This window comes from Hydractinia symbiolongicarpus, chromosome 5 (assembly GCF_029227915.1).
Source record: "Hydractinia symbiolongicarpus strain clone_291-10 chromosome 5, HSymV2.1, whole genome shotgun sequence".
In the NCBI taxonomy this organism is placed as follows: Eukaryota; Metazoa; Cnidaria; class Hydrozoa; order Anthoathecata; family Hydractiniidae; genus Hydractinia; species Hydractinia symbiolongicarpus.
Window position 1 is genome coordinate 8,990,483 of NC_079879.1, and position 70,448 is coordinate 9,060,930.

Here is a 70,448-nt window from a genome sequence, read left to right on the forward strand (position 1 = left end):
AATCCTCTTAATTAAGCTGTATAGCTTATTGGAGATTTCTTAAATAAGCTGTATCATACAGCTTAATTAGGTGACATACATCAAAATTAGGAGGTGGAAATTTTTTTTCCCTGATTTCTCAAAAAAAGTAATTTTTAGCCAAATCACTGCTGCAGCTCTTTCATTGTCAGTTTGACCACTACATTATAAAAGAAGAAGGGTATTTCCAGCACCCCGGGTTCAAAAGATATGGAATAGAAACAATAGTTCATTGTAGTGATAGTCTATTTAAGCTGTACTTCATCCTAGTAAGGATGTCACGTCAAGTGATACATCCTATTTAAGCAGCCATTTTCAAAACTTCAAATTTAGCGGATCTCTGGGGTGCTACGAAAACACTTATCAGTACGGGATTACCCGATCGAGTGAGTGCGCAGCCACCCGTTCGAGACAGACTTACCTGAATTGGATGAGTATTTTTCTTGCCTAAAATTACTTTTGCCAAAAGTGCAATAAAATTTTTGTTTACATTAAGTCATAAACTTATTTTGCGCCGTTTCACCGATTTAAAAAAAAACACTGTGGCGTTTCAATGCTAGTGATGATTTCTTGAGTTGGATTGACTACATGGTGCATATTTTCAGTCTAGGTTGTTGAGACTTTGAAGCTCATTTTAGTTGTCTTAGACATGGGCTTGGAATTAGTTTAGTAAGAAGCCAGTATAACAAGATATATAGAGAAAAATGTGCATATTTTTTATCATATCTCACACAAAATAAATAAGAGAAATATTGATATCTTTAACATAGCTAGTTAGCTGTCTCTAGAGCTTAAGCTGACTTGATAGGCAAGAAATAAGTCTCTCACAAGCACCTTCGGTGTGTTATGTATTTAGCTAGCTAAACATTTACCGGCAGTGCCGACTCACTCGATCGAGTGGTTAACTCAATCAGGGGACACTCACCCGATCAGGAAAGATCCCGTACTGCTTATGTGTTGGAGATGTTTATATGCACGTAAATATTGGATTTATTCAGTTAGATATATGCTAAAATCCATTTTAATGTGTGTTTTCGACGATCAAAGTTTTGTACAACTTAACTAAGCTGTAAAATTAGACTAATTAGACTGCATCATACATCCAAATTTAAGCTGTAGCTACAGCTTAATTAATTCCCTGACTGTCTTATCGTTGATGTCATCAGCCTTACCATCTCTCCCTTTAATGTCAGTATGACGTTACGTGTGTGGGACTTCAATATGACTCGTACCAACATAAAAATGTTAAAAGAAATCGATACGCGATTTGGGATATTATCTGGATCTTGTTATCACGGAGAGGATGGTGGTGTTGTGGTGGGGACAAAAAGCCTAGCTAGCTAGTTAGCTCTAGGCGTAGCTAATGGCACATCACAGTTCTGGAAAGTACAGATATAAATCTACAGTATAAACAAACAAACAAACAAACAAACAAACAAACAAACGAAGAAATAAACAACATTTTGGAGACACATAGTTCGCTAGCGTCGCTGTTTTTAATGGCATATTATGGCAGCTGAATCCACCATTTACGTTAAAAATATGCAAATCACGTGACGGTTTTAATTATTTGGACGCTGTTGTTAAGAACAACGGCTTAAAATATTTCGTGAGAATTTAAACGATTTCGTGCTAATATTACATACGTTTTTTGTATCCGCAGCTAGTTTTTGTTTTTTCTGTGTTAGCTGAATCCCCTTTATCTTTTCCCTTTTTCCTGCACTGCTAAGCTTGTTTCTCATAATGGACAAGGGACCATATTTTACTTAGGGTACCATTATTTTGATAAACCATAATTAGTTATAGCTCTTAAATACTTATAAGGAATATATATAAACTAATAATTTATTTGCTACACTTAAATTTAAATTTAAGTTTAATTAGTTATTCATTTTTTTGTATATATATAGCTATATTCTTTTATTTAATTTTGTTTAATTTTTGTTTATCTTATTTCATTTATTAATTTTTTGTTTGTTTTTCTTGTGTTTTTTTGTTTGTTTTGTCTTTGTCTTCTAATTTATTTCTACCACGTATATATATATATGTCTATCTTATTTTTTTGTTGTTGACAGGGGGGCTAGCTCTTGATTAGATTTATCTATTTGACTAGCTCTCCTGTTAGGTTAGATTATTGCATTATTTATACTCTAGACAATTTATTTTTTTAAAAAGTTTATTTTTTGTAATCTAACTTAACAAATAAATGTATTTACTACTTTACTACTTACTACTACTCTAGCTACTACCACATAATCACATTAGTCACATGTCTGGTTCTTAAAAACCTTAAAAATCTTGAAATCGAATTGGATGAGAAAAAAACGTTGAAATAGGAATATTTTCAAAATCATTTCTACCTATAGTTAGCTAGCTAGCATTTATTTAATTTGAAGGTAGCTAGTATACTAATCCTTGTTACAGTAACACAGCGTAATTAAAGTTTTCCCTGACTGTTTTTGCTGCATCCCTCACTCTTAACCCTTTCTCTTCTAGTTCTTTCTTTCACTTCTCCAACTATTTAACTACTTTTTCTAATTGATTCAGCTATGAGAACTAAATCACCTGCATATAATAATTCTTATTGACACCCGCTTCTGAACTCAAGAACTAAGTAAACAGCACTAATGCAAAATTCATCACTAATCTTTAATCCTGGCACAACTTTTAGCATTGCCATACATGGACTGAGGCCCTATTGACTATCCACTTACCTAATATTTTTATGGCACACCAAATAACTTTAAGTGGCACCCTATTAAAAGCTTTCTTCAAATCTACAAAAAAAATAGAGAAGAACTAATCCTGAGTAATAACATATATGGAATGTTGTACTATGTTCTCATCATGGTCCTTGTTAAATATTGAAATTATTCTCTCTGAATTTTTATTTATTTTCCACTTCAAGCTGCTGAAATAATTTAATTTTTTTAATATATATATACAGTGAAAAATTTAGGATGGCAGCTGCAAGGTTTTTACTACAAATAGAAAAGAGATTACCTCAAAAGTTGATTCCGATGTGGAATCACCCTGCTGGTAAGGAGCTTGTTATTTTATTGTTGTGTGTACATTTAATAGTCATAGTATCTTATTTCCTGTAATACTCATCATATTAAAAACACCCTAAAACCAGCTGGTGTTTAACAATTGGTGGCTTAACTAGTTGAAAGGGCCACTAAGTCAGAAGAACATTGCTGGTCAAAAACATGTATAGCATCATGTACTATTGATGTATAGTTATAAAAATATTGGTGTTTAAAGGTATTTTGATGACATCAATCTATCTGTTTTAAAATGGAACGGATGGACAACTTTAGGAAATTGGTCCATTTCAAGTGGCCCCTAAGCATGTTGGCCACACATAAAATCTCCTAAATGATGTGAAAAATAGACCAAGATATTGATTCCTTATAAAGTCTCCTAAAATTGTTCATGCTAACAGCCATTTTTCAATAGTAACTTTTTGTTGTTACATTTTGAAACTATAATTCTGCTGCGAATATAAAATTATATTTATTTAGTTTAATATTTATGTTTAGGTTTAAAGACTATTCACTTTTGGGCACCAGCCTTTAAATGGGTAATGTTTTTGTTGTTTGTAATTATAGCAATGTAGGGTTTATAATTATATGAATGACATAATAATTTTATAATTTTTTTAATTAAGGGATTAGTTATTGCTGGTATCTCTGATACATATAGACCGCCAGAAAAATTGAGTTTTTCACAATCCTCAGCCCTTGGTGCTACAGGTAACATTTTTTATTTTGTGTGAAAAAATAATAGTTATAATAAAAAAAAGTTTTTTGACCTTAAGAATTTAAAAATTTAGTGTGATTTTAATTTATTGTCATTTTAGGAATGATTTTTTTTCTTTATAAAGTCACGGTTTTTGTAATTTATTGTCATGGTTGTCCAGTGCTTCACCAGGTAGAGTATTTGACAGTATAAAAGATATAGGGGCGAATGATGTACAATGGGTTTTAATAGGCTTAATCTCACTTACGAATTCAGGTTCTTTGTGCTACAATATCATACTTTACCTAAATTTTTTAAAAAAATTAAATAAACAAAAAATGTAAGGCATAAACATAAAAAGAGCAGTAAAATTTTGTACAACATTTGATCATGAAGTGCAGCTTAATCGCCGCTGTTCCCATGTTAAAAGTACACAAATGTATTTTTTCTTTTAATTTTTTTTTTCGTTATTTAGGAATGTTATGGTCTCGATATTCAACAGTTATTACTCCTAAAAATTGGAATCTGTTTAGTGTTAATGTTTTTTTGGCAGGTGTCGGTATCATGCAATGCTCGCGAATTTTAATGTAAGTTGTTGTTGTTGTTGTTGTTGTTGTTGTTGTTGTGTGTGTGTTTTAGGTAAAGTTATCATGTGTGCACAATGTTTTTTGGACATACTAGTCAATATTTAAAAAACATTTTCTTGCAGAAATATTTTTTAGTGTTTTTCAAAATTTTTAGTAGGGTTGTTTACTTTTCTTTATTTATATTCATTTTAGCGTTTATTACTTGACGTGATAGTTGACATTCACAACCATTTTTTTTCTTTAGGTGGAGAAAAGATCTGGAAAAAGAAGGAAAACCGGTTCCTCCGCTATTCTGATAAATTGATTACAATGCGTTCATATTGCGGAGCAGGGTGACGCAGCTAAAAAAAAGCGATTTCTTAAATATCGAATTTATATACATCTCTCTAGTTATTATGGGGAATTACATTAAGTGTTTTTAAAAATATTTATTCTTTCGTTTTTTTTAGGGTTTTTTTGCTACAAAATAGAAAACTACTTTTGATAACGATTTCGTGAAAATTAAGTTTAAAGAAAATAGCGAACTCCAAAAATCAGTTCTGTTTTAAATAATGCGATAGCTTATCCTTTTAGTGGTGAAAATTTTTTATGCAACTTTTCAATTTCAGTTTCAGCGGCCTTGGAAATAGGGGACAAGTACTGTGTTGGCTATTCGTATGATACCATTGAAAAGCATTAATTTTCGCTAGAAAACATTTTTGGTTTTCCTACCCAATATTGAGAAAATCAAAATTTACAAGGAATTGTGTTGATATTATTACAACCTTCGCGAAAATTAAATAGACGCGAAAATTAAGTAGACGCGAAAATTACTAGTACCAAAGCTTGAAAATCTTTTTTGGTCAATTACTATTTTTTTATAACCACAGACAGTGTATATATATAAGTTGAAATACAAAGAAATTTGACGCTTCACCTTTGTTTTTTTTTAATTCGTGCTGGATCAAGAATGTTGTTGGTATAAAAGTTCAAATATAAGACCGACTAGTTAGCCTTTATGATAGAGCGTTCGTTCCCATTGCAGGAGGTCTTGGGTCTAAACCCCAGCCGAGTCACGCCAGATACTAAAAGTGTAAATCTATCCTTTCTGCAAGGCCGGGGCAAATCGAGGCAACTTTTTGAGCAACATTACCCGTCAACATTTGTTGATAAACATGTTGACTCGATTTGTTATGAGTATCAACATGTTGACGAAAATAAAAAAACCTCTAAAAATGTTGATCAACACTTTTCAGTATTTTCGAATCATTTAATTTTAAATTCGAATGTTCTATCACGAATTCGAATGTTTTTGTTAGAGTGTATACAAGACTTAAGGCCGGTTTCCACTCATTCGCTTTGACCAAGCGAATAGGATCAAATCACAGAGATTACAACACCAAAATTCTACGGTGTGGTATAAGGCTCGATCAACTGTAAAATATGAATGAATGAGTTGTAATCCACCTCATTATTATAGCATAGAGTCCTTCCTCTCCCCTTCTTTGAATCCATTTTCTGGTAGGGCGTCGCTTTTTTCATCGTTAACTATTACCAGTGCCAGCAATAAACATGATGCAAATTCCTTCTCCGCCATTTCGCAATAAGAGCAAAATGAATGGCCACATTTCAGTAGAATGTAGTTGCTCAAAATGTTGACGAGAATGTTGATCGATTTGCACCGGGCTTTAGCGCTCAGTATGAGTATAGGATTTTCATCTTAGGCGGTTGTCTAGTTTAGCGATTCCTGTGCTTGCACGCCTTTTCGTAGCTCAAACGCACTAGGACCCTCATTAACAGCAGTAACAAAAGGAACTTTAGCTATCCTGGGTAAGCAATTTCAATAATAACGGTAACGATAAAATTTGGTAATTATTGTGAAGCATAGTTGAAGAAAGGCTTTTGTTTATAGGAGCAAAAATAAAACGTCTAAAATGTTTCTGTATGCTGTTGTTTTCCTGTGAACAGAGTACATTAAACCTTTTTTAAGGAGCACCTCAGAACTGACAGTTATTTGCTATAAGCGCAGCAGATAACAGTTTAAACCTTTAAAAGTGCCCTTTTTTGTCCCATCTAGTGTCCGCTTTAGTGTTTTATCTATTGTGACAGAGATAAAAAGGAAGATATGTAATAAGCAATTTATTTGCATTGACGATATTTACAATTTGTTTACAATTCATCTTTTTGGAATCGTAGGTTTTTCTCATTGACGATCATTTTGCTTGTAGTTTTACCATTGGCTGTTTGCGTGGTGTTGTATACCTCTGAGCCAACGGAAAATCGACCAGCGTATGTTCCAATTAATTGATACACAGTGATTGTAGATTGAGGAGGGATTGTCACCTTTATTGTAATAGTAGTTTTAACCTCGTAAGTTTGGGAGGATGCCGTCTAGAATTTCAAAAAAATTAAACTTAAAATTTTAAAAACTTTAAAGAATACCACGGCTAACTAAGCGTTCCAACTTTACTTCTATTTCCAAAGAATACCGCGGGTCAATTACAGAATACCGCGGGCTAACTTACCGTCCATGTATCGCTAATTGATGACGATGCACTAGCCGAGAATGCTTTGAAAGCTCCGCCTACTTCTGCAGTAGTGGTCGATGTAACTGTATGTGTAGAAGATGTTGTTTGAGATATTCCAATTTCAACTTTTTTTTCGTAATGCTGATCTACAGTGGAAGTGCTGCTTTGTTGAAATATTTGACTAAAATAAAAATCATTAACGCTTCGGTATAAACGGTCTTGTTAAAGATTTACCCACTCCAACAACCTCGTCCAAAGGACTTGCAAGATGTTTCCCGAAATAACTACCGTGCACGAGGTTTCCAACATTTTACTGACCTATGAACTTTGATGATTTTAGAATATATAAACAACTTACACTTGCTGGTCGCTAGGATCCGGGGCAAAGATGCGCCATTTGTAGTATTGATCCGTAGTACCAATGGTTGCATAGTAATTTCCAGGTGTATTCTTGCCATCCTGCCAATGATGGACCATTACCTTGTCAGAGAATCGGCGCGGTGTAAATCTGCACGATTCTAAGTCCTCTGCTTCACATTCGATAGTCCATTGACTTGATTCCTATGACATTATTAAACGCTTGTATGCCTCTTTTCGCCTGCTTGCATTATACAATATTGCATAGTGGAAAAGAGAAACACCACCTGGGTTTCTACGAAAAATATACCTCTCCATCCGGGTAATTTACTTGAACAAGTTTCACTGTTTGACGACCTTCATCGTAAGGATACCCAGCACAAAGATATCTACTATTGTACACCTCGCATGCAGATTCCATACATACGTAGTTTTCACCGCACAGCCGAATCTAAATAAAAATGCGTTCATTTGTGATGACCCGCGCGTCATATTTAAAAATGCTAAAATCACCCTACCTTGTACGTCAAGGTACAATCGTAGTGTACTTCCTCTTCAGGATGCGAAGGGAGATCTTCATAGTAACCCCATGTAGTGCCATCGTGTTGATTGCTGACATGCACCCAATCAGCACGCGTACGAAGAGATTCTATGTGAATATATCGATTTTTGAGTCTTTCATGAACGTTTATCCATGCAAATACTTGGGATATCGCCACTGAAACTAAAACAAACTGCTCCAAGATATGCATAATGTGAGTGATGACAGAAACAATTTCGGTCTCTATGATGTCCATATCAACTTATATACTTACGTGATCATTATGTTTAATTATCCATGGCATACTCGATGCTGTATACAACCTCGGTCCCAGGGCTTTTTTCTCTTGTCGGCGCTACCCTTATTCTCGCCGTTCGATATGCAAAAAGAGACAACATGTCCTGGGATCGAGGTTGTGATGTATACACTTAGCGCTGTATTAACTAAAATGTTCATTATTTTTAATCTCAAATGTGTGATTTAAAGACGTAACATTGAACGGAATTACTAACTGTGAAAGTCCAGGGAAAAGAAATGAAAAATCTTGAACGAAGCCGCTTTGATAAATATTCAATTTTTTATTTTTTATATATTTTTTTATTTTTTAGGTTACTTTTTCTTTTTCTTCTCTTCTTCTTTCTGCTTTTTTTCCTTCTCAAACTTTTTAATTTCCACCAATTTCTGGTATAAATAAACCGTTTAGGGCGATTCTAAGAAAATGTTGGGTTGAGTATGTTGCGGAAATAATAAATGAAAAGCACGATCAGATTCCTCCGCCTAGTCGACAACACTTGATTAACTGGGTGGAGAAAGCTTACAACGTCATTTTATCCGACACGGAAATGGTGCCTTTTACGCCAGCTGCATGGAGAATGTATGCACACATCTCCAAAATGATGACAACAAAGAAAAAGAAGACCCTTTCATTTTGTAATCTTTTTTTATAGTTAAAGTTGAAATTTCCTATGCGGGAAAGATGATAAAAAAGAAACTTAATAATGTGTCCATTTTATTTCCTCTCTGATAGGAGAAATGTCAACCCGCACACCTGAAAAATAAATATTGAGTTTTCAAAATCAACCTATAAAATCCATTTTGTAGCGTGCGATGGCAGCCCTCGAAATAATTTTTGGACAGTCGTCAGACAAAACGTCCGATAGATTTCCGTATTGGTCGGACACTTTTAGATCTCAGAAATTATTGAATAGTCCTGGTCCTTTTAATCCACGAGCAAGCCTATTCATAGCCAACCTGACCATCCTAGCTAATTCACCGACTCCTGACTTAGTTAAAAGAACTACGTAGACATAAATCTCTTTTGCCTGGCCCCTTCGTCGTTGGTAACCAGGTCTTACACAAGAAATCCAGCCATGCGGTTCTTAACTAATGCGGAGGTAAACGCCGACGGAGCACGGATGAAGCAAGTCTGCAAAACTGCACTTACAGGCGGAATAGACATTTATCATGGATTTAATTGTAGATAATTTCTTCATTTGACAAAATAATTGGAAACCATAGCAGGTCCGAATTTAATGGATTTTTTCTTTATTCCTGTAAAACCGAAACCCACGGGCGGTATAAATTTTTTTCTGTAAAAATTTTGTTAAAGTGTAGCTGAACTTTTTGAATGAATTTTGAAATTTTATTTAAGCCACGTGGATAAATTTTTTTTTATTAATTTGAAAACAAAGCATATTTTTGCCTATTTGCTTGTGAAAAATAAACAATAAATATAAAAATGACAGTATAGTCATGCATACTATTTCGGACATGTAGAAAAGGAAGTTAAGATTGAGAGAGTCGCTATACTAGTAGACGCTCGATCATCGTGTTTGGGGTTCACGATTGAAAACGTCCCCCACTTTTCTACCGCAAAATGAATGCGCAACAAAAATAACCTCGGAGCCCGTATCGCAGGCGTAACACTGTTTGCACGTGCGTTTTACATCGCACGCGTTACTTGATTTACACGTGCGAATCATCGCACACCTACTCAAATATTCCTGAAAAAGACTGAGAGCCTGTCTCGTGACAGCAAAAACATTCTACACTTCAGAGGGCATCCTCTCACATTTAGGAGTAGGAGCAACAAGGTTTCCAATGTTATGTTCGTCTACGTCTTGAAAAGTCGGAACTAGCTCATCATTCGCTGTTCTTTCCGGCTCGAATTGAAATCCTAGAACCTGCGAATTATTTTCATTCATTGCTATCTTCATGAAGAACTTTTTTAAACAAAGGAAAAAAATTATAAATAAACATTTAGTCGTTCGATGCGCAAGTCGGGGGGGGGGGGGTTCGCCTAATAAGAAGCCAGGTAACTACGTCACAAGCAAAAATGTGCTGAATAATGAATTGACCCAGTCCTTTTGCCGCGTTCAAAAGTTCGTGAAGATGGTAGGCTAGTGCAGCATGATCAAAACAAACAAACGATGGTGCTAAGTATTGCTAAGTATTGGTGCTAAGTATTGGATAAATCTTTGTTGTTTAAGAGTGCAATCTTCGTTATTTTTGATACTTAATAAAACAAAAGAAAAGATATTGTTTTTTAATCGGACAGTACCTTTAACCACCCACTTTTCCCCAGTTTTTTTTTATTTACTTCTTCATCTATGATATATGTGCTCTGGTGACCAAAGCGCTGATGCAATGCAGGAGCGCAAAATTATGTTTAAAGAGATTTAAGCTACGTTTTTTAATGCGACAAGCATCTCAGAAATTAACCAAACATCATGACATAGCAAATACCGTACTAATCATAATGCCAGTCAGGTTCATTAAACCTCCCTGAAGAAGCTATACACAAATAATGCATTTACTCAAGAGTAATGTTGTAGCTAAAGTGAACACCTCAATTTAAATAATTTTACAAATTGGGGTGAAGTCAAAAAAAAAACGATAAAAAAGAAAAGCAAAACACACTAAAAATGATGTAAATTTTTTGATAAATTATTAAAAAGCTATTTCTTATTGATAAATACGAGCTACCTCAGACCGATGTTGCGGTAAACTTCGTCCATTGTTACCCTAGCAACAGTGTTTGCTTCAATCGAACCAGTTTTTAATATTTCTTCCAAATATGGCCTCTCATTTTGAAGTTTTTCAAATTCGCTCTGGATTGGTTTTATAGTGTCTATAACTAAGTCGGTAACGTCATTTTTTAAATCTCGAGTAAAATATTGAATGTTTTGGTATTTCCTCACAACATTTTCCACAGTCATTCCACTTAATGCGCAATAAATGTCTACTAAATTGCGTACGCCTGGTCTGTCGGATAGATCTTCACTAATATACGGTTCCGAATCAGTTACGGCTTTTTTCAGTTTTTCCGACACAATATTCGGATTATCGGTTAACTCGATCCTCGACGACACGCTTTGATGAGACTTGCTCATTTTTTCAAGCGGATTTTTCAGACTCATGACACGAGACGATTGCGTGAGTATAGCTTTCGGGTGAGGAAACGTATACGTGTATTTTTTGTTGAAGTTGTCACATAAATCTCTCGCAAGTTCGATATGCTGGAGCTGGTCTTCACCGACTGGAACATGGGTTGACCTGCAGAACAAAAATGGTAAACAAGACACACATTTATATTTGCATGCAGATGTTTTAATAAAGATGCGTTTTAAGCAAGAAACCTTTCTAGTATGTATAAAATTATAAATTTAAATAAAATTAAGGAATGTCGAAATTTTATACCATGTCAAATATTTATGTTTTTATATTTATTCTGGTTGAAACAAACATACACGACGCTAAATGTTATATTTATATACACAGACAAAACATTTTCGCGAGAATTAAATTTTGCGGATTAGTTTGAAAAAAGTTGATGATAAAATTGAGTTAACATTGAGTTTGGGTTAGGGTTAGCTCTCAACTCGTAAAGCTTACTAAATAATAAGCAAATAAATAAAAAAGTCACCAAACTTACTTATACAATAAGATATCAGCAGCCATAAGTACAGGATACGAAAACAAACCAAGGTTGTTGCGATCTCGATCTTTACTTTTTTTGCTCTAAAATAAACTACTGTATTGTAGAAATTTCAGTACCAAAACAACCTGTTTGACAAAATGACTAAAAAACTATATGAAGTAATTTCTTTTGAAGTTTTCTACACACTGCAATCAAAAGCAATAGTTTTTATAAATAATTGAAACTATTTAATTGTGTATAAGCTAAGAGGTTATTAGTCATTTCTTTATGGAAAAAAGAGGTTTGACTAATTTCAGTAAAAGCTGTAATATTAACATTCTCTAACTAAATTATATAGTACCTAAAGCAGACCTTACATTAAGCAATTATTATTCTGAATAATATTAAGCTGCAATATTATCCATCAGAGTTTTGCACATCCTGTAACTATGACTACCATACCTTCCACTGGTGCATGCGCTTCAACTGTCCCATTGGAGTAAGACATGATAAAAACCAGGCCAAATCGGTGTGATAAGGAACCTATAAAAAATGAGAATATTATTATCCAAACACACTTTTTGGCTGTGAAATTGCCACACCACATTGTTATGTTGTTTGCAGTTAGCCTTAAGAAGCACGGGGAAATGAGAAATCATTTTTATTTCAGTTTATAATACTGACTCTATGCATGAGGATAATTAAAATATTTTATTGACTGTGTTGCGATAATCAACTGTGATACTCAGGATTACCACGCTAACACACAAACACAAGGCATACAGTAATGACATTACCTGCGATTGCTGGAAAATTAAACTTTTTTTCGGATCAATTCCACATGCTAACAGCGAAGCTACCATATTGAATATGTTATCTTTCATTGTTTTTGAATCTTGAACAGTTGTACAGGAGTGCAAATCCACCACACAAAACATCACAAGGTTCTTCTGACTGCTACTGGTCATTTTGGTTTGAATGTTAACCCAGTGTTTAATAGCACCAAGATAATTTCCAAGATGTGGAACACCAGTTGGCTGAATGCCAGAAAAAACTCGATATGTAGACATTGGAGAACAAAATTATATTTATGCTTACAAAATCTATTAAAATGTTAAAATTAATAATAATTTTTTTAACTACAATTATCAGGGAGTAAACCATTTGAACTTTAAACAAAAAAACGAAAATAGAACAGCATTTGATTGCCTTCCCTGAAATGGCAGTTTGAAACCTCCACAAAATGTAGAAATCAAAAAATCATATTGGTGTGTGATTGATATAGTAATTATCATATAAAGTCAAGACCAAATCTTAATGTGCAGCTACTTTTCAAAAGATTTATATATTTATAGATTTATATACCTTTTAACTGCTTAGAAGGATCATTCCATAAAACGCAGCCTAACATTATTAAATAAACAAAGGCTTGATGTAATAAATATCTGTCATTCAAACCACCTTTGAGCTGACCCAACGCATTAAAATATAACTGAATTAAATTAAACAAAATACCAATATTTCCCAATAAAATTTATTTAAATAATTTAAATTTTTTCACGTATTTATGTACATCGTCCTTGAGATATGGCTTAATTGCCAGGCATGTTGGGTAATTTTCCGGTTGTTCTATCCATAATTTAAAAGCAATGTTATTTTCTTCAAGTTTTTTGGCAAGATTTTCAATTTGCTCTTGGCCGCTTGCCTAAAAAGAGGTGGTAAATTATAGTTTGGATCTATAAAAATATTGACAATAAATAAATACTTAAATAGCTATCGTTTTTTAATTATTATGTTAATGTAACTCTACTTCCATGTCAGTCTTGAACAAACCAGTGCATAACATTTCACGGTAAAGTTAGGATGTTTCTAAGAACTAGCATACACAATGACCTTAAATAAAATCTAACACATTCAATATTATTTCAGACAAACTGAAGACTGATGCATAGTGATAGAGTGTGAGGCAAGGGAAATATAATATTATTGTAAATTACATAATAAAAAAAATTAAAAAATTGTTTTAAAACTCACAGTGATGTAACAATGTATTGAGTAACATTGACAAAGTATACGTATTTAAAAGAAAATCATATACCTCAAGAACAACTTTATGCATGTTATCGAGATCAGCTAAATACATTTGAGTTTGTTCATCGTTGTATGTCATATGTACAATTGCTGTGCATGCATGACAGGCCTGTGTAATAACTGCACCAAATGGCCATTTTAAAGAATCCAATAAATCTCTTCGAACTACAACATATTGCACAAGTTTTAATTGTGATGACATTATTACTAAAACAATTCCAGTTCAAAACAAAAAGATGTTGTTAAACTTCTATAGTCTGAAAACAACAATAAAAAAACAAACTGAAAAAAATTAAATAAACAAATCAATAAAAAAACATCTGGTAGGTTTTGCTAAACAAATGTGACAAAACACTCATAAAAGAAAATACAGAAAATGAGTAGTGAAGCACTGTGTTTTGTGTCAAATACTGAAACTTGAAAAACTAGAATATTTACAGCAAAAAAGCTACACAATTGTCAGGGAACAAAAACTGTTACCAACAAAAAAACTTTACAGGCTTTCTCAGAAAGATTTAGGCACCCACGCAGCAAGAAGCACAGTCTACATTGTGCAATGCATAACCAATGTTAAATTAAATTTTAAAATGTCAATTTTTAGAGAAATGTGTATTTTATAGAATTAAAAAGGTTTTACTAAAACATGTGATTTTCTGTTTTTACAATGCAAAATTTAAGAATGCAAGATCTTAGTGCAGTAACATGTTCAGTAGGAAAGTAAATGTGGGGGTGAGGGGCGATATTTTGATTTTGAAAAATGTTTTTACATTTTTAAAAACATAGTATACTGTAATTCAGAGTTTCATACTTAGAGCATTTAATATTTTTGAACCTGTTCTTGCCTTTTTTACAACTATGATTATACAATGCATATATTGAATGCAATGAGGCAACCTTTATTTGAAAATTTGTGCAACATCAACTGCTGCGTTTAGGTAATTGACAGTGATACATCAAAAATTTGCTTACATAAAATTCTCGTAATATGCCATAGACTACATAAATATACTCAATAATTTGAGTCACTGTCACTGCAGTATAATAATGGCTTAAATTTAATAGAATAAAAGTAATAGTAAAAATAAATCGCATTCTAAAAAGAAATAAAAACTTATTTTATAAATATAAATAAGTTGAAAAATGTCACTATATGTGATAAAGTATTTTAAAAGTAACAACTTTCTTCGACTAATAAAAGCAATTAAAATGGTAGACTGATAAAATATTGTGAATAATAAAAAATATTCCATAACACATAAAGTTATTCCCACTTGGAAGAATTTTTCGCGAAAATTGTCTAAAAAAACATTTTGTGGCAAAAATTCCAATATATACCTTCACCAATTTTAGGCATTCTATTTGGAAATTCAAAAATTAAATAAACACCAATGCAGTTAAAAAAACCCAGATTTTTATTGAACCAAAAAAAACATTTTTAAATGATTTTAACTGTTTGTACACAAAAATCAACAAAGGTGAAAAGAATAATTACATTACAAAAAAGTACCATTGATAAAGTAAGAAAAAAATCAAAGTTACCCACCCCCACCTCAAGATAGGGAAGGGTGAATTCTGAGATTTACCCTTTAACCTGAGACTTAACCTAGATTAATCTACTACCCCAGAAAAAAATGCAATGTGTAGGAAATGGTTAGGAAAAACTATATATTTAAAAAAAAGTTTTTTTGTTTGAAATCGAAACAACCTTAACTTTAACATTCTGGACTCAATGCTTATTCAAATTTTTTTTGCATAAAAACTTTTACCTGGAAAATTACACTGTAGGTCTATTGTGTAAAAATTAATATCCACAAAATTAGTATGAAAAAGGTATTATGACGGTTACTAATATCTTATCAGAATTCATTATCAGAATTTCTGATCTTTAGGCCACTTGCAGGTTATTCAAGGTTTTCATTTTCAAGAGTCCTGTTTAGGATTTTCCTGTGATATCACAACATTATGCTTGGATAGAATGCTCTCTTGGTAAAAAAAAAAAAAAAAGATACAACTTCTGCAAACAGAAGACAGAATGCAAAAAAGGGTAAAAAACTCATTTTATTTGCAACAATTTCTTAAGCAACATTTTTAAGAAATAATGAATGACTTTATCATGTTTTTTTTTAAGCACAGGAAATACTACGTAAAACCATATGTAAGTGCCCAAACATTGTGTAACAACAGCAGTCAAAACTGAGCCCTTCTTTACTTATTTTTGTAGCAACTTGATATGGGTTGAAAATAACCATATTCCAGGATGATTCAGAACATTCAAACTCCTGGCATGAATAGGATTAAAAATGAAGAATTCAAGTAAATATTGGCAAAAATTTGTAGACTCAAATCTTTAGTTTAAACAAGTTTAATAAATTTATACATATATACACATAAACACTAGTTGTAAAGTAATATAATTCTAACTTTTCGTTGTTTCAAAAGAGTCAACCTGATAGTAAGGTTGTTGAGAATGAAGTTGGTCAATAACACTTTGTTCTTGTGGTACATGGTTAAAAGATATTGGATATGACAAAGATGGAGACACCATACTTGCCTCACTAGACTTTACAAAACCTGTACTTGCTAATAATCTTTTCTCCTTTTGTCTTCTGTTACAAAACCACACTCTGACAACTTCTTTTTCCAAATTTAATTGTGTTGCCATTTCTGTAATATCATGTCCTGATGGTTTTTGATGTTTGATGAAATACATCTCTAATGTTTCTTTTAAGGTTAAATCTATGGAGGTTCTTTTCTTTCTCTTTCTTGCTGGAAATAAGTTTCTACTAGTTGCATTTTCTGTTCCCAAAAAATTATTATCCATTTCCTCTAACCACTTTACAAGCAGTGGCCGAAGCTTGCACATGTTTTTAAAACTCAGCTGCAAAGCTTCAAAGCGACATATGGTGGTCTGACTGAAAATATTCCCATATAAACTACCAAGTCCTAAACCAACATCACTTTGGGTAAACCCAAGTTTAATACGTTTTCGTTTAAATTCTCTTGCAAATGCTTCAAGATCATCAGTAGTGATGGCCGCACTTTCATCAAAAGGTAAATTTTCTATTGCTGCTTCATCTGCTTGGTTTATACCAGAGTTGCATCCTGAAGATGATGACAATGAAAAATCAGTTTTGTATGTGTCGTTGTTATGCGAGCCATTATTTTTAGAGTCTTTATCTTTCTTAAAAACTGGAGGTGTGTCAGTAATGTGAGGCACATAAGTTTGTTGTTTACTTGAGTTTAGAACGTCAACTGTTACAATTTCATTTTGTCCTGAGCACTCCTGCTTTGTTTCACATATTATTGTATTTTGTGTATCATACGAAGTATTATTATTACTAGTTTGAACATTCTGAATGATTGGTGTTATGCTTCCATTAATAAAAGGATTCATACCCAAAGAGTTGAATGAGGGTTGCAGTTCATTAGAAACTACTGCCCATGTTATCCCACCATTCTGGTCTTGAACCAGACAACATTGTTGACTTTCTGGGGGATTAATAATGTTATAAGTAGGTGGATGAACATATTGGACATCTTTTTTAACAACCTGTTGTTGAATTTCTGGGTTAGGAATAATCTGAAAATGAATGAGAGGAGCATTAGTAGCTGGTGGAGCAACCTGCATGATATGAGAGGCATTCAGTAAACTTTGATTTACATTTGTCATCATTCCAAGGCATTCATTTCCATTCGTTCAACATAACATTGAAAAGAATAATTATTATTCACTCTAAAAGAATTTCCCTTATAAAAAACACATGGTAAACATTACCAACGGGTTAAGTTATAAACATTTGTTGCTAACACCTCACACATTGCTTCACATCGCTCCCCGCTACAAGCCTCTACCATTTTGATTTTGGCTCAGTCACTTCGCCGCTTTCATCCCTTATGCTAAATTCACAGTGGAAAAAATGTTTCGCGTCGCTGGAGCGGCATGGCAAATTTGGGTCGAATCCAACTTTGATCGTGGGAACGAGGGTAGGCGGTATTGCTTTTTTTAAGTTACACGTAATACTTTGTAGTTTGAAAACTACTGGTTGAATGCAACTAGGCAAAATATGTAATTGCGCAAATAAACAACTGTGCATTAGATTCTCGATATTGAATATTATATTCCCCTTACTATGACCAGGATTTTCCAATCCTGGTCACCTGGAGTCATGGGTTGCTGAGACCTCAACGCTTGTTCTAACCAATATACTATAACGGTTCGCTCCAAGGTGTTAATTAAATATATTTAAAAATCATATAGAGTCGAAAAAGCTTCAGGCGCAATAAGTTGTTTATTATCCTCGTCCCCAGGGGTTTGTTGCCTGATGTAAAAGCCGCTAGCGCTTAGATTTGTGTAAACATAAAAAAGACAAAAAAACCTGGGGACGAGGTTGGTTTTTATAGTCTTATTGCGGTTTAAATTAAGACCGTACACACTTTTCTCTAAGAATATCAAAATTCTAACCAGACTGGTCATTATTCTGATTTTTCTATTGTTTTAAACAATAGACCTATTATTTTTAACCCAAAATTCCAGCCTGATATTTTTATATAGCATATTTTTTATAAAAAAAGCGTGGAAGACATTACCGTCCATTTAATTTTCGCGTCAAATCAAAACCGCGTGGAAACCCGCCTTAAGGATATGGAGGAACTCTGGGATTTACCCACTGTCCGCCGATTAGTTTACAATACACTTTTCTGTCAATCTCTTTAACTTCTTTCGTGCTATTGAAAACACACAATAAAAAAACGAAATGCGAAAAATGTATTCGATACAAGTGGGAATGTAATCGGTGTATATGCGAATGTAATCGGTGCAGATGAATGTATTCGGGTGCATGTGAATGTATCCGGTGTAGATGCGACAGGAGACTACCCATTACGTTATATTATTTTACACATTTTCGTAATATATTTTATTCCCCATAAACAAAGCAGATGGCGCATGGCGATGATGAATTTTGATTGGAATTATTTTTGCATGATCGCCTCCCTGAGAGCAAAAAACTCTTAGTCTACATAGCCGAGCTGGAGTGCTTAATGAGCTATTTTTTGAAGAAGTTGTTGCAAAAGTTTTTGTGTTCCCATAAATTGCTTTATTCCTTTGGTGATGATATCGTCGGATTTGTCTTGCCCTGTGACAATTGCAGCTTATAAAATAGAAAAGAAAGAAATATTTAGATAAAAACAAATCTTTCATTCCGCAACTGATCGAACTTAGGATTTTACACACGTGTACACTCTTTCTGTTTCCTTTTCTGCGGCTGATCGCGCATACGCACGCCCCGGCATTTAACCGACAATTTTCGTCCAAAACTAAAAGGGAACTACGTTTATTTGTTTTGATTTCATTTCACGTTTTTGCTTTTTTACGAGCCAATTCTCGTCCAAAGAGCTCTTTGAGATAAAAACCCTGAAAGTAGTAGTGATGACAAATAACCCACTATATCTGGTCGAAATTTTTCTTGACTTAATGTTGTGCTTGTAAATAGCTGTTTTTAATTTGACTTATCATCGTTTGTGGGCGCCTAGTTAGATTTGTGTTTAGCACAACTTGAGAAAACACATTTCACAGAACAGTGGAAGATCCTGAAAATAAAGTTAATTTGATGATGACTCCAATCAAAGCACTTATTTAAATTTTTAAAAAAGTTTTTAATGTTTAAACTGAAATTCAGTTACGTAGCCCAGTCTTTGTTTTGTATCTTAGGCGCTAGGTTTAGTTATAGATAGCTTTAAGTGAATGTCTCACTAAACGTAAAAATTTGAAGGTAGCTAGTGCACCGGCGCACTAGCTAGCTAACAATGTATCCATTATATTGCTGTTTTTTGTTTCAATCATGAGCTTATATTTTAATCATGAACTGAACAAGTGTGGCTACTGCAAAAATATGCTTCTGGAAAAAAGACTCCTAAAAAGTTGCCATCTATCTATCTCTAGCTCCCTAGACATGAGATACTTCTGTGAGAACTTGTCAATCCAGCCTAGAGCCTGAGTGTATAAGGTGGATTGACCCATCTGTGGCTCGCCACATGCTTCTTCTTCTTCTTCTTCTTCTTCTATGCCCTTTCGATTTGTAAAAACAGTGTTTTATTTATCTTAGGCGAGGCAAATGACTCTAAAGTCATTTGCTTCTGTAGACTAATCCCTTTATGTTAAAATGAACAGGTAGACGGGACGTTAGTCCGCCATTTTGGGCACGTTCGTCTCAGCACTATTAAAATAATCAGCTTGCATAATGGTAGACCACTCATAAAAATTTCTTGACATTATATGAAGCAAGGTAACTCTCCTGAGGTTGAGTTGATTCAATGGGTTGAATCGATTCATAATCAAATAACTTTAGTATTATGAATATTATGTAAGAGTACAATTTTTTGCGAAACGCAATAGATTTGAAACAAAATTTTACTTTTGCGGATAATAATACGGAGACTGCGTCTGTCCGTGACAGACAAAGTAGATGTTTCAAATGGTAATTGACAAATTAAACGTCGCGACATTAATAACACTAATTTAACGTCAATATCTTAATTTAAACTAATGAAGCCATTGCAATGCAGTTATGACTTTGAGGTCAAATAACTTGGAAACGGGATGGTGACGTCAGTTACTTTTACCGCGCGGGTAAGTAAGGCCCACCTGGAACCATATTAGGTAAGTTTTATCAAACCTTGATTCACGAATCCGTTTTAGAATGGACGTGTTGATGACGTCATCAAGAAACCTTCAAAGCACAAATATCTTCAACCGTTTGTCAAATGGTCACGATTCTATACATTTTCTTGATCAGAATTTAAAGCTCAACACGATACAGGCAATGGCTAAACAAATTTCTAAAAAACATTCTTTGGTTGATTGCTGACGTTAGCAAATTTTTAAAACTCATCAAAGCCGCGCGATCCTATATTTTAATTTGATCAGCGTTTCAAGCTCCATATAATACAGGCAACAAATAAACACATTTTCCCTCAAAAAATTTGTGTATTGACAGGACCATGCTGACGACATCGAAATTCAAGTGCAGGTCTCCTGCCTGAGTGGATTTCCCACGGGCCTTATCGACAAGTATAAAATAATGCAGCAACGTACAACGTATAATACTATATATACTAACGTATAACACTTTTGCAAAAAATAAATATATCATATAAAAATCATATATTTTTAACGAATCCACCAATAAAATCATTAAAGCAGACTTATACTATGTTTATGGAAAAATGGCTATTTGCTAAAATCACAAGCCTAAAATTTAGTGGTCTCGCCATAATTTAACTGTTTGCAGAGATTTTTTGATTTCGTCATTTTTTTTTTACTTTTTCAGTAAAGTTTTGTTTTCTTTCATTTTATTTTATAAAAATTTAAATAATTGTTGTGGTCACCTCTGTAACAGCAACCAAATTATCGCAGTCATTGAAAAAGTGACTTACCAGTAATCCTTATATAGTTATTTTACGACGAAAAATAATGTGCTTTTAATTTCTTGTTTGATTCCAGCTTTTTGGAAAAAAATAACTATTTTTTTACTGCCAGAATTTTGGTTCTTACATAAAAGAACTTAAAAAACTTAATATATACATATAGTCCAAAGATTGCTTCAGAATTTCCGACATAATTAACACTTGCTTTAGATTTAGTCATAATCAAAGGGAGCATTCTTCCATCCTTCGTCTCTCACACCGCCATGTTTGTTTACATTTAAATGCTAATTACAATCTTTCGCAGTAAAAACATAGATCTTTAATAATATACCAATCAGAATCAATTACGTGCCAGACGAGTCCAGAGCTACTTTCGAGGTGTATCTCAAAAAGCTCTGGGGCCGAGAATGGGGCGAACTGAAATAAAGCTGCGTGCTGTCATTATGAACACAGAATACAAGGGGAAGAAGTAGCGAAATTTATTTTATTTTTTTATTTACATTGATTATTTATTTTGGAAGTGCATATAACAAAACTTTAATACATTAAATACAGCGAAGTTTTACTGAAACTTTACAAAAATACTAAAAAATATTGGAACTATGAAAAAAGACAAATTAGCTTCAAGGGAACAATATCTTGGTTGGTTTAGACACAAAGCCATAATTTTGTTCCCTGTTGTTGTCCCAATAGTCGACACCATTTACCGTGTAACGTACTGCAAATTCTAAATTTGATTCTATATCGATAGATTCATCCTCTCCAAAGGGTAGAATAAAGAAAAACTGATCCACAAGTCCATCATATTCCTGGCGAATGTATTTCGCTGGGATATCACGACAAGCCTTCCAACAATCCGTCGTAAAACGAACAATTATCGACTTCTCATATGAAATATTTCGAACAGCGATGACTCCAAATACACTTTTACCGGAGACGATCCCGAAAGCCACGACGCAAATGTTTTTAAGAAATAACCTTGTTTCGTCGTACACAACTTTGTACGATTTTATACGATTCTCAATTTTCAGATGGCTCGTCGCTGGTCGGTAATACGGTGGTGAGCTTTCATAGACCCGTGTCACGCAGAGCTTCCCACCTTCCTCGTCAGCAAATCGGACGCGTTTTGGCAAACAGTAATTCGTAGTAATCACGGGCTTCGTATATCTGTCTTGGTGAAATGGTGTATTTTGCTGGACCGTGTCTTTTGTATGAAATGAACAGTGTTCGGTGGTAAGACCTTCAACCGCAAGCATTTCTTTGAGCGTTTTGATTTGATGTCGTAATGTGTTTTCAGTTCTTCCCTTTTGTTATTTTAATGAGATTTGAACGATTTCGTAACACGTTGTTTGTGTTACAGTGTCTTATCCTTTTCTATATGTAGTTATTGAGACGATTTATGGACGTGAGTTGGAACTGTCGAAGCGTGAATAAGAACACAAAAACATGTCGTCAACAACTCATTCTTAGCTATTCACCACTGACAATTCGTTCCAAATCATTTAATACTAAAAAAAACAAGAAACGCTCACAGATTCGATAATGACGCTCGTGGGAGTCAGAGCTATTACATACATAAAAAAATTGCACAAAAAAAATTGCACAAAAAATAAAGAAAATTACACATTAGCAGCAATTGTGAAAATAATCCCTGAGGAATAGTTTAGGCGAAAAAAACATATTTTAAACCCAATTAAGTTCCGATCTTGAGAGTTAAACCATGTTCACAAGTTCCGAATAGAGACCAAACGAGTTTCGTTCCGGATAGGATGAAAGTTTAGACGAAACTATTCCGAAGCCGAAACAGAACGACTTCATCGCGATACTAAAGTTAAAACATTCCACTTCGACTGCTACAGCATCGTGTGAACAAAAGATGCCAAAGAAAATGCCGACCTTAAAAACGTTTTCACTACCTTCTTAAGCCGCTCCTTCTACTTAGCCTGCATTCATCGAAATGTTTACCCTCTGTTAGTAATTTCGCACATAATTTTCTTTCTTAACAAAATGACACATTTAGGTGACGTGTTTTTCACAGAAGGAGAACATTAGGAATAAATTACAGAGTAAAAACAAAATTAAAATTTTTTTTCCAATAGAGAGCAAGGTGGTGCATTTGATGTGTTAACAACAAACCAAATCATTTTTCATTCATTGCAGCATTAAAAAAAAGGTAGTAAAACTCGAAAACATATAGTTTTCCCTAATAAGGAGCGCATGTGGAATAAAAATAAGCAACAATATGCATGGGCTCTCTTCCGTTGCTTTTTTCAGCAAGGAGGCGATATCTCTTAGGCTGTTGCCCATCACAATAATAGTAAACATCACTTCAATTTAAATTTTTTTAAAATTAGAGCCTTGCGTTTGTTACAAGTTTTTTGTTTATCAAAAAAATCTCAAGTACTTTGTGCTTACATCAAAACTCACCCTAAGATGGTCAACAAAAATTTGGCAATGAAAAACGTTTCGTATTTTACTATACTTTATTTTTGTTTATTAAATTTCGTTATAGTAATAAAATTAGCACGTCGCGATTATTTATAAACGGGGTTTAATTCTTAAACAATTATTGAATGTCGATTTATTTCATGACAGAACTCGAAAATTAGTGAATAGAGAGCGCTTCGTCTCGCCCAGGCTAAATTAAACTGTGTTCAGAGAATTGCGCCTCGACATGCTCCCATCCACTAAATTACCTCATTGGCTGAAGATTTAAGTGGATTCCTGTGTTATCTGTCATCGTGTTTTTAAAAGAAAATGTTAAAGTTATTAAAAAACTGATTGGATAATTGAACTTAATTGAATTGATAAATGAAAATGGAGAGGGGGGGGGGGGGGGACTTGTATAGTAGAAGGTTGTCCAGACTTCGTACGGAAACACTTAACAAAATGAGGGTAACACAAACTGTGTTTATTGTTACAGAAAAACATTTTTACAGCTACAGGGTCGTTTACACGACGACAGCACAAACATTGCAGTTATAAAAATTGGAAGATCACGAAAGAGGAAAAAAAAAGAAAAAAATCAGATATATCGGTTTAAACAAAAATATGAAGAGAGCACTCTAATTTTTATATTCTAACAACAGATTTCACTTTCTTACAAATAGTTAAAAAAAAAAACACTAAAAAAGAAAAAAAACTTGCCCATTTGCATTCTTTTACTGAAGTACAAAAACTGAACACATTTTACTATGTGCATTAAAAATTCAGAAATGCAGAAAATACCGCTACTATAACGTTTAGATTTATTGAATTCTTTTGAATGAAAATCAACGTGCAGATAGCATGTGAATATGAGTGAAAAAGCATCGATTGAGTAGATTTACATTGTAAATGAATCAAAATTGACAGTAAAAGCATGAATGATAAGCGTTCACTCACTCTATATTCTTTCACCTAAAAATAATGGTTTAAATTTCGCGTGATGATAAGGAAATAAAAAAGTGGATATAGAGAAATAAAAAATTAAAAGTGAACATAAAGAGATAAGGAAAATGAGGAAATAAAAAAAGGACAAGCATCATGGGAAAAAAGATTATATAGAATGGGCAGTGGGGGTTGTTTTTGCATATGTTCAGAACTAGTGAGCGAAAATTAGAGAAACTCGAATAAATTCACTCGCGTTTCTCAAGTTTATAAATTATCACTTTCTGTTTTTAAAACAAATAATGCTGTATTTAAGATAGTAACAACCAGAACTTCCATTAGTCCGAAAACCAGTCTTTTTCCATTATTTTTCTTGACTTAATCAGACTAGTATCATTTTTTCAAAAGAAAAGCTTGTTACTTTATTATCATTACTTTGTTTTTTATGCTTCATTTAATTTCTCTTTGACAGATTGCCCAACTTTCATGGGAATTTCTAATTGTTACAGTTTTATCTTCCTTGAAGAGATAGACATGACAAAATTGTTACATTATTGACTGAGATACTTAAAATGATAATTAGTTAACATTCACCCTAAATGTTCACAATTGGGCAAAAAACTGGCTCATATTTTTGAACATGTCTTTATAAATCGTTGGTCCAGAACAAAACAAACAGAATGGGATATAGGGACCAAAACGCTCCACACATAACAACATCAAAAAATGGGGAAAAGCTGTTTTGTTTTGAGTGATCAATGCAAAACCGAAAAAATCAAATAAAAAAGAACGGCGGCTAAAACAATCAAAATTTGGGATTCTTTAAAAACAATCTACAAAGAAGGTAGGAATGTGATTAATGAAGAAATATACTAACATAAAATGAGATTAAAAATAACAGAAGTTTGCATTCCTTACCAAACTCTTTTCAAGCCAGTGGCTTTTTTGCATGACAGGCATAATTTAGTAAGTTCACATCAGTCCAAGACCATGACAAAGTAAGTGGATTCATAAACATGCCTCGATAAACCAAACTGTTCATGTTACCTGAAAAACAAAATTGAAAAATATATACACAATAAGAAATTTATTGCTTTATAATTTGTTTTGGCGCCAAAAAGGTTTAAATAAAAGAAAACGATATATAGGATTTGTATGTGATATATTAAACAAACAATAAAAACTCTTTTACAAACTTGATCATTATAGAGATGTAAAACATTGCTTAAAACAATACCCTTGCATGGTTTCTTGTCCTACCATGGTGTTATTATTACTCATTGTTAACCGTCTGGATTTTGCGAGCGGGCAATACAAGCTTTAAGGAAATATGATTGGACAGGCGCTCTTGACGAAGGGCCGATAGTGGTATTGCCTGTCTTCCAGGAAAATGGTAACTTAAAATGTAAAGAACCATGAAAAACAAGTTACAAGAAGCACTAGAAATTATTATCTAAGTTGACTAGCGTTTTTAGCCAAGGAAAACCGCCTTAACATATTTGTGCGATGTTGACTGAAACAGGGTGTGCCACTCTTTCTAGACTTTAGGAGCAACAAGTTTGCACAATGTAACTCTGGCTACAAGAAAAAATATAGGTATTGTAATATAGTTAATGTAGCTAGTGGTAAACAAAACCTACTTCTTCTGAGCATGTCTGTGAGTTCATCCGTGGTAATAAATTTATTTTCATCGTGAGTATTTTGTGGAACAATGCGTAGCAAATACTCAGCAGCATACTTGACAAATATAGTTGAAAGCAGGGTACGATTAATTGTTGTGACAAACAAATGGCCACCAGGCTAAAATAGGACGAATAAAATTAAAATCTGTTGTTATTGATAATGTATATAAATAAATTGCTATCAAGGTTGACACACTAAAGTTTGTAGTATCCGTTCTTTGCGTGATTAGCCAATAAATTAATTTTAAAACACCCCTCACATCCAAAACGGAATGTGTGATAGAAACAAATAATCTTGTGATTAATTTCAGATGTAAACAAGGCAACGAAATGCTAGCTACGCATTGTTCTGAAACTTCTTTCACTACAATTCAACCCAAATTTAAGATGTTCTAATTAATACATACCTTGATCAGTTCACAACAGTTGTGTATAAACACATCAGGACTGTCCACATGTTCTAAAACTTCTGATGCAAGCACAATATCAAAACAGTTACTTTGCTTCTCAGCAAGCTCTTCAATGGTCGAACATTCATAACTTAGCGTTGCTAAATCAGGGTCTTTCAAAGAATGATGCTTAGCTTCATCAATACTGTCTTGTAATGGATCAATTCCCAAAACATTTGCACCCAACCGAGCAATAGGCTGAAAATAAGGAAATTTAACATCATTAAGCATCAGTAGATATTTAAAATGCATCTTAAGGAAGTGTCTCCGTTTGAAAGGAAAATATAGGCTAATCGCAATTAATTTTTCGGTTACAATCAAACCTTCCATTTAGATTTTTTTTTAAAATAATAGCACATTTAAATTATTTAATTCTCTGATTGTATGTAAAAAAATATTTCTTCCTTGTCACTTCAAAAAACATTGGACTAGACTCTCAGTAGTCAATCATATTGGAGAAATAATTTGTGATAATGATAAATTGTTGAGAATATCACAATTACCTCTGCTAAAATGCCTCCACCACAGCCAACATCTAAAACCTGATAACCAGACAAAGGTTGGCACTGTCTTTCTTTAGCGTTTGACAGAAGCAGCTTTTTAATCAATGGAACTCGTAGCTTATTTAAAGATCGCAAAGCATCATACTCTCCACCAGGCCTCCACCACTCAGTTACAAGCTTTTGAAACTGATGCATTTCTTTTGAAGACACAGATGATCCATCTTCACATGGGAAAAAAAACATTTGGATAATTTAATTCTCTTTTCTCAATTAATATCTAGCATATTATCACTTTTAAACCACACGAAAGAAATTAGAAATCACACTATTAGCCCACAATTTAATAGAATATTGACTCGGATTTTAATAACAAAAAGATGTAAATCATATTTCTTAATTTCAACGAAAACCCTTTCATAAAGAAAAGGGATTTATTATAACAATCTAGATATTTTTAACACAAGAAACATTAAGATATGTTCACTAATGCTCACTAATTTTAAATCTTTTTAGTTTAATTGGAATTTTTATTTCATGTAGGCAAATGGTAATGGAAACGTTTTTAAGTTGAAGAGCAGTTTTTACCATAGACCTCATTTCGTATTAATACAAACTGATCATGCAATGATAACTATATTAGTGTTAAAGTCGCAATAAAAAGTGTAAGCCAAAGAAATATACAAAGTATGAAGTAGGCTCCTAGGTTCTCTTAAGTTTTACGTCCCCCTCAAATTTTCATATATCTTATTTCACTCAGGATCTGTGACTTGGTTCGCAATCAAATTTTGTGGGTAAGCTTGTATAAGCCCTATATGTTTACTCACAAAATTTGATTGCAAACCGACATGCAGATCCCAAGTTATGAGTTCGTCAGCAAAAAATTAGGAGGCCTGAGACGAGCAAACGAGTGTCATTTTAGCAAAAAAATTATGGTCATTTTTTTGCCATTCAAAAGATTACCACGCAATGATAGCTTTTGAACCAGAAGCATGTTGTAAACCAAGAAAATGTGGATTTATATTTGCTTTATTATTTTGAGTTTTACATAATAAATGTTAAATTAATTATTTTCAAAATAGTAACAGAATAAGATAAATGTTTTAAGTTAAATATAACAAGAAAAAAGTTAGCCTAAGTTATTTTTTACGGAAGACTCTTGCGTGGCTAAAAAGATTCCCTATAAATTTCAAGCCATGGTTCAAATTTTTAAACAAACGTTCTTATATACTTATATACTTGTCAAAATACCCTCTTCCATTATGTCTATCCAATTTTTTTAATGTTGCAAAATATTGATTGTGTAGGAAACCATCCTTTTTATTTTTGTGTTTTTCGTATATTTTCATTACATCAAGAATCTACAAAGCAATATGATTATTGTCATGTACTCTACTCTTACACTTTTCTAATTTTTTAATTAATTTTTTAAAATGCTACAGTATGTTCGTAATTGCAATATCACTGGCAAAATGCTAAAAGTGCTAATAGATGAACAAACTTTTAAATACAGAAGGCCTAAAAATAAAAAAATGTAAGTTTTTGCCATGTTTTTTTATAATATTTTGAATATAATGCATTTTATTTAACTTGGAAAGAATGTCAAATGCTCACCAGTGTTGTTTACAAATGAATTCTGCAGTAGACCATGAGAATTACAAGTTTTGTATTTACTTTTGGACCTAATTAAAATTTATAGACCTAAACAAAACAAAATAATCCCATCTGCTACTGATTCAAACTAAAAACACCTTATAACCTTTGTATTATTGCATTATTTATATTATTAATAAGATCACCTTTATATTCCTTGCAGTCTACAACATTTTCTGGTTTGACAGTAAGCATCTCTTTTGTCAATTTACTGGAAAAACATCTGAACTGCAAAGTCTTTGCCCAAGTTGTTTTACATCCTATCATCTGGATTGTCTTTGTACTCATTTTAACTGAAATCATTGTTATGATGTCCTAGATACAATAACATGTAGCAAATGTGACTTTGTAGTTGGAAAGTGGTCTTGTGGAGTTTGCAGGAGAGGGGTTGGTTGTAACTCAATTTTTGTCAGACTTGCAAGCATTGGGTACATAAGAAGTGCAGTTGCAGAGTTGACATTCAGTTTGTATGCAAGCGTTGCAAGGGTGAGATTATAGAGAATGAAGTATTTCCAGCTTCAATGATGTACAATAGTGGCTTGTTAAAGATAGTTGAGAACTTCTCTTACTTAGGTGATATGTTGGGCAGTGAAGGGTGTGTTGGAAGAAGTGTTACTTGCAGGATAGGTTCTGCTTGGAAAAAGTTCAGAGTTACTTCCTTTGTTGACTAGCAGAGTCTTGACAATTGAGTTAAAAGGTATGTTGTATGAGGCCTGTGTAAGAAGTGTTATGTTGTATGGTAGTGAGACATGGGCAGTGAAGCAGGAAGATCTTGACCGTTTAGAAAGGATTGATATGAGAATGGTTAGGTGGATGTGTAACGCCAGTCTGAGAGATAGAAAGAGTTCAGATGAGCAAAGAAGCAGGCTAATTATCCGTAGAATTCAAGATGTTATCCAGATAAGAAGATTGAATTGGCTGGGGCACTTGGAAAGAATGGAGGGGGATAATTGGGTATAAGAAAGTGTAGAGACTTGATAGTTCCTGGGGCAAAGCCCAGAGGCAGACCGAGAAAGACTTGGCAGGTTATAAGGACAGACTTGATACAGAGGAAGTTGAGTTTAGATCTAACACAGTCTAGATCAGATTGGAGGAGGGTCATTAACATACCCTGTCCAACCCATGCTAGCATGGAAAAAGGACATTAAGCTGAGAATGATGATGATGATGAACTAAAATAGAGGCTTACATTGTCCTGGATGATAAAACATTTTAAAAAACAAAACGTACTGAAATACATGTAATAAATGTAGAGCATAGTACAATAAACCAACCTTTTTTAATTTTATGCATAAAAATGCGTAAACCATCTAACTCCTTTATGAAAACAACAAAAGCAAAGTTTAGATCAGATAAATCTCACAGCTGTTCAATTTTTAAACAGTCAGGGAAGTCCTTTTAATTAAGCTATAGAGCTTAATTTGGATGTCAGCTTAATTAGGATGTATGATACAGTCTAATTAGGCGTTTTACAGCTTAGTTAAGATGTACAAAACTTTAATCATCTATCTGAATAAATCCAATACATTAGTTTTTTTGTAGCACCATGAGGGCCTGCCAAATTTGAAGTTTCAAAAATATTCGCTTAAATAGGATGTATCATGTGTGACGTGACCTCCTAACTAGGATGCAGTACAGCTTACAGACTATCGCTCTAACAATGAACCATTGTTTATAGTCCATATCTTTTGAACCCGGGGTGCTGGAAATACCATTCTTCTTTTATAATATAGGGCTAAACTTAAACTAAAACTAAAAACGGGTCTAATATAGTGGTCAAACTGATGATTCATCATCAGAGCTGCAGCGGTGATTCTGCTAAAATTAACATTTTTCGAGAAATCAGGGAAAAACGTTCTACCTCCTAATTTAGATGTATGTCACCTAACTAAGCTACATGATATAGCTTATTTAGGGGATCTCCAAATTAAACTATACAGCTTAACTAAGAGGATTTCCCTGACTGTTAAACTGCCACTGTTGACTGTAAATGTTGCTTTGGCACAGCCCTAGAGCAGAAAACCTTAAGGAAAAAAAAGGAAATGCTTATATCACGTATTTAGTTAAGAGATCAAGTCATACTATTTACGAATTTCAAGTTGAAAGTTGATGAATAAAACCTCCAAGGTGTAATGTTGTTTTTCTAATTTTCAAAGTTTCCCTCCGTGCCTCTACCCACATCTCCAATTTGAAATTAGCGCTGCGTACAGAAATGAGGTCATTGGTCATATTACATCAAAACGCTAGACCGTCCTCGTCCCCAGGGTTTGTTGACTATGCCAAACCCGCCAGGCTTACTTGACGGCTAAACAATATTTAATTTCGCCGCCTGCCTTGATGTCAAAAAGAAAAAGCCTGGGGACGAGGTTGCTATGGGTCTCACGGAAATTAATGTATTTATCCAAAAAAAGTGAGTTTTACCTCTAATGGTTATTCCACGAAACTTCATTACTTTTCCTAAAATTTTTAAGGATGATATTTCCAAAAAAAATTTCATGAAATTGCCACTTGTTGATATACAGTCAATTGTTTGACAGGTGGTAAAGTAAAAAAAATTCTTCATATTTAATATCATTTTTTAGCATTGTTTATGCTGAATGTGAATGTGCATATTATCTTATGTTATTTGGCCACCTGTTGTATTTTTACAAGGAAATTCCATCATTAAATATTTCAAAAATATTTGTAATGTATACAATATTCATGAATTGCTCAACGGTTTTGGCACTCGCTAAAATAATACAACAGACTTCATAGAAAAATAAATGAAGCTTTTTCAACGTTGTGTATATATGTGACAAACTATGTGACATATTTATCTATATATTATCAGGCTACAGCACCCCATTTTACAGTAACTGCATTTGAAACGATGAAAATGGCTATTGTACCTTAACCAAAAATGTTCATAAGGTAAAGAGAACACTATCAATACGGAACCCACATAGCTCCTAGTCATTCATCGTCAGTTTGTACTAAGTGATATAAATGATAAAAGTGACTTCGAAATCCCAGAATACAACAAAAAGCAATAATCCATACAGCCTACTACACTCTATTACAGAGAAATACGCTCTACTACAGAGAAATACGCTTTACTACGTTCTACTACACTTCTACTACACTCTACTACTACACTCTACAACAGCGAAAAACCCTCTACTACTACGCTCTACTACAGGCTACTACGCTCTATTACAGAGAAATACGCTCTTCTACAGAATTTTAGTAAAACAATTAAATACAACACCTCATTTAGATCCGAGAGTTGATCCGAATCGAGAGATGATCAAAAAGTTATGATGGCGCTGAGACGTGCAGACGTGCTCCAGTTATGTTTGATATTTTATATCTTGATTTGCTTGAGAAATTGTATATTATTTAAAGAGCCAGAAACATCTGAGCTGTTTAATGGTGGATTGATAAGGGATACTGTAAATAAATGTCCCTTTATTTTGCGGAAAAACAATCAACCTATAAGAAAGATATTTTTATGTTTTTTGCTCATATGTTGCGGAGATATCAAACAATGTCCAGGACCTGTTGCTACATATAATTTGCTACATAGGTTTGAAATTAGCTCATCTAAACGTACAAGGTTGTCAACATCTTATAATGGTATTTGTCATGTTCTCGGGGAGAATCCTGATATTGATATATTGACTCTATCTGAAACGCACCTCACGTACATTGATAATGACGAGGTATACAAAATTTCAGGCTACACTTTCGTAAGACGTGATAGAACTAAAGGTCGTGGTGGGGGAGTGGCTATGTACATTAAAGAGAAAATAAAATGGAAAAGGAGAAGCGAATTAGAACGGGAAAATGTTGAAAGTTTGTGGATCGAAATCATTTTCTCAAAACAAAAAACGCTCTCTTGACGTCATATTACAGTCCACCAGAAAGTTCAAATTATTTCATGAAAGATTTCAGTGATATATTGAATGAACAGTTGTTACAAGCAACAAAGGAATCAAAAGAAGTCATACTCCTTGGGGATTTAAACACCGATTACCTCAAAAGACAAGATAATGAGAATATAAAACAAACGTTGACATTAAATGGCTTTGTACAGTATATCACATCTCTTAACCGTGTCACAATTAATTCTTCTACATTGATTGACATCATTTCAAGTAATAAAAACAACCTTGTTAAAACCTAAGTTATTCCATTGTCTATCAGTGATCACGACATGGTCATCTGCGTTCGTAAAATCAATTACACAAAATACAAACCGATTTACAAACGAATGAGACACTTTACACGTTATGACCATCAAGAACTCGTCAAAGAACTTAAATCAACTGATTGGCATTCCGTCTTATATGAAACTGATGTGAATAATGCAGTTACTTTGTTTACAAATATTCTCAACAATGTTTTCGACCATCATGCACCATTTGTAACGAGAAAAGTGAAAGGAAAACCAACTCCATGGTTAGACGAATCTGTTAAACCGCACATGGATCAGCGAGACAAACTTTTGAGAAAAGCAAGAAGTCAAATCGCCAGAAAACTGGAGTGCTTACAAAAGGCTTCGAAACACGTGTACAGATCTTCTTCGATCAGCCAGGCGCAAATATCATCAGAATCTCCTTAATGAAAACCGTTTAAATCCTAAAAACTTTTGGAAAGCTATCAAGAAAATCTCTCCGTCGAAAAAAAAACACCACCATCATCAAGTGAATCAGAATCAAACGAGAAAGTATCAAAATTTAGAGATTTCTTTGCTTCCGTAGTAAATAAAATAAAGAAAAACAGTTTCAAGCTGGTTGAATTAGTATGGAGAATGCCAAAGGTTTTTCGCTCAAGAATTAATTCAAGATTTCATTTCACGCATGTATCTTTAACCTTTGTTCGGAAAGAAATACGAACACTTAAACGAACGAAAGCAACAGATCTGGACCAACTTCCACCTTCCCTTCTGAAAGATGTGGCTGACGTAATATCAGTACCTCTTACACACATAATCAACCTATCATTAAAATCATCAACCGTCCCGTCACTATGGAAACAAACAAAGATCATACCGGTCTTCAAGAGTGGAAATTCCATGGATCCTTTGAACTACAGACCAATCTCTGTTCAACACTCTCAAAGATTCTGGAGAAGGCGGTACATACCCAACTAATAAATTACTTGGAAGAAAATCGTCTGTTAAACAACTGTCAGTTTGGATATAGAAAGAACCGTTCAACTGAATCTGTAGCTACTATTCTCGTGGACCATATCCGAAATGAAGTCGATGATAAAAACTTGTCGGAGCAGTATTCATGGATTGAAGTCGCGCCTTTGATACTGTTAGCCACAGCGTACTTATCGAGAAGCTTAAATCATATGGTCTTTTAATTTACTTCAACGACCTGGCAGACCATCTTCATCATGCTCCAGTTAAGTTAAGAAAAACGTTTTGTCTTATGTCTAAAGACCATTTGTTATATATAAACAAACTAAACACTTATTGAGAATGATTTATAACCGATTTCCACTCTTTTATTTATTTAAAACGCGTGACTCTTATACTTGCTGCATGGAAATGATGATGAAATTGGATGGAAACTACATTCTGATAGTGTTTGCTGCATGGAAATGATGATGAAATTGGATGGAAACTACATTCTGAAAATAGTGTTTGTGAGAAGACGAGAACGAGTTGGACTGACTTCAAAAAAAAAAAAAAAAAAAACGTGTAAGAATATAGAATTAACAAAGTAACAGACTAATTTGAAAAAGAGTGAAAATGCCGAAGAAAACAAGTGATTTATCAAAATGGCTCATTAGACCTGAATTAATAAATAAATATTTAATTACTTTGTTAACCCCACCACTGCTTTTTAATTCATCCCATAACTGTTATCCAAGCAACCTTTACACTTGTTTTGCTTTTCAGACGAAGAAACGAAGAAGCAACAACAACACCTACAACGACGACACCTACAACGACAGCACCAACAAACCCGGATGTGATAAAAGAAATCCCTGAACTTAAAGAAGCGTTTGGAACTGCCTATGAAATATGTAAACTTGTCAAAAAATCGCCAAAGAGAGACACACAATTAAAGAATATCAGAGAAGCAACAGGAAATGAATCCAAGTCGGTCCATGAGTTTTCTCCTACACGATGGACTGTGCAAGGTGAGGTTCTTGAATCCTTTCTTGAAAACCATAAGGAATTAATGGAGCTTTGGACATGGTCATTATCGAATGTTAAGCTTCCAGATATGAGAGCGAGAATCAACGGAGTAATGACTGTTATGTCTAGTTTTAATTTTGTCTTCTGCTGTTGTCTTGGTGAAACCCTATTGAAACATACAGATAATCTTAGCAGGTCTCTCCAAGGAGATATTTCGGCAGCAGAGGGACAGCAACGGGTGTCGGAAGTCTTGGCTGTGTTAGAGAAGATCAGAAGCAACGAATTGTTTGAGCTATTTTGGGAGCGAGTTCTTGTCTGGAAATCACAACTCGGAGTATCTGATCCTAAACTCCCACGAAAAAGAAAGATGCCAGATTATTTTAACAAAGTATCAGATGGCCCTCCTGAAACATATCATTTTCATGACACTGCCAAAGATCACTATCGCCACGTTTACTTTGAAACTTTCGATCTAGTTATTAACTACATCCAACAAAGATTCGATCAACCTGATTACAAGACATACGTCAATTTACAGGAAGTTCTTTTAAAATCGATCACTGGTCAGGAATGGGAAAGTCATCTGAAAGCAGTTTGTCGTTTTTACGAAGGAGATATCAACGAGTCACTTGCTAAAGTCCAAATACCGCTACTCCCAGTCATCGCATCCAACCTTGGTTACGACAAAGAGAAATTCAAAGTAACCGATCTAATCAAGCTGTTACAAAGTTTTAATCAATCTCAAAGAACTCTTCTAAGTGAAGTTGTCAAAATAGCGAAATTGTTGTTGGTAATGCCGTCCACAAACGCCATCAGCAAAAGATCGTTTTCTGCTTTGAAACGAGTCAAAACGTACCTTAGATCAACAACCACGAATTTACGTTTGAACAATTTGATGGTCCTCCATATTCATACTGATTCCGTTGACAAAATGGATTTAACTCAAATAGGAGATGAATTTATCGATAAACACCAAAGCAGAATAGACACTTTTGGCTATTACAATAGATAACATTTTTAGTCTTTTGTTCATGAAATTTATGTAAACGTTTATTCCCTGATTTAAAAAAAAAACTCAGAAAACTGGAGCAATTGTCTGTATTTTCCTTTATTTTCGTGATTTCTAGTGATTAAATTTCTTTAAAAAGTACTCTCAAAAAGGCTGTTTTAGCCAATCTAGCGCACTCAAAATTCAAAAATTTTTTTGGTCCGTCAGCCCCAACCATGGTGGGGCCTCCTTAGATACTGAAACTAGGCTGGCCCCCCCCAAAAACGAAATTCGTGGTTACGGCACTGTGTATAAAGTATATTATAGTATTAAACTTAGATCTTACTTCAACCCAAAAGGAGCTCACAAAGTAATGAGAACCGGGCATCAGTAGTCATTGGTGAGACTGTAGCTTCAATTCACAATAAAATAAAAATCAAATGTTGTTAAACAGTAAAAAGATGTATGTTGAATGACGTTTGTACTCCTTTGAGAAGTTATTTTATGATTAATGAACACGGAATAAACACTCGAAATAAAGGGCTGTTATTGAAATTCCTTAAAGTTGGGTTGGAATTTGGAATAAAGTCTTTCCTCTTTCTAGGGGCTAAACTTTACAATTCCATACCCAGGAATATTAGAGAAGTTGAAACTTTTAATTCTTTTAAAAACCATATCACAATGCTAGAATTTTAATTTGTTTTTATTAATAATAAACTGTTGATTAAGAGTATGCGGAGTGTTTGGTATGTACTTCTAGTGTTTTACGTCTTGCTTCTTCAGCTTCTTTCTTCTTCAGCTACACTTTTCTAGACACTCTGTATATTAACTTCTTTATTTATTTTTTAACCTTCTATAACATTTTATTGAAAATTTTTATACATTTATTGTAACTTTAATATATATATTTTTGGTTCAACATTTATAGCAGAATATTATTTTCTGAAGTTTGTAACGAAGCAAAATATTGAAATATATATCTCTATAATAATATGCTAAGTGTGTCTGTGTGTCTGTGACAGGCAAAGTGGATGTCTTCATTTTCCTTTGATGTTGCCGAAAAATGCATGTCTAATATGTTAAATTTTCTGACGTTACGACGCGACGAAAATAACACTACTTTAACGTCAATATCCTATACTAGTCGATAAGGCCCGTGGAGAAATCCACTTAGGCAGAAGGACAATGGGAAAATAGGTTCTTTTAGATGTTTTTCTGACGTTAGCAGTGCATATACAAAAAAATGTTCTTAAAATCTTACACAAAATGTCAAATATCAAATCGCATTAAATCCTCCACACAAATCTTACACAAAATAAAAAAGAACAGCTTGCAAGGTGTAAAATCTAGTTGATAAAAAGTTACAACAACGACACTCAAACATCGACACTCACAACACTAAACTCACAAAACCGACAGTAAGAAGACCGACAGTTACAACACCAACAGTCACAACACGGATAATAACAATGTCAGAAATAACGCATCTCAATTATGTATATACATCTTATAAGTGATTATGTTGAAAACCCTCAGTATTTTATTCTGAAGTGTCAAAAAGGAGGCCTCCAAGAGTTAGCACAAATCAACAAAAATAAGTTTTTTACACAGTTTAAATATTGTTTTTCCCTTACGCTTATACAAAAATATAAAAAAGCCATAGTTTGGAAAACATCAAATTTAAATCTAGAAAAATCAGTCATTTCAGTTGCATACCATCCTCTCCCACAAAAATTTACACAAAATGTAAAAATCAACCAGTTAAGAACACAAAAATTTTCTCTTTTAGTTCCGTACTGCCCTTTACCAACAATTTTAAACATAAATGTCAAAAAATCAATGAGCAAAGAATAAACTTGAATCAACAAAGATTATGTGAAGAGCTTGAAACACTAATCAAAATAATGTATAGAATCAAGTACGACACTTACAATAATACAGTAATAAAGTCAGAAATAAGACATCTCAAATATTTACTTCGTTGAAAACCTTTAATATTTCAATCAGAAGTGTCAAAAAACATCAAATTTATATCTGGAAAATCATTTATTCGATTACATACTATCCTGTTTCCCAAAAATATATATACACAAATTGTAAAAATTAACAGGTTAAGAACACAAAAAATTTTTCCTTAGTATGATGATCTGTAGTTACCTTTACCAACCATTTTAAACGTGAATGTCAAAAATAAAGAAGGAGTAAATTTGAATCAACAAAGATATTATTTTTGGAAAACAAAGTGCATATACGGTCCGTCCTCACAAAAGTTAACACAAAATGTAAAACAGATCGGTTTTTGAGGAGCACATCCAAATCAACAAAAATCAGTTCATTTAGCATGTTCTATATTGCTATTGTCCATAAATCTTCTACAAAAAGGTTATGAAACACATTAAATTATAGAAAAATCAGGCATTTCATAAAATATAAAATACAAAAAAGTTTTTTCATCATCACCAAACACAGTTATATATTACCACAATTATAAAAATCTTAACAAAAACGTGAAACCATGGAATTTTCTTCCAGCAAAAATGACATCACATACAGTTTAATTCTCCCCAACAAAAGTTTATAATACGAACTATGAAAAAGCTATTAGCTTACACAACTGCCTTCAGTGGAGGCCAATTCTACAAAATTTGTGCTTTCAGTATATTTGCATGTGGTCTTTTTCCCACAAAAAAAAGAAAATTTTAAAAAACAGCAGTTTGCAACACAAACAAAAACACGAACAACCTTCCCGAACCGAACAACCATCCTTTCATAAATTAAAATAAAGTCAAAAACCCATGTAAATTTCCAATCAAATGTCTACACCCCCCTGTAAAAATAACCTGGCATTTTACATGTAGGCTGACGAAAGTTAAACAGGATGTCAGAAAAAAAAAACAATAAAGGCAAATAAACACGCACGCTTTAAATTCTGGAAAAAAAAATTCCACTTGTCATATTGCACGTGGTCCCTTTGTAAAGTTTACAGGAAATGCGAAAAGAAATATAAAATACATCTGCAAAAGTTCAGGTCTTTAAAGATTTTGTATCGTGCTCATAAAAGAAAAGAAGTTAAGGAAACTAAGGTAGCTAGCTATAGATAATTAAAAAAAAGGAATAACAATATAAGTCATAGGTTAGAGCTTGCCATGGGATGAGAGGAGCAGGCATTGGAGGCCAACATTAGCTAGCTAACAGTAGCTAAGACCCCCAGTTAAATATACTTAACCTGGGAACACTTAGCTAAAACTAAAGCTAGCTATTTATGCTTATTAAAACACATATAAAGAAAAACAATAGTAATGTAAAAATAATAACATAACGGTGAGCAGTAAGTTTAACAAACCAAAGTTTTCCGTTTGTTAGTCAGCTAACAGCTTTATGTAGCATTTTGAATTTTAGGACAAACACATTAGTTACGCACCAGGGAATACATTAATTATGCAACAAAAACATAAACAAATATGGCGGCTAGGTTTGTTTTTAAAAAAGCGCTAAAATATAAAACTTCAAGAATTTGAGGCTTTTCTTGGAAAATGCGAGTCTGCTTGCTCCAGTGACATAAAAACTAAACGTCTAAAAACATCAAAGTTCTTACTATTATTGATTTTAAATCCACTTCAAACTCTAGCCTTTATTTTCTATTTCTAACTTTACTACTTTACTTCTAGCTCTAGCTACCACTTCTTAATTCACTTCTTGGACTTTTCTTTGTCTGAATTACTTTTTGCACTTTTTTCAAGACGAAGGGACCGTTCTTTTTTTGTTGTTGTTTTCGGTGTCGAGGGACACCATTTTTGTACAGAAAGCCGTTAAATTTATTTCAGCAAATCAAGTTGATCCATTTTGATCACGTGATGTAAACAAAGTAAACCTGCTAGCAAAATGGATATAACTTTTTCGGAGACTTGAAAGGAAATTTCGGCTACATCAAAGGAAAATGAACACATCCACTTTGCCTGTCACAGACAGACGGACACACTTAGCGTATTATTATAAGAGACTAGTCGATTAGGCCCGTGGAAAAATCCACTTAGGCAGAAAAACAATTGAAAAGTTCTGTCATTTGAATTTTGATGACATCAGCAAATATTTCAGTATATTGAATATGCCTTTTACTAAAAAAATAATCTGAAAATGCATAAAAAGAAAGTATATAAGTCATAATTTAACAAAAAAGTTCTTAAAATCTAACACAAAATATCAAATGTCAAATCGCATGAAATCCTCCCAACAAAACTTCAGACAAAATATGAAAAACGGCGTGCAAGGGGTAAAATCTAGTTAGTAGAAAGTTACAACATTGACAGTCACAACCCAGACAGTTACGACAACAATAATAATAATGTCAGAAATAACACATATCTCAAATATGGATACATCTTATTATGTGATTATGTTGAAAACCTTCAATATTTTAATCTGAAATGTCGAAAAGAAAGGCTTGCAACAGAAAGCACAGATCTATGAAATAAGTTCTTTAAGCATTTTAAACATTGTCTTTTCCCTAAATGCTTATACAACAATACAACCTGAACAATATCAAAAAGCCAAACTTAAACAAACACAAAACACCTAAAAACAAAAAGTTAAACTTTGAAAAATCATTTATTTGGTTGCATACCATCCTCTCCCGCAAAAATATGCACAAAATGTAAAAATTAACCGGTTAACAAAACAATTTTTTGTCTAATGATCCGTACTGACTTTACCAAACATTTTAACCTGAAATGTCGAAAAAGCAATGAGCAAGGAGTAAATTTCAAATCAACAAAAATCATTATTTTGAAAACATTGTATATATATATGGTCCTTCCTCACAAAAGTTTACAATAAATGTAGAACACAAAGGTTTATGAGGAGCAAATCAAAATATGAACAAAAATCAGTTCAATTGGCATGTTCTATATTGTCTTCAGCCATAAAATCTTCCACAAAATTGATATGAAACCCATCAAATTTAACTCAGAAAAAGCAGTCATTTAAGTGCATACAAAAATACAACTTGTAGAATATCAAATTATTATTTTTAGTATATATATAATTGCATATGGTCCTCCCTCACAACAGTTAAATTTTTGCACTAAATTTGCAACACAAAATACAAATTCTAAATAATTCCTATGGTTTTCCTCAAAAGTTTAATCAAAATATAAAAGATGAGAGGTGAACGACAAAATCAAAGTTTGCAGAATTTAATTATTTTGGTATATATATGTCTATTGATATATGCCCTTTATAACAATATTTCAATCCAAAATGTGAAAAAGAAAAACAGTTTGCAACAAAATCAGTTATTCTGATGATATTGCATACACTTTTTCTCCACAAAAGTGTAAAAAAAGAATGGTTGTAGGAAATACTTCTGATTCAACAAAAATCAGTATTTGCATCTTGTACTCATTAAATATTACCCAAAATTTCAAAAAACTGTGATTTGGAACGCATCAAATTTATAAATAGAGAGGGATCAGTCATTTCGGTATGTTGTACAGAGTCCTGCCCGGTAAGAATTTATACAAAATATAAAAAAAAAAACAGGTTTTTTCGGTGTTGTACTCCCTCAAAAAAGTTGAAACTTTTCTTAATTGAGACAAAATGCCATAAACAAAAACATTTTAGTCAGAACATCTAGAACAACAAAAATCACTACACTTAAGGTACCAGAATTACTACCTGTTAAATAAAAATCGTTTCGTCATATTGCATGTAACCGATGTATATAAGTTTAGTTACACAAAATGTGAAAAATACATTATTTGCATACACAAATTGTGAAAAATACATTATTTGCTTAAAAACAGTCCCTAAACTCTTCTTAAATATTATGTAATACTTTTTTAAAAGTTGTTGTGGCTTGTTAATTTAAGCTTAAAATGTCAATTAAAATAAGTTACAGTCACATTCTTAGCAAAGACCACTAAGATAACACTACGGTAGCTAGCTTAGCTACATGTAAAAAGCAACAAACAACTGAAGCAAACATAAGCTAGCTACAGCAGCTAATAGCTGGTCAGTTGAATATAAACTGGAGACTTAGCTAGGTATAAAGAACATGGCTACATATTTATAAAGTCCGAGCTAGCTAGCTATTAGGTTGTTGTTGGTGTGGTTGGTTTTATGATGCTAGCTAACAAACATGTCTCGCATCAATAATATCATCAAAACTGAAAAAAACATAAACAAACCTTACAGAAACCTTTCTATACTTCATTTATATACCATGCCCCTTTTTAAATGCTTTGTAAAGATTTATTTTGAAGGAAAAAGTAGAAATTGCTTAAAAAGAACAGCCATCTTTTTTGCAAACACAATTTCCGTTACTTTGTGCTAGAACTTCATTTAACAAACCACATAAAACTCGCAGCTTTTCACGACAAAGAAGACATAATTTTTTCGGCGACTTCAAAGAGAATTTCGGCAACATCAAAGGAAAATGGCGATATCAACTTTGCCTGTCACAGAGACACGGAACTGGCGTATTATTATATAGACTAGTCGATAAACACCCGTGGAGAAATCCACTTAGGCATAGGACATTGAAAATGTTGGTTTGCTATCGTCAGCATTGCAAATCCAAAAAAAAAAAAAATTGGCGAAATTTAGTTTATTCGTTGCCTGTAACGTGTAGAGGTTGAAACGCTGATCAAAATAATATAGGATCATAACTTTTCTACGAACAACAAAACACATAAAAGGGTTTTTAAATTTTGCTGACGTCAGCAATGGCCCGTTAAAACGCAAAAAAAAAATTTCAGAAATTTATATCCCTGTTACCTTCATCGTATAGACCTTGAAACGATGATCAAGAAAATGTATAGGATCATATATCTTTGACAAACGGTTGCAGAAATATTAATATAGGATATTGACGTTAAAGTGGTGTTATTGACGTCGCGCCGTAATGTCTAAATATTTACCATATTAGACATGCATTTTTCGGCAATATCAAAGGAAAATGAAGACATCCACTTTGCCTGTCACAGAGACACGGAACTGGCGTATTATTATATAGATTAAATTAATGAAGCCATTACAGTGCACCTAAAACTTTGAGGCCAAATAACTTAGAAACGAGGTGGTGACGTCAATGATTTTTCACCGCGTGGGTAACTAGGGACCACCTAGGACAAATTTGGGTAATTTTCCCAAACCTGGGTCCCCGAATCCGTTTCGGAATGGACGGGTTGATGACGTCATTAAAAAACCTTTAAACCCTAATATCTCTGCAACCGTTTGTCAAAAGTACATGATCCTATACATTTTCTTGCTCAACGTTTCAAGATCTATACGATGAAGGCAACAGGCATACACATTTCTGAAAAAAAACATTTTGTGTTCTGACATGTCTCTGCTGACGTCATCAAAATTTAAATGACGGTTGTTTTTCTCTGTTATCCTGCCTAAGTGGATTTTTCCACGGGCCTTATCGACTAGTCTATATAATAATACGCCAGTTCTGTCTGTCTGTAACAGGCAAAGTGGATATGTTCATTTTCCTTTGATCTTACCGAAATTTTCTTTGATGTAACCGAAAAAAAGCATGTCTAATATGTTAAATTTTCTGACTTTACGGCGAAACGAAAATGACACTACTTTACCGTCAATATCCTATATTAAATTAATGAAGCCATTACAGTGCACCTAAAACTTTGAGGCTAAATAGCTTGGAAACCAGTTGGTGACGTCAATGATTTTTCACCTGGGTAACTAGGGACCACCTATGACTAATTTGGGTAATTTTCCCAAACCTGGATCCCCAAATCCGTTTCGGAATAGACGGGTTGATGACATCATCAAAAAACCTTCAGACCTTAATATCTCTGCAACCGTTTGTCAAAAGTACATGATCCTATACATTTTCTTGCTCAGCGTTTCAAGGTCTATACGATGAAGACAATGGGTATACAAACTTCCTAAACATTTTTTAATACTTTCAGGAAACTTTGCTGACGTCAGCACGATTTTTCAAGCCTTATATCTCATTAACCGTTCTTCATCAAGAGCACTTGATCATATCTTGATCAGCGTTTCAAGCTCAAGTTCAAGAAGGTTCTGAATTTTTTTTGTGGATAAGTTACTGACGTCACTGAAAACATCTAAAACATAGTTCTTCTGACTAAATGGATTTCTCAACCGGCCTTATCAACTAGTAATAATAATAATAATAATAAATTCTAAGTAGAAATTGGCGCATTAGGATGTTAAACTTATATTTTCTTCTAAGAGGAAGCCAGGTAGCTGCTTTGCTTTTAAGGACAAAATATCCAAATTATCCAAATTATTACGCTCTGGACTCGTTTACTGTTTTAACTGTAGTGACTGCAACGATATTTATGATGACAAAAGTCCTTATATCTGAGCGCCTGGGTATTTCTGCTTTACAGGTTAAAGCGTTAAACTTGGTCCTCAGGTCACTGCTGCTGTCTAACATTTGATGTTTTGTAATCACTCTCCAGCATCGTTTCATAACGTAAGTGCTTGGGAAAGAGTCTAATGATTAACTCACTGTGATGGAGAGTTTATTAATTGAGCGTGACTTTTCTATTTTGAACAACACGGTGAAGAAATATTTTAATAGTTTAATCATTACATTTTTTATTCCTATTGTTACATTTAGTATCAAATATATTTTTATATACTGGATGTCGGTGAAAGTTCATTGAGAATATGTTTTGGATATATCGTAGTGACGTTTCGCGTATGATATCGCGTCATTCAGATCTGTAAGAAGCAATAGATGGCTATGACAATGTTTAGAAAAAGACTTTGTGGATTTTTTCACATGTGCATACATTTCTGAAGATAAAAACAGGTTCATATGGGGTCAAAATGGGGTCATTGAAATATACACATTTTTTTTTGGAACCACAAGACTCAAAAAAAAGTTTCACCAATTTTAAGCAAATATTTCGTTTTTTAACTGGTGATTTTTGTGGTCTGTTGTTTAGCTACATTTTCTACCTAAAGGAAAAATACTTTTTTGTGTTTGTTATTATTAGGAGTTGGGCGTTAGGGCAGTGGCCCTCTTCCGTTTTGTAGACTACGCCATTGTTTAGTAGCTGAAAGCAGCAAAAGCAGAGCTGTCCACAGAACGCTTAGGAAGTCAAAAAATTAAAATGTTTAGTTACAATTTTTGTTTTCAACAAATTTACGTAAAACCTGATATTGTTTTAACGATAGGAATAAAAATATATGTATATATAAAAAATTAAATAAAATTATTTCCAATATTAAAAATAGCATGAAATTATTTTTAACATGAAAAAATAAAAAAGCACACTTTTCTTATAAAAATCCTCATTACTATTTTCCTTCTTTTCGTTTCATGTTTATAAATATTTCATAAGCCGTTTTATCATAGAAAAACAAGTTGTTGATGAATCTACAATTCCTTTTCGCAGACTTTAGAACAGAAGCCTGAGACTCTACGACCACAAGCTAACACAGAGTTTGACTTGACAAAAAAATGTCTGCTATAGGGATAATCGTTGAAATTTTTGGAAGATTAACTGGAATGTTTTTGCATTTGTTTGGAATATATTTACTTTTACATTCTAACTATCAAAATAACAGCCAAAAACTATTTCTTGTCCATTTGAGTTTATCAGAGATTTTATTATGTTTGAGCGGAGCGTTGAAACATATTCTAACGTATCTAAACGCACCAGAAACAGCATTTTATGTTTTTGTTTTGAAAAATACAGGGTTTTCCACCCTATACTACTCAATTATTATAACATTAACCATAGATCGATTTTGTGAGGTCTATTTAAGTGTGCGTTATCCGTTGTTTTGGTCACGCAGAAAAACAATATGGCTTCTAGCTACCATTTGGATTTGCAGTTTACTGTTTGGATTGACCATGGTTTTGTATATTCCTTCAGATCACAACAGCGTGTATAAAATCAGCGCATTGTATGTTTATCCCGGCGCTGAAATCATCTGTATCCTCGTTATAAGTTTCACGTATGGTTACCTGTTTCGTAAAATGCGCCATAACAAAGTTCGTGACGACTCTACAGTAACACGTAATTATCCGGAAAATGAAATAACCTGCGAAGAAGAAAGCTCAAAAGAAAACTACTCAAATGTTAAAATCAGAAGAAAAACGAAAGGATTTTTTGTACCGTCGTTGATTATATTAACATTTGTTTTGTTCATGCTACTTCCTGATCAAGTCTACTTCTACATGTACACGATGAACAAACCAATACCACCTTATGCCCACGACATCATGGCAATCTGCTACTGCATCGATTACATATCTGATGCTTTCATTTATATTTTTCTTTCCACTGCCGTAAGGATTGTATTTTTTAGTAAGATGAAGAAGTGGTTCTGCTTACGATAATAAAAACTGTTGCCTATCAGTCGTTTTATACTTTTAGCTAAAACTTAGGAAAGCAGGATGTGTATGTTTTTGCTTGTGGAGCTAAAGGTGAACGCAAACCGCTCCAATGACATATACGGCAGCAAACTGTGTGCTTTCCTGCCTTTTAAACATTAGGGTAAAATTATTTCGTCCGTTCATATTTCTTAATGATTAGACAGGCAGCTTTGACGTCTGTTCGTCTCTACGCACAGTCGGGGAAATACGGAAAACCGAACGTTAGCTTAGTTTACCTTAAATCTTTTCCATGAGGTTTTTTTTCTCTCTAACAATCACAGATGGTGAAATGAGAAAGATGCAAGGTGGGTTTAAAGGCAGAAACTTTTCTGCCCTTAAACCCACCTGGGGACGAGGTTGATATTTATCAAGTCTCTTTTTTTCCTTTTCTCGAGTTAAAGTTTGAGTTTAACGGGAGAAATTTGTGACTGTATATGGGGAAGAGGTAGAATTAAAGTTCTTTTTGTCTAAACTTTTATATTTTATACATTTCTTGATTATATGGTAAAGACCTCAAATGCGATGTAGCGAATAAATTAATTTCTTAGATTTTGGCCTTTCGCGAAAGTATTTTCACGCAAAAACGAACTTTTTTTGAAGTCGAAATTATCGAACCATGGAAGAAACATTTTCTGCAGGACAGAACAAAAAAACGTATTTCATCAAATTTATCTGTACTTTTAATTAGCTCTCTAATTTTGTTATCTTCACTACATTAATTAATGCAAGAAATGTCTTTATTGAGATACTCGATGCTCTTCTAGCTTCAAAGAAATAAAAATCTTGCACATAGCTGAGTAAAACCCTGCAAACTACCGGGGTCAAAATGGGGTTACTTGTCCCCAGGGTTACGATGTCAGTAGCTAGGCGCTGACTTCACAGCTAATAAGCTCCTCTACCGCCAAGCCTTAAACGTCACAAAAATCAAGAACTCATGGAAATAAAGATAGAGTATGGCGCATCAGAAAAATCTTCTACAGTTACAAGGATTTCTAGGGATAAGAATATTTTCTAAAATTTGGAAAATATCTTTTACTTCAACCAAGGCCTGTAATTGTATTTGATATTTCTTTTTCGACGGAATTACAGTTTTTATGAAGTTTTCCACGAACACACATCTTTTTCGACCCGTCCCCACTTCTTCCTAAGTGGAAATTCACCTTGGTCCGTTTCAATCCAAGCTGGTAGGTTAAAATTATTTCAACTTTTCTTGCGGACAGAAACGAAAAAAATTATTAAAAAAAAATAATAATAATTAGCAGGTACTATGAAATTCTAAATTTCTTAACCTCGGGCCCAGCTCTTCTTAGGGAGTTATAATTTAAAATTCCAGAAAGTAATTTTAGCTGCTATTGTTTTCAACTTATCAAATCTTTTTTTACAACTAACGGTTTTGATTTGACAATCCCAACCCCGACTCAAAATTCTAAGTTATACGGACCAATAACGCTGAAGTTACAGAAAAGACTTGCAGTCAGATTTTATTAACAAGATACAAATGAAATGTGCAATTTTATACAATTTTTAAAAAAAAACTATTTCACTATTCTGATTAGGGTATCCACTCACTCAAAGTCTCTCTTTTTTCTGATAAATAATAACAAAACAGTTTTGTTTCAAACAACGTTTCAATGCGTTTTACCACTTTTCCTGACAGCTTGTAATTTCTACCATATTACTCAACTTTTCTGACCGAGTGGACAATCTAATACAAATCATAACATTAATATTACTTTTATGGAGTGTTAATATATATAAACCACACCAAGATAGAGATACAATTAGTACATGTCTTACGAAGAATTTAAACTAATTTTATTTCATGACTTGCTCTTAGTTAAATTCAGAGTTCAAATTAAAAACAAAATTGCTGCTTTTCCTGTTCACACTGGAGAAAAAGATGTGACATTAATAGCATAAATAAGTAGAAAGTAAAAGAATAAATAATTCAAACAGCGTAATGTAAAAAAGAAAAACGTTTCCAGTATAACCTGTCTGGTTCAAAAAGTTAGTATGAGATAATCACGCTCTCGACCATTTCGACAAAATTCCGATTAAAAATAAAACTTTGACAAGAATAAAATGCAAACGCGAACAAATAATGATCATTTTATAAAGAAGCGATTGTAAAACAAAGTAACAACAACATTCACACTTGCTACCCACCACATCCTCCACCGCCACAGCCTCCACCTCCACAACCTCCACCACCACCACCACCACCGCATCCTCCACCACCACCACCACCGCATCCTCCTCCACCACCACTACCACCGCATCCTCCTCCACCACCGCAACCACCGCAGCCACCCGCGTCCCCACCCCAATCACCTCCGCCTGAATCAAAACCGCCTCCATCACCACCATCCCAGCTTTCACCATTATCACCTCCCTCCCAACCACCAACATCATTAAAATCATTACCTCCAGTATCGTAGTCATAACCAATATCTCCAGCGCCACATCCACCGCTATAATGATGATGATGATAATTCATATAAAACGGATGAATTTGGTAAAAGTATCCTGCGTGACAACTTGTATGATACCATCTAGGTAACATCGATGCATAAAGACCACCTGCTATTAAAAGAGGCATCGTATCCATGTTCATCACACCAGGCCTATTCGATGGAGGAGCCGCATATGGACCTATTCTTCCATCTTCTTTAGGTGGTGGAGGTCTTGGTTGGCAAAGAACGAACGATACAGCAATGGCTGCACCGAGAGAAATGTATTCTGGGACATCAACTACCGTACTACCAAACGTAATATTGCCCGTCTGCAAATCAACCCAGCCATCTCCTTGTTGAGTAGTCCAGTGATATTGTGTAGGTTGACCTATAGAACTTTGAGACACAGGATACCATTTTGAATTTCCCCCATCTAACAAGAACAAGCTTAAAACTAAAGAACCAAGTCTTCCTTGTGTACTGCGTGTTCCTTTTGCAAAACCGAACCAGCTCGACTTTAATATACCCCAGTCTCCTTTGGACCCCCGTATAAGCAGTGCTCTTTCTACTGCAGGTTTATGTGTAAACAATTTAGATGCGTCGCTTACTTGTTTCTTATTTGGCAACGAATGGCTTCCAATAGTATGCGCCGTACTAACAACATTCCCGTACAAATCCAAAATTTCGACCGCAGACAAAGTAGGCTTCTGACAGTGAACCATTCTCCATGTAAACGAATTCAGGCCATAACTTGTTTGTAAGGAGTTGTCAATGTATTGACACGGTACGTTGGTTTTATGTACAGAACTTGGTGCCATTAAGGAGGCGTGATGGAGAACATCTTTTAAATGTGGAGCTTCCATCATGTTGCGAACAATTTGATTGGTAAAGAAAGAGAAACAATTTTTGTTCTAAATTAAAAAAAAATAAGTAAATAAATAACTTAAAATAATTTTTCTAGCCTTTCCTAGACTTTTATTCACGCTTTATTTATCAATTTATTAATATGAGCATGTACAAACAGAAACAGACAGCCAGCCAGCCAGACACAGATAAATAGACAGACAGAAAGACAGACAGACAGACAAACCTGATCGATTAAAGATGCAAATCTGTTTGGCACTTTATCAATTAAAGGCATTGGTGGTTCACCCCGATACATTGCTCCGGAAACTGCAAACTTTTTTCCCTTCTTTCTCCACAGCTTTCTTGTCTCCTCACTGCTTTTGTCAAGGTGTGATCCAGGACTTCTATCACTTGTCGAATCATCATGATCAAGCAACTGACCGAGTATTGCCTTCGTGTCTGATTGATAAATCAAAACAAATTGTTGGTGCGTATGCCACACCAAATCATTGTCATAACAGGGAACAATAAATGTAGCAGGATGGTCCCTCTTTATTTGCAGCATAATTTTATATCTCTTAACAGCAGATTTTAAAAATTTCCAGTCTCTGTAATGAGGTAAAGATGAATTGTAGTTAAAAATTCTCTGGCGTTGGGCTGCGCCTACAATGTCATACGAACTTTTCTGGTTAAATTCACCTTGAAATAGCAACGGAGGAGTACTGTTACTCAAATCAACATCAAACGGTATGTTGGGATACTTTTGATACCAGCATCCCATTGACTGTTGTCTGCACGAGTCAATAAGCATTGCTGGTTTGTGATCGACAACTGTGTTTACAATTCTCCGACAATCTTCGACATATGCAACTGGATTTAGAATATGGCAATGCCACACCCATTCTATATCTAATGGAGCAGGAAGAGACCCGCTTTGTGTAGTTATTAAAGGTAGCCAATAGTTCTCGTAACGATAAATAGCGTTTTGTAAAACAGGAGTGCTGTATAAAGCTGGATATTTATCAACCACACGAAGGAAATCGTATTCTGCTTGTGTTGCAGATATTAAATTAATATCTGATGGTAGCTTTAAAAGATTATTACCCATTTTACATTGCAACCTAAAAAAATAAAAACATTTAGCATAACAGATATAATACAGACAATTTATGTCAAAAATTTCTAATTTCATTCTCGGATATATTTCCCTACACAAGTCCTGGACATTTGAATAAAAGGGAATTTTCGCGGAGATTAAGTTTTGCGAATTTTATGAGTTGATGGTATTTGCAAATTAAATTCCGGAGAAATTTGATATAAAGTGGCAAAACAGGTTTAAAATTGTCGAAATGCTATTATCACTACCCTTTTTGTGTCTCAGGTTAAAATTTTGTATAATAGGGTACACTGGAAGCAAGGCAAACACAATTCAAAAAAGGTTACGGATTTGAGTCGTCTACTGCAATCTGTCAGATTCCCCCTGAAAACCATGAATTTTGTCATCTAAAATATTTAATTACCGCAAAATCTGCTAAGTTCTTACAAAAACTAAATAGGTTTTCCTTCCGTAAATTTAAATTAAGAATAAAAAAAAAAAAAAAAAAACGTTTTAGCCATTCGCAAAAATGAATACCCGGGAAAATTTGTTCTCTAAACTGAAAGAGTAAATTACTATTGGCGCAAATTTACAAACATGAAAGACTTGATATCTTGATAATTAGAACACGGGGTTACCCTTGCAAGATTTTCCATGATTTCTTGATAATTAGAACACTGATTTTTTCAATGATTAAAACTCACAAACTCAGCATAAATATTCCAAACAAGCTATATGTAATAAATTATGTGTACTAGCGTTTTATTTATTATTTAAAGTAAGGTTTAAGTAACTAGAAAAGAAATATTATATAATATATATGTGTGTATAACACACAAACATTAAAATTAAAAAGTAATTTTTTTTGATTTCACTAATGTATATGACGTTAAATCAACGAATAAGATTGAGTTTCTTTGATTAGCTTTATTTTGTTATTTAATTTGCTTTTATTGGGGCTAAGTCACATTTTAGTTGTCTGAAGCAGGGGGCGATCTAAAGATAAATAAAAGCTAAAAAGAGAAATTGCGGTAAGAAAACGAATATTTCAATGATTATACGAAGCAAATATTATTTAAATAAAATCAAATCAAAAGTAAATGAACATTTATTTTAAATGAATTGTATATTAAAAAACTTTAATATAAAAATCAAGTTTACTCGAAAAATTAAATATCTGCGAAATATAACAATTTTAATTTTTGCGTTTTTTGAGAGGTTGAAACAAAAATGTGCTTTTTTTCTGAAAAAAAGGGGCAGATCCAAGGTGTAAACAAATCAGGAAAAAAAATTAAAATTGTCTTTGGGTATTTTTGTTAGGTAATGGTATTTGACAGAACAAAACTCGTAGAAGGTTAAAAACCAATATGATGATTGTTGTTTTTTTGTTTCAGGTTGTAATGCACATGCACCAAGAACTAGCTAAGCATATTATACACACCGAATCAGGGGTATTATGGGTATTATAACAAGCACGTTATATTACATTCTAAATTATGCCTTGGTGTATATATTAGATTAAATAGTATGTTAGCCACAAATTCAAGTTATATTATAAGTCATAAAAACTATAACAATGTATCAAAAATAAAAAAATAAATAAAAAAATGTTGTTTTAAGACAATAGCATTCTCACACAGTTTTTGGTATTAATAAACAAACATTTTACACTTCTCTGTAAGGTTCAATAATTATGACTTAATCAGTTTCTGAAGTTTCCTTCAGAAATAAGAAATACACTCTCTGTGGGTGACTTACACTGTAACATTTAAACAAAATAAATATTAAAATATATAAGGAGACCAGCAAAAAATGAAACATAAAAATGTTGTGTTACATAAATATTTGTGCTAAAAATGTGAACAGATAAAAGCAGAACTTTCGGAATTTTTAAAAGTAAGGTTTTAATCGCCACCACAGCCACCACCACCACCGCAGCCCCCGCCACCACCATCATCCCCACCTCCACTATCACCAAAATCACCAACACCACCAAAATCAGAACAGCCAAATCCACCGTCATTACCAAAATCTGAGGTGTCAAATCCACTGCTAAAATTTGAATCTCCACCAACACCAAAATTGGAGGCACTAAAACCACTATCAAAATCCGAACCTCCAAATCCTCCGAAGTTATTGCTGCCAAAATCAGAAAACCCTGAATCTGCAAAATCTGGTCCCCAAAAATCTTCAGATCCTATCTGACCTGAGTTATCTTGACTTGCTGAACTCCAATGGCTATCAAAACCACTATCCCAGTCTGAATCGTCATGAAATCCACCCAAATCAGAATCAAAACCAAAATCATCATCAAAGTCATCCTGATAATGAGTATGATGAATCTCGTTGTCAAAATCATGTTGATTATTATCGTTGTCTTCATTATCATCATCATCGCCATCTTTATAATCACGACGATTGTGTGGATTTTTAAATCGATGATGATGAATCATATGTTGTGGATGAATTTGGTACATGTAAGCACCTTCACTATGTGAATGATACCATCTTGGTAACATTGATGCATATAAGCCACCTGCAATTAAGAACGGCATAGCATCAATGTTCATTATATTTGTTTTCGTTGTAGGAGGTGCTGGGTAACGCGCATAGGTGGTTCCAATTTTCGGCGGTGGGGGCCTTGGATGACAAAGAATAAATGAAACAGCTATAGCACAGGCAAGGGTAACATACTCTGCAACATCAGAAACATTTCCAGGAAAGGTGATGTTTCCTCGTTCGAGATCACACCATCCAGGCCCTTGGTCAGTCGTCCACTGAAATTGAGTAGGTTTATTTTGTTGCAATTGCTGAATTGGTATCCATCGTGAATCTTTTCCATTTAGAAGAAACAAATTCAATACTAATTTTCCTAATTTAGGTCTAACATTTGGTTTTCCTTTTATAAAACCATACCAAAAAGATTTTAAAATACCCCAATCTCCTTTTGACCCACAAATGAGTATGGCACGTTCAAAGGATGGGTTATGTGCATACGATCTGGTAGAATCTATAATTTGTTGGGACCCTGGTAACGAATGACTTCCAATTGTATGAGCTGAGCCAACAAGATTCCCATACAAATCTAATATCTCAACTGCAGATAAAGTTGGATTTTTACAATGAACCATTCTCCATGTAAATGAATTTGTACCAAGGTCTGTTACAAGATAATTGTCAATATACTGACATGGGACTTCTTCTTTATGCAAGATATGGGGGGACATTAATTTTACATTATGCAGCACATCTTTTAAATGGAATGATTCTAGCATGGTGCGGGATTCTTGGTTGGCATTGAATACATACGATTGTGACTGCTATACAAAAAAAGTAAACTAATGTTTAAAAAATGTTACTTGAATCATTAGTTAACAAACTCATGCAAATGATGTATACATGCGAGTATAAAAAAAAAAAAAACATGTTTTTTTTAAAGACCTTTCGGCTCTTACAAGAGCCCTGATCACATTTAAATATTTTGTATATCCAGAAAAGACGTTATATTTCTATTGAGACATGGTTTCTCTTTTTGTATAAAAAGACTCTCTTTAATCTCCAAACTGTTATTAACAAATTGTCAAGGATGCAGTGTGATCAGACTAAAGCAAGTGATCTCTGGTAAGACATGAAAGCTCTTTAAAAAAACATGCTGTTTAATTTTTTTATTTTTGAATCATTATCGTTGTTACAACAATGTTTACTTTCTGCACTTTCTGATATTTTTAAAACACTTAGGATTTTTAATATTTTATGCAGCTATCGTACTAAACCTTATTTAGGGTTTCTACTCTTTTTTATAGAGTCAAAGTTAAGGGAATTTGAAAGAATTTGAAAATTTTTGATGAGATTGTTTGATTATTTCTGCAACATAGCATTTCTATGTATTTTAAAAATAAAACCATATAGTTTTGTAACAATAAAAATGAGAAGATTTAATTTACCCTTGTAAGAGGTTTAAGATGTTTAAGAGACTTTTTAAAATTAATCTTGATATTGATGCTTGCTTTTTATGTCACAATACTAGGAAAACAGAGCTTGTACTTTTACACATATTATTTTTCATGCAGTGATAATTTATACAGGGCTGCAGCTAACAATGCAGTCAATCAACAACTCAAGACTCATGTAATAAGAATTTTAAACAATTGTATTTATACTTATAATGCAGTTTTTTAGATGCACAAATGCGTTATTTACATGAAAATAAGTCCAAGATTGATGTAATTTTGCAAAAAGGATACCCATATGTGACAAAGAAACATTTCTTAACACGTTTTATCACAATACAGACATACCTGATTGATTAAGCTGGCAAATCTATTTGGTACACTATCCATAAGAGGAAGTGGCGGTTGCCCCCTATACATGGTTCCTGGAATTCCATATTGTTTACCAGTCTTTTTCCACAACTTTCTTGTTTTTGCACTCTTCTTACCTAAATGCGATCCAAGTGATCTATCAATAGCTAAGTCACCGTGATTTAGTAATTTACCCAGTAATTCTTCTGTATCTGATTGATAAACAGAAACAAACTGTTGGTGTGTATGCCAAATTAACTCATTGTCATAACATGGAACAATAAGTGTGTTTGGGTGTTTTTGTTTCAACAACAACAAAATCCGATACCTTTTCTCAGCTTCAGTCAAAAACTTTATATCTCGGTAGTGTGGGAGCGATGTGTTGTAGTTAAAGAATCGTTGTTGTTGAGCAGCTTTGACAATGTCATAAGAACTTTTTACTGGTGCATTTGTTAACAATGGAGGAGAACTGTCATTCAAGTTGATGTCATATGGTATGCCAGGGTATGCATTATTCCAATACTCTTTCGATTTTTGTCTTGCAGACTCGGTAAGAAACATTGGTTTGTGATCGACAACTGTGTTTACAATTCTCCGACAATCTTCCACATATGCAACTGGATTTAAAATATGGCAATGCCACACCCATTCTATATCTAATGGAGCAGGAAGAAACTCACATTTCTCAGCAACTAAAGGAAGCCAATAGTTCTCGTAACGATAAACAGCATTTTGTAAAACAGGAGTGCTGTATAAAGCTGGAAAACGATCAATATATCTTAGGAAATCATATTCTGCTTGTGTTGATGATATCAAGTCAATTTTAGATGGTATTTTAATCAGCTTGTTTCCCATTATTTACATGCTAGAAAGAAAAAGTCAAAATATTAAGCCATAGCAAAAACACCTGCAATTTTTTAATTTAATAATACTCAGAAAACTCTGTACTCACATAATTTTCACTTAATTTTTAAAAATTTAAAAAGCTGCTTTCCATATTTATATAATTAATTAACAAAATAAAACTGTATCAATGTAAATAAATACAAGTGACTTCATCAAAATACATCCTTTATAAAATCTTTCAGGCTTCTTCTACTGGAAAACACTTTATTAACAACAAAAGAATCAATGAACAAATTTGTTTAATGATAATTGTGCTTTTAAAAAATAATCAAATATTGCTAAGAGCAGCTTAAAAAAACATTTGTACAATAGTGTATTTTTAATGTAAGACATTTTCTTTTTGATAAATTATTTCATGTAATCTGTTAAAATTTAATATTAGGAATAAAAACAAAAACAAAACAACTGCCTATTGTACAAAAATATTTTACCACAATTATAAATACTTTATATATCAAAAGATAAAGATTTTCCTACATTATATATAGTTTTAGCGATATTCAAGTTTCTTTAATAAGTAGCTTTAAAATATAATGCTGATACTTAGTTGTAATTATATTTCCATGCTTACAAATGAACTTGCAATTAAATAATTTTGTAAAACTAAGAACCACCCTTAGCGACCTGTAAAGAAATTGGAAGGTATCGTTTAACTTCATATTGTGACTCTCTACACAATTTATTTCGGAGATTAATCATATTCCCAGGGTAAATTGCTGTTTTATCAGTCAACAGTAGAGCTAAAGAAAGCATTGGGAGAAGAACGTACACATCAATATAAATATGAAATGTAAATTTAAGCTATAAAAATGTCTAGGATCATGTGCTTTTGACATGAAGTTATTTAATGATTTTATCAAACTGTCTATTCTGAAACAGGTGTGTTGTGACCCAACTACACAAAAATGGTTTGATTTTGGTGCGAAGTAGACCCTAGTTACAAAGGAGACGATGGTATTTTCCCCTGTTTCCAAGTTATTTGTCCACAAATGATAAATTCATGGCACTGGCTTCACTAATATTATTATCCATGCCAATCTTTGTAATTAGGTATTGTTTTAAAGGTTGATAAACAAATCAGACTTATTGTTTCGAACTTGCACATTCTTTAGGTGGAAAAAGATCTCTTTTGCCAAATTTTAGCCTGTAAGGGCCTTTATGATAGGTAGAACTGTATCCCACTTTCTTGTAGATTAACAATGTTTTTTTTTCTTTATATGCTCCCACACTTCATGAAACCCACTGAAAACGACTCATGCAACAACTCGTGGAAGCTATGTCAGATTGGCCCAACAATGCAGTCCAACAATCAAGGCCTTGGATTAGCTTACATCACCCGGCTGTCTCACCCAGCGTTGATATATATGGCTGTACTGTTGCTCTAGCTGCTTGTTTTCATAGCACATGCATTTGGCTATGAGTTGTCAAGGTTTTTATCAAGAAGCGGCAGCAATGGTCCATTCCTATTTCCACATGCACTTTTTGTCAGATGGGGATATAGGGCTTCCTATGTTAGCAAAAAAATTTGGACAAAATCAGTGTGTGTGGTCTATGTATTTTATATTATTATCTATATTTTAATACCCGTATACGTCTATCTGTCACGCCAAATGGTACTGAAATTTTCAAGACGCACGCTATGCGGTTTAAAAAGAACGGGCAAGCCCGTGGATTCTCAACGGGCCAACGACTAGTGACTTAATATTATTACAGTAAGACACACCATTTATGTTTTTTGCTATTATTGTTATTTAATAACACATGTTTATTGTGTGCCCAAACACACCATGTGAATTATCTGTTTATAGTAATATCCTTCATCCATGAGATAAATAATAATATAAGGAAATATGCAATTAAAAAAACAATGGTTTGTATTTTCTACACTTATAGTTTCATGTCGCCACATGGACGACAATCTGCAGTAGTAATAAAACGTAACCGTAAAAGTTGCAACATAATTGTATCAAAAATTACAATACAATGGTATCAAAAATGGACGTAAAAATGACATCAGTCGCGTGAGTCGTTCGAAGCCAGATAAAATTTGTTAATATGTCTGCATTTTGCCATAATTTTTTTCTTTTATTGAGCAGATTGTTATCAGGGTAGATTGCAATATGGTATTTTTCCTCCTGGCAGAGCTGACGCGAAACACTTTCTGGGGAAAATGATCTGGACAGGGTTCGAATTAGCAGTTCGCAATTCGCGAATCGAAATGCCATTTTTGCGAATCACTTTGAGAAGAAAATGATAAAATTGCAAATCGAATAGTTTTAAGTGATGACAGAAATGCTTTTGTAAAATGTTTTCACTGGGTTTGACCAATGTAATTCCTAAGAATTTTATAAAACCTCAAACACCAAAAACATTTCTGCCTTTACCAGATATATATCTTAAAAAAAACTTATTCCACATCGATAATGATTTCATAGGGTCAGATGAAAATCTTTGATACTTAAATATCTCAAACACAAAAGAGATTTGATAAGTTATATATATACTGATAAATCTGAATGAGTATGGGGTCCAAATAAAAGGGGGATGCACAACAATATTTTCAAACATCAATAAGCAGGGGTCATAATAAAGGGGTTAGGGGCGAGATTTGCTATGCTTTGCTAGGAAAGCAATATTTTCAACATGAACCATATCCCTAAATTAAAGTACATTAACCACGTGCAAAGTATGTGTATTTGTATACATGTTTTTTTTATATAAGCAGTTGGAATTATGCATATTTGTATATTACTAGTTCAAAATATGCACATTATCCAAGTTCAGCTGAAGCCCTATTCCTGCTTAAATTAAATAGAATCAAATAGAATAACAAGATTATTTTCTGGTTAATGAAAAGTTTGAAGTTATATTTGTGACGCCGTGGATTAGTGGTTATAGCTCTCGAACTCTGATTCTTTTTGACAGCGATTCAACATGGGAGAGTGAATGTTACCATAGCCCGAGGTTAACCCAAGCCATGTGAGGGAAATTGGGGAGATGGCACACTGTGTGGGCCGTTTGGATGTTGCCAGGAGTTGTCTAGTAGAGTGCGGGCCCTAATTGGGTCTGCATAGCTCAAAATGAGCATTAAATACTCTAGGACTCTTCATCTAAGCCATTGGCCTCTCCCAGAAATAATAAACAGGGTATATCCCCTCGGTATTTGTGAGGCTAGCCATGTAAAATATGCACATCTATCTATAATTCTTGGATTCTGGTTAACCTTCTTGATTTTTTTGATTAGTTCTAACAAATATATTGAACACACTGTAATAATTAATCACGGCACTGTAATAATTAATCACGGCATAATTGAGTGTATTCAGGCAGGTGACGATTGTTGTTAATCATAAGTTGTTGTATTTAATTCTAATCAAGAATGTTACACAATGAGTCTATTCGATATTAGTTTTACTCTTTTCATGCTTAAATAAAGTATAGTCGTTTTGTTTGCACTAAGGAAGTTTTGTTTGCCCTAAGTCAGTGACTAAACTTTGAGTCGTATTTACTTAGCTAGCTAGCTAGCTACGTTTTCTTATAAAGTCCTATTTGGATTTAGAAATAAGCACTGCTCAGTACAGTCTAGCCTTGTTTTACTGCAAGGCTAAATTTACTCACTAATTTAAGGTTGGGTTTGTGTTTAGAGGCTTCTTGTTGAGGAAGTATTAGTATTTATGGATGTCCTCATGTACACCTGTGATTGAGACGCTCGAGTGTATGTGCGCGTCTCTAAGCGAGCAAAATCCGTTTTTATCGGATTTAAAATAGCGCATGCGTATTGCCTGAGTACCCAGTTTTCAAAAACGTGAACCAAGAAAAAGGAAGGTAAGCTAAAAAGGAGCAACAGAACTGGCTACCTAGCCAAACTTAATTTGATAAGTAAAAGATGTTTCGTGGTAGAGGTGGAAATCGACGTTCCTTTGATCCGAATTTTCGACAGTAAGTACATACAATTTTTTAAATGTTGACTTCAGCAAATTGATTCCAAGGCAGTTTTAGTCACAAGCTCTAGTTTTAACTGGAAATCCTGAATTGTTGTCCGATTAAACAACTTTATAAGCATCCTTATTACGAGAACGTTTAAATTAAGTGATCACTTTTATTTCTAACTTTCCTTGGGCTAAACTTTAGAATACCACCTGTCCTAAAAACTTTGGAACATTCGGCGATTCGGTTTGACGTCATAACAATTTTTTTGGAGGTGAAAAGTTACCGTATTGTGAAGAGAGTGCAGAGCTAAACACATTTTGGAGTTTTAAAGAACAATATTAGGAAGTTTAAGCAAAGATAATTTTTTGGAGCAAAATCTAGATAGCTAGCGTATAAACGTACAATTACGGACACGTACAATTACGGACACTTTAGTAAATTAAAGTTTTCCACCACTTAACCTTATATTTCCAACTTTATTTCACGATGTCTTGACTCTCCTACTCAAAGCCGTTATGATTAATAGGTTTCGTTCGATTTGCCTCGCTGTTTCATACCAAAACAATGGATTTAAAAAACTCGCTTCTTTTCGCTGATTTTTGGTTTTGTGCGACAAACTTATTCTAACAAATCATTTTATATCTTATTAATCAAGGTAATTATTATTTTTTATTTTATTTTATTATATAATAGCTATACTAACATAAAAAATATATATGGCAGATTTTTAGCGACCCGAAGTGTGTTTTTCGGCCTCTGGAAAAAAAGCAAAATGTTATGGCAAAATCACGCTTTTTTCTCATAGTTTGTATATGTGCGCAATATGATTAAACTTAAAATATAGTGTTATTTATGAGCTCTCCTTCTGTACATCATTTCTTTTTATGATTTTATGTTATAAAATCTCTTTTTGCTTCAATACCATGTATTTCGCATTATTTTAGCCATTAAGCTTTGGTGAAATGGGCCCAAAACAAAAATACAAAAAGTGGTCCGAAGAAGATTTGAGTAATGCCCTAGCAGCAGTTAAGGATGGCATGTCATTACATAAGGCTCAAAAAGAATCCGGCGTTCCAAAACAGACCTTATCCGACCGAATTCGGGGAAAGTATAGAACGACGAAGGCAGGAAGGAAAACAGAAATGACACCGGAAGAGGAGACGATGTTAATTCATTATATCAAATACATGGCTTCTATTGCACACCTGTTAAGTATTTCAGCAATAAAAGCTTTTGCATGGAACATCGTAAAACGAAGCAAGCGTACCAGCTCGTTCAACCGTGTCAGTGGTCCTGGTCATACTTGGTGGGACAGTTTCAAGAAACGTCATTCGCGAGAAATTACCCTGCGAAAACCCGACGGCCTCGACAGAGGACGTTCTAGAATGGCCAATGTGACTGTTATAAAACAGCACTTTGATCTTTTAAGAAAAACATTTGTTGATCTTGATATCCTCGATAAGCCAGATTGAATCTTCAATTGCGACGAGTCAGGTATCTCCATGGATGCTCGCGTTGGAAAGGTTGTCGTCTCAAGATCAACTAAGCACCCCTACTCTGAGAGCAAAGGAAATAGGGATCACATCACTGCCCATGTCGCTGTATCAGCTGCTGGAGTGCCGTTGCCTCCAATGATAATTTTCGAAAAGGCTTTCCCATCCAGTCCTTATGCTAGAGATGGTCCTACCAATGCTCTATACGCCCATTCGCCAAACGGCTACATGGACATCGAGCTTTTTAAACAGTGGTGTGAAAAGCTGTTTATTCCTCAGACAAGATACATACAAAAACCAATATTGTTGATCTTGGATGGCCACGGTTCTCATCTCGATATAGAGATGATAGATATGCTAGTGGAGAACGTTGTTGCAGCAGGTATTATCCCAGCGCCAAAGCCTAACAAACAAAGAACACCAGGATTATTACTAAGGCGAGAGTTCTCACAAGCGACGAGCATCGACAAGCGTTTCGAGAGAAGGTGGAGAAGAAAGAGTTGGAAAGGCAAAAGAAGAAAGGAAAAAGGAGAGAGAACGAAAAAAACTAAGTAAAGAAGCTCTGCAGTCCAAAAAAAAGGCAAAAAAGGGTTATGTTGAAAACCCGATCTGTGCGACAGAAAAGAACAATGATATCGTTCGAAAGTGATGACAGCGAGTTGGATGACGGCCAAGAAAATGAGATAGTTGAAGAGACGGAGAGTGAGTACGAAAGTAGCAGCAAGGAAGAATTTGAGCGTGAGACGTACTGTGCTATCTGTAAAAGGTCGAACCCACCAGTCGCTTGCAACAAAATCATCTGGATTGGTTGCGATAAGTGCTTGGCATGGTTCCATGGCGTTTGTGCGAGAGCTACAAAGGCGGAATTGTCAAGTGACACATATTTATGTTACAGTTGTCGATTTGAATAAAAAAGGAAAATAAAAAATCTTGCTTTTTTAATGTTTTACCATTTCCCGCTAATGATCTGTAACGACTAAAAAATGTTTTTTTGGGTCAATTTTTACGTGTAATTACGGACACTCTTAAATTAAGTCAAAACTTGTTGTGAGTCAAAAGTAACGTTTAAACACTCCCTTCCAGTAGGAATAAATACAATATATATACCTGCCGCTGACCCTCTAAAATACAAAATACAGTGTGTCCGTAATTAAACGTAGGTGTCCGTAATTGGACGCAGGCAGTGCTCGGCTAAAAACAGCAATTGTGGTGAGGCAGGTCCAACAATGTTCGGAAAAATGGTTCCAACGTATAGCCAATAGATAAATCTCCCGTTTAGAACCATGGGTTCATTATTTCGATGGATTTTGTTGCGGTAAGACGCAAAAGACCGTAAAAGTGTCTGTAATTGTACGTTTATACGCTAAGCATCATTTCAAGACAGATTTTTATTTACAGATTTTTTGTTAGCTCATTGTTTTTTCCTTTTCACATTTTTTAGCATTCTTCCCCTAAGAACAGCGAAATTTTAAAAATAGCAGATGTAGCACAAATGCAATTCGTCAATTTAGCCAAATGTCAATCATCACTACAGCAACAAAGCTGAACCGAATCACCGAATATACCACCTGTCCATTATTGAACTACATCATATCTCCTATTCAATTGAACTTGAGCAGAAAAGTACTTTTAACATATCGCCATAAAAGCAGAAAAAGAAATAAACTACTCAAAGAATACAATTAAAAATGTCAAACACTATTATGTGTATTTGACCGTTAAACTTTTTACCCCCTTCCTCCTAACGGCCAATTTTTGAAAAATATTGTTCAAAAATAAAACGAAAACGAAAACCAAATTTCCCATGAAGACAGCCGTATCGTCTTCCTTCTACCACTATCTTTATGCGATGTTTGGTCTCGATTAACAAACATTGATCTTGCTCAGCACTTATCTAAATGTACCGAAAACCAAACTCCCCCCCCAAAAAAAAAAACAACCTGCAATTCTATTTATAGCCTTGTTCCACGAAAGTGGTACTTTTTAAACAAACATAAGCTTTCATAAGACAAAAAAGTACCCTGTGTCGTTTGTTTTATAGAGGTCAATTTTCGTTAAAAGGTTCACATGGGACTAAAACAGTTTGCGCTGCGCTTCATGGAGTGTCTGCCATGTATTTTTGGTTTTGCTTGTTTAGTTTAGTCTAAAACAAAAGATATTTCTGTGTCTCAGCACATACCTTCCCAATGAAATATTTATTACTATTATTATTATTATTTTTATTATTATTATTTAAAAAAAGATGATACTGTTAAACCAATGTCTGATAAGGTAACTTGTCAATCTTACTTCAAAAGAACTTCATCACGAGGCAGAGCAAAACGTTCTTTTGAGTTTCCGACCTGGATGAAACGATGCCCCTTCGAAGTTTCAACCTGGATCCACCAACCTATAGAGAGATAACCGGAATCATTAATAAACTGAAATCAAGCGGATCCCTATGTCATCATCATCATTCTCGGCTTAACGTCCGTTTTCCATGCTAGCATGGGTTGGACGGGGTATATTAATGACCCTCTTTCAATCTGATCTAGACTGTGTTAGATCTAAACTCAAATTCCTCTGTATCAAGTCTGTCTTCCTCTTCCAAGTCTTTCTCGGTCTGCCTCTGGGCTTTGCCCCAAGAACTATCAAGTCTCTACACTTTCTTACCCAATTATCCCCCTCTATTTTTTCCAAGTGCCCCAACCAATTGAATCTTCTTATCTGGATAACATCTTCAATTCTATGGATACTTAGCCTGCTTCTTAGCTCATCTGAACTCTTTCTGTCTCTCAGACAGGTGTTACACATCCATCTAACCATTCTCATATTCCTTTCTAAACGGTCAAGATCTTCCTGCTTCACTGCCCATGTGTCACTACCGTACAACTAACACTTCTTACACAGCCCTCATACAACCTACCTTAACTCAATAGACAAGACTCTGCTAGTCAACAAAGGAATTATCATATTGAACGTTGTCCAATTCTGAGAACTGTCATTCATAGGATTATTTCGAAATTTTGGAGAGACAAAGTATTTCCAAGTTGTTGGAAACATGCCTTTACGATCCTTATCTACAAGAAATGGAGTAATGCAGATCCTGCAAATTTCCGTCCAATTACTCTACAACCAGTCTTTGCAAAAATTTATTTGTCATTAATACGAAACAAAATATACAATTTTCTACAACACAACAATTATATCGAGTCCAATATACAAAAGGGTTTCTGGAAAGCTATATCAGGTACCATCAAGCATATTGGACTTTTGAGCTATATGATCAAACATGCTAAAACCAAACAACGCCTATAATGGTCACGCTTTTGGATCTTAGAATGTATTTGGTAAAGTCGGTCATGCTTTACTGCTGAAAGTTCTGAGTTATTATCACATCCCTGTAGAGATCGAACAGTTGATCAGTGACTATTATAAACACTATAGTATCACAGTTGATTCAGACCATAGATAATTACAACTTCTGCAACTCGGATTACAACTTCTGTAACTCGTTATCCCCAAGAAATTGGTTCCAGTTTGCAGTTTACTTTTCTTTTGACATGAGTACGAATTCGTTAAAAGAAGAGCTTGTTTCAGAAATGAATAGATATTTTGATATTCTCAACCATTTATTATTGCATCCAAAGAATATATTGCTGATTATCTCGAGGTATATCTACAGCAAATTGCGTTGGCGTTTCTCAATTTACAACCTTTCAACAACCTGGGTTGTACAGAATCTTGATTCTATTGTTAAAGAATACGTGAAACGTTGGTTCAGATTCACTCAAAGCGCAAATACTAGGCATTTATACCTACCAGTTAAACAAATGGGTATGAAATTTATGTTACCATCTGATTGTTACAATTCCAGCCAGTTTACAACACATTTTGAAAGAATCAGTTAATCCTGAAATTCGTAACCTGTACCGATTAACCATCAAGAAATACGTTGAAGCTGATACCCTGCTAAATCTTGATCAGCCCAAGAACCCAAAGGATAGGCTTATTAACAAAACAGTTAGAAAGTTTTGTCTGATATGAATGTGTTGAAAGAGCAACATTCATTAATGAATCATGTTGCACAGGAATGTGTTATCAGCCAATGGCAGCGTGTTTGTGAAAAGTTACCACAAAATGTATTTGTTTTTGTTATAAAAGCAGTCATTCTACAATTGGCTAATAATACCAACCTTTTTCGTTGGAAAAAGGCTCCATCAAGTATATGTGGTTTGTGTAAAAGTAACAAACACAATTACAAATGTTCAAAAATTGTTCGTTTGTGCTAAATAGCGGTAGATATACATGGCGTCGCGATTCTATCTTATTCACGATTTGTCACTATCTAAAATTGTTAGAGAATTTGGGTTTTATTTGCTGACCTTGATGGTTTCAGAAGTCCAGCTGAATTCTTTGATGGCCCACATCCTGTCATCTTGAACTGTCTTGTTGTTATGAAAGTAATTTTACAAAAGCTTATAAAAAAACTTAGACGTTATCAAAATTTGAAAAACACTCTTTTAAACAAAAAATACCAGGTAAACAAGATGTTTGTAGAGGGATCCTCTCTTGGATTCTTCCCTACAATCTGGGACTTTTCCAACTTCTGCAGACAGTTTGGTTGCTTGGATGTAAAACACATGATGAATAAACTTTTGTATTTTATCTATATTAGGAGGAAAAGTATGGTATGGGAAAACCCTTTCATACTAAAATTTTATTATTATTTTTTATTATGGACAATGATTTAAGTACGGTGGCCACAATTATTCTGAGAGAAACGTACTTATGGTAATTATTATACATGATGTATAAATCATTAATTCTTCTTAAATACAAATTGAAGGTTGAAAAAAATTATTATTATTATTTGACTTTTCTAAGCAACCCAGTCATGGGTCTAGGTCTGACATTCTTTTTACTCACCCAGCAACCTTCCAGATTTAACTATGATTGATTTCCTTGTATTTACCTCTAATATTTTAAAATTTCAGGGGTGGTGGAAGTCCCTATGGTGGAAATAAAAAGGACTTCAATAATTCTCCCAACAGAAAAACAGAATGGGTTTCGTACAAAAAACAATCTTCGAGTGCTGATAAAGCAAGTGTTAGTGAAGAAAAAACGAATTTTGAAGTACCATTTGTACAAAAGATTGATACTGGTGTCAAGTCAGAAGAAACACAGCCTTTACTAACTCCAAAAGTTGAAGCCAATGCAGTAGTTGTTACTCCACAAAAGAAGGTGGAGAAAGACAGATCCCGGTCACCTATTGTTGACAAAAAAGATCAGAGTAATAAATTTACCCATAGAGATAGTTTATCAGATAAACAGAAAGTTAATGAGTCACCTAAACAGACAAATGACTTTAAAAGTTCAAAATCATTAATTAAACAAGGTGAAAAAAAATTCAGTGGCAGATGTCGCTTGTTTGTAGCCAATATGAACAATGGCACAACAGAAGAGGACTTAAGGGAACTCTTTGGTGAGTATGGTGAGATAGGAGAAGTGTATGTAAATAAAGAAAAGGGTTTTGGATTTATAAGATTGGTAAGTTGTTTTTATTATCATTTCAATTTGTTTTGACAAAACAGTTCTATTTTGTTAAAATACTTTTATTTCTCTGTCAGGATTATCGACATAATGCTGAGATGGCAAAAAGTTGTCTTGATAAGAAACTTTTTAAGGGTCGAAACATACAAGTTCGTTATGCTACACATGCTTCAGCAGTTGAAGTTCACGGTTTAGATCAGTATGCCTCGAACGAGTACATAGAGCAAGCCATGAGTCAATTTGGTACTGTCGAAAGAGCTGTTGTAGTTTGTGATGATAGGGGACGGTCAAAGGGATATGCAATAGTTGAATTTGAATGGAAAAAATCTGCTCAAAAAGTGCTTGACAGATTTAAAGAAGAAATGTTTGTATTAGGAAGGTATGTATACTGTTAAATAATACTCTGAATTTGAAGTCTAAATATAATAGCTGCAAGTAGTAGTAACAAGTAAATTCCTTTGAATTTTCCTATGGTCCTACAGCCAGTAAATGGAGAAGAACCTAATTAACTAGCTGTCATCCATATTTACTAAATATATATATAGATATATTTTCTATTAATTTTGGTAACTAAATTTACTTAGGTTACCGAAGCCTATCTTTGTGAAACCGAGAAGTCAATTGGATGAAGAAGAAGGTCTTCATGATTCAACTATTGAAAGATTGCCTGGTTTTCAGTCGTAAGTGCTTTTAATTATTTTACATAATTTTAACACATTATTCAGGTATATCGTAAACATTGAAGTCAACCGATTTTAAGCATTTGTTTGTTTGTTTCCTTGTTTGTTTGTTTTCATTAATGACAATGTTTTATTTAATATAATATATTTTTTTAAGCAAGAAGATTAATCCTTGGCAAAAATAAGGAAATTTAATCAAAGGGAACCCAAGCTGTAAAATGTTACATTTATGGAATAACAAAAGAACAGTAATTTTAGACCTGTTAAGGGCTGTGCATTATAAATTTATCAACCCGTAGAGATTAAAGGGAACCCGAGGTATAAAATGATGTTGGACTTATATTATCTTTACTCAAGATTTGATTGCAAACCGACATGCAGATCCCACGTTAAACAAGGGCAGAAAAAACTTTAAAATGAATTCTAAAGCGAATTGCTCTCCCAAAACAATTAAAAAACAATGAAAACGTGATAAATTAATTGCTTTTTACTATTTTTAGACAACAGCCGTCACAAAAATATGCATAAGACTTTCATTGATGGGGGTGATAAAACTACTGTGTTTCGAAACAAACTATGACTGATCCTGTTGGCGACTTTTATAGTTCTCAAGCGGATTATGTCACCGTTTTAAATACCTACATTCTCTTTTTGATTGTTTTAAAACGATCGACAGTAATGTTTCCACTTCCTACAATGGTGTTTGATACTCTTTAAGTGATCTATGGCAATGATTTTGCTTACTGCGCACCCGGTTTTATGGTTTATAACCCTATTCCGTCCAGGTTTTTTTAAATAACTCCTTAATACTATGTTGCATAGCTATGATACTTACTGAGTTTTAATAATTATCTATTAGACACCTAATTTTCTGGTCCCATACCTTTCAGAGGCTTTGATATTTGCTATTACTCGAAACTACCCCTAAAAATCTCCATGAAACCCTTATAATGGGGAAAATATAATAACTTGAAACTCACAACACAACTTTGTTTCATCAAGAAGAATCCTTCTGGAAGCTTAGGACACGTGGTCAATCTGAATTCCAGATTTTTTCGGATTTTACACGTTATTTGGACAAAAAACTGATTTTCGGGCATTTTCGAGCATTTTTTCAGGCGATCCAAGTAAAAGCTGGAAAGTATATTAAATAAAATTTATTTAACTTTCAGGAAATTCAAACAGAATGTAAAAATTCGCTCTAGAACTAAAGTAATCAAATTTTAAGCAGATTGTACCATTTTAAAGAAATTCAAGCTTTTGATACAACACAGAAAATGTGCTGACGCAAGCAAAAAATTATTACTGCCATTTTGTTCCCTCTGTGACGTACTATAAGTGTGCTAAGTTTGATTCAATTTGGACAAGCCTGTGAACAGTTATGGGGGGGGGGTAGATACCGCCCCGGTCATAATATGTTCGAAAACCGAAAAACCCCTGGACTGAATACAATCTACTTTTTAAACGATCTACAGTGATGTTTTTGCTTCCTACCATCGTGCTTTGATAGTTCTTAATGGTCTACGGTGATGAAGGAGACCGTATGAAGCTACAACATCTCTGTACATTGTTAAAGAATTTTTAAGAAACCATTATAAGAAACAAAGACATAGCCGTAGATCATTTAAAAACCATCAAAACGCGATCGTGAGAAGCTAAAACATTGCCGTGGATTGTTTCAAAAATATTAAACGTAGAAGGCGAAAACATTGCCGTAGATTGTTTAAAAACCATCAAAACGGGGTCCTAGGTAGCTAAAACATCGCCGTTGATCGTTTAGAAATTAGGAAAACATGATGGTAGGGAAGGAAAACACGATGGTAGGGAAGGAAAACATCGCCGTAGATAGATGTATATAGATATTTTAAATAATTTGATAATAAAATTTTCTGTAGAAATCGGTGCGTGTGATAAACATAATAATGATAATGATGTTAAATTTAAAGCGATTTTGAAATGATTTGAACTTAAACGAATTTAACAAACAGTTGGAATGAATTGATTTTGATATTGTGAGACAATTAGGAAACAATACAAAACAATTGCGAAATAGTTTTCGTTACAACAACATGATTTTAAACTATTTTAAAACGATTTTTTTGGCAAAAAAATATTTTAAATTCGTTTTAAATTTGTATAGAGATCGTTTCCAAAAAATATATATGAATTGAAACCATTATCCCTTAGTTTGCAATATAGTTTGCCTGGTATGTTTAACAATAATAAATCCTTCTTTTCCAGTCACATCTGAAGTGATTTCTGCAACTATATTTCTGTGTTCCTTGACAAATTTTTAAAACTTCAATTTAATCAAGAGTGCCAAATGTGTCACTCACCTCTGCCATTTATAAACAACATTTTTTACGTACAATGTCAATTATCTTAAATTTTAAAGAATGCAACTTTTGACAAACCTTAAACTTAAAATAGAAACGTATTGTATAGCACACAATGCAGTATTTGTAACAGTCAGACAATGATCTTATAGTGAAAGAACAACTATGGACATTTTTTTTAAATAATGACTGTAAGAAGACATTGGCTGTACATTATTTTTGAAGCATTTTTGGCATACAAGGTGTGAGATATTGAGCCAAATATATCTTAGTTTCATGAAGGAATTATATTTTTTGTTACCTGCGGATAAAAGCCATTAAAATTTTTAGTTCAATATATTTTAATCTCTTTTACACTTCTTCAATTGAACAACTAGTGCTGCCATCTTTTTAACAATGCAATAAATATTCCGATATCACAAATTGTTTGCACACTAGAAGCATCAGTGCTTATTGCTTTGCAAAAAGGCAGGAATTGAATTAATGTATTGCAAATTGTGATTTGCCATTTGTTTTGATTTA

The 70,448-nt window shown here is 33.7% G+C and overlaps 10 protein-coding genes across 13 annotated transcripts in view; 2 read left to right on the plus strand and 8 right to left on the minus strand.

Annotated features, from left to right (window-relative positions):
- The first annotated feature begins 2,898 nt into the window (after positions 1 to 2,898).
- Positions 2,899 to 5,259, plus strand: LOC130644634 (uncharacterized). Of its 2 annotated transcripts, XM_057450314.1 has the most exons (6): positions 2,899 to 3,057; positions 3,561 to 3,601; positions 3,689 to 3,773; positions 3,881 to 3,951; positions 4,235 to 4,346; positions 4,591 to 5,259. In XM_057450314.1, the coding sequence occupies exons 1-5, from the start codon at positions 2,979 to 2,981 to the stop codon at positions 4,343 to 4,345; spliced, it is 387 nt and encodes a 128-aa protein (XP_057306297.1). In that variant the 5' UTR covers positions 2,899 to 2,978; the 3' UTR covers position 4,346; positions 4,591 to 5,259. The 2 variants fall into 2 exon arrangements, with proteins under 2 accessions (XP_057306297.1, XP_057306298.1); XM_057450315.1 differs by lacking the exon at positions 3,881 to 3,951 and having other exon boundaries at positions 2,903 to 3,057.
- A 1,192-nt stretch (positions 5,260 to 6,451) lies between these two features.
- Positions 6,452 to 8,022, minus strand: LOC130644629 (uncharacterized). The gene is made up of 5 exons (XM_057450308.1): positions 7,729 to 8,022; positions 7,521 to 7,661; positions 7,212 to 7,414; positions 6,851 to 7,034; positions 6,452 to 6,716 (listed from the first exon to the last, which is right to left on the minus strand). Exons 1-5 carry the CDS (start codon positions 8,005 to 8,007, stop codon positions 6,495 to 6,497), a joined length of 1,029 nt encoding a protein of 342 aa, XP_057306291.1. The 5' UTR covers positions 8,008 to 8,022; the 3' UTR covers positions 6,452 to 6,494.
- Positions 8,023 to 10,670: 2,648 nt separating this feature from the next.
- LOC130644630 (tryptophan--tRNA ligase, mitochondrial-like) lies at positions 10,671 to 13,029 on the minus strand. The gene is made up of 4 exons (XM_057450309.1): positions 12,468 to 13,029; positions 12,133 to 12,213; positions 11,686 to 11,771; positions 10,671 to 11,306 (listed from the first exon to the last, which is right to left on the minus strand). The coding sequence occupies exons 1-4, from the start codon at positions 12,738 to 12,740 to the stop codon at positions 10,733 to 10,735; spliced, it is 1,014 nt and encodes a 337-aa protein (XP_057306292.1). The 5' UTR covers positions 12,741 to 13,029; the 3' UTR covers positions 10,671 to 10,732.
- Positions 13,030 to 13,167: 138 nt separating this feature from the next.
- LOC130644635 (putative peptidyl-tRNA hydrolase PTRHD1) lies at positions 13,168 to 14,113 on the minus strand. The gene is made up of 2 exons (XM_057450316.1): positions 13,769 to 14,113; positions 13,168 to 13,375 (listed from the first exon to the last, which is right to left on the minus strand). Exons 1-2 carry the CDS (start codon positions 13,961 to 13,963, stop codon positions 13,205 to 13,207), a joined length of 366 nt encoding a protein of 121 aa, XP_057306299.1. The 5' UTR covers positions 13,964 to 14,113; the 3' UTR covers positions 13,168 to 13,204.
- Positions 14,114 to 14,138: 25 nt separating this feature from the next.
- On the minus strand, positions 14,139 to 17,852 carry LOC130644628 (POU domain, class 5, transcription factor 1.3-like). The gene has a single exon (XM_057450307.1). It carries the CDS (start codon positions 17,432 to 17,434, stop codon positions 16,178 to 16,180), a length of 1,257 nt encoding a protein of 418 aa, XP_057306290.1. The 5' UTR covers positions 17,435 to 17,852; the 3' UTR covers positions 14,139 to 16,177.
- A 3,800-nt stretch (positions 17,853 to 21,652) lies between these two features.
- LOC130644633 (protein phosphatase 1 regulatory subunit 3B-like) lies at positions 21,653 to 22,453 on the minus strand. Its single transcript, XM_057450312.1, has one exon. It carries the CDS (start codon positions 22,440 to 22,442, stop codon positions 21,810 to 21,812), a length of 633 nt encoding a protein of 210 aa, XP_057306295.1. The 5' UTR covers positions 22,443 to 22,453; the 3' UTR covers positions 21,653 to 21,809.
- LOC130644632 (ubiquinone biosynthesis O-methyltransferase, mitochondrial-like) lies at positions 22,375 to 32,199 on the minus strand. 2 transcript variants are annotated; one of them, XM_057450310.1, is made up of 6 exons: positions 28,986 to 32,104; positions 27,190 to 27,410; positions 26,645 to 26,884; positions 26,196 to 26,355; positions 25,474 to 25,602; positions 22,375 to 22,694 (listed from the first exon to the last, which is right to left on the minus strand). In XM_057450310.1, the coding sequence occupies exons 1-5, from the start codon at positions 29,140 to 29,142 to the stop codon at positions 25,484 to 25,486; spliced, it is 897 nt and encodes a 298-aa protein (XP_057306293.1). In that variant the 5' UTR covers positions 29,143 to 32,104; the 3' UTR covers positions 22,375 to 22,694; positions 25,474 to 25,483. The 2 variants fall into 2 exon arrangements, with proteins under 2 accessions (XP_057306293.1, XP_057306294.1); XM_057450311.1 differs by lacking the exon at positions 22,375 to 22,694 and adding an exon at positions 22,702 to 24,585 and having other exon boundaries at positions 28,986 to 32,199.
- Positions 32,200 to 48,430: 16,231 nt separating this feature from the next.
- LOC130644636 (uncharacterized) lies at positions 48,431 to 55,185 on the minus strand. The gene is made up of 3 exons (XM_057450317.1): positions 55,047 to 55,185; positions 49,897 to 50,773; positions 48,431 to 49,717 (listed from the first exon to the last, which is right to left on the minus strand). Exons 2-3 carry the CDS (start codon positions 50,758 to 50,760, stop codon positions 48,512 to 48,514), a joined length of 2,070 nt encoding a protein of 689 aa, XP_057306300.1. The 5' UTR covers positions 50,761 to 50,773; positions 55,047 to 55,185; the 3' UTR covers positions 48,431 to 48,511.
- LOC130644637 (uncharacterized) lies at positions 55,058 to 56,074 on the minus strand. Its single transcript, XM_057450318.1, has 2 exons — positions 55,378 to 56,074; positions 55,058 to 55,186 (listed from the first exon to the last, which is right to left on the minus strand). The coding sequence occupies exons 1-2, from the start codon at positions 55,902 to 55,904 to the stop codon at positions 55,183 to 55,185; spliced, it is 531 nt and encodes a 176-aa protein (XP_057306301.1). The 5' UTR covers positions 55,905 to 56,074; the 3' UTR covers positions 55,058 to 55,182.
- A 3,660-nt stretch (positions 56,075 to 59,734) lies between these two features.
- The window catches only part of LOC130644638 (non-POU domain-containing octamer-binding protein-like), a 31,406-nt gene continuing 20,692 nt past the window's right edge, over positions 59,735 to 70,448 (plus strand). For both annotated transcript variants that reach the window (XR_008982613.1, XM_057450319.1), the window contains exons 1-4: positions 59,735 to 59,894; positions 66,355 to 66,907; positions 66,988 to 67,289; positions 67,495 to 67,590. Coding sequence is in view for 1 of the 2 variants with exons in the window: in XM_057450319.1 (XP_057306302.1) it covers positions 59,842 to 59,894; positions 66,355 to 66,907; positions 66,988 to 67,289; positions 67,495 to 67,590 (1,004 nt within the window). In the remaining variant the exon portion in view is untranslated. The remainder of the gene's footprint in view (positions 59,895 to 66,354; positions 66,908 to 66,987; positions 67,290 to 67,494; positions 67,591 to 70,448) is intronic.

Coding starts and splice junctions, on each gene's coding strand:
- LOC130644635 (XM_057450316.1), bottom strand. CDS start 13,963: ATGTCATCACAATTAAAACTTGTGCAATATGTTGTAGTTCGAAGAGAT. Junction 13,376..13,768: donor TGCATAAAGTTGTTCTTGAG/GTATATGATTTT, acceptor ACCTCTTTTTAG/GCAAGCGGCCAAGAGCAAAT.
- LOC130644628 (XM_057450307.1), bottom strand. CDS start 17,434: ATGATGACAAATGTAAATCAAAGTTTACTGAATGCCTCTCATATCATG.
- LOC130644632 (XM_057450310.1), bottom strand. CDS start 29,142: ATGATTTCAGTTAAAATGAGTACAAAGACAATCCAGATGATAGGATGT. Junction 27,411..28,985: donor AGACTGCAAGGAATATAAAG/GTGATCTTATTA, acceptor TCCCATGTGAAG/ATGGATCATCTGTGTCTTCA. Junction 25,603..26,195: donor CACAGACATGCTCAGAAGAA/GTAGGTTTTGTT, acceptor TTTGTTTTTCAG/GTAACATGAACAGTTTGGTT.
- LOC130644634 (XM_057450314.1), top strand. CDS start 2,979: ATGGCAGCTGCAAGGTTTTTACTACAAATAGAAAAGAGATTACCTCAA. Junction 3,602..3,688: donor GGGCACCAGCCTTTAAATGG/GTAATGTTTTTG, acceptor TTTTTAATTAAG/GGATTAGTTATTGCTGGTAT. Junction 3,952..4,234: donor GTTGTCCAGTGCTTCACCAG/GTAGAGTATTTG, acceptor TTCGTTATTTAG/GAATGTTATGGTCTCGATAT.
- LOC130644637 (XM_057450318.1), bottom strand. CDS start 55,904: ATGGGAAACAAGCTGATTAAAATACCATCTAAAATTGACTTGATATCA.
- LOC130644629 (XM_057450308.1), bottom strand. CDS start 8,007: ATGGACATCATAGAGACCGAAATTGTTTCTGTCATCACTCACATTATG. Junction 7,662..7,728: donor ATTGTACCTTGACGTACAAG/GTAGGGTGATTT, acceptor ATTTTTATTTAG/ATTCGGCTGTGCGGTGAAAA. Junction 7,415..7,520: donor TAAATTACCCGGATGGAGAG/GTATATTTTTCG, acceptor ATAATGTCATAG/GAATCAAGTCAATGGACTAT.
- LOC130644630 (XM_057450309.1), bottom strand. CDS start 12,740: ATGTCTACATATCGAGTTTTTTCTGGCATTCAGCCAACTGGTGTTCCA. Junction 12,214..12,467: donor TAATTTTCCAGCAATCGCAG/GTAATGTCATTA, acceptor CATTTTTTATAG/GTTCCTTATCACACCGATTT. Junction 11,307..11,685: donor GCTGATATCTTATTGTATAA/GTAAGTTTGGTG, acceptor TTTGTTCTGCAG/GTCAACCCATGTTCCAGTCG.
- LOC130644633 (XM_057450312.1), bottom strand. CDS start 22,442: ATGCTTGCGGTTGAAGGTCTTACCACCGAACACTGTTCATTTCATACA.
- LOC130644636 (XM_057450317.1), bottom strand. CDS start 50,760: ATGGGTAATAATCTTTTAAAGCTACCATCAGATATTAATTTAATATCT. Junction 49,718..49,896: donor TTGCATCTTTAATCGATCAG/GTTTGTCTGTCT, acceptor TTTTTAATTTAG/AACAAAAATTGTTTCTCTTT.